General features: G+C 50.8%; 3 protein-coding genes across 3 annotated transcripts; 2 read left to right on the plus strand and 1 right to left on the minus strand.

The window, feature by feature from the left end:
* The first annotated feature begins 9497 nt into the window (after window positions 1-9497).
* Ccn5 (cellular communication network factor 5) lies at window positions 9498-16368 on the plus strand. Its single transcript, XM_059258973.1, has 4 exons — window positions 9498-9557; window positions 10376-10592; window positions 13392-13646; window positions 15424-16368. Exons 1-4 carry the CDS (start codon window positions 9498-9500, stop codon window positions 15642-15644), a joined length of 753 nt encoding a protein of 250 aa, XP_059114956.1. The 3' UTR covers window positions 15645-16368.
* Window positions 16369-30457: 14089 nt separating this feature from the next.
* Kcnk15 (potassium two pore domain channel subfamily K member 15) lies at window positions 30458-36121 on the plus strand. Its single transcript, XM_059259735.1, has 2 exons — window positions 30458-30791; window positions 35433-36121. Exons 1-2 carry the CDS (start codon window positions 30458-30460, stop codon window positions 36119-36121), a joined length of 1023 nt encoding a protein of 340 aa, XP_059115718.1.
* Window positions 36122-39891: 3770 nt separating this feature from the next.
* Rims4 (regulating synaptic membrane exocytosis 4) lies at window positions 39892-59561 on the minus strand. The gene is made up of 6 exons (XM_059258974.1): window positions 59510-59561; window positions 59123-59261; window positions 44272-44384; window positions 43943-44044; window positions 43168-43307; window positions 39892-41354 (listed from the first exon to the last, which is right to left on the minus strand). Exons 1-6 carry the CDS (start codon window positions 59559-59561, stop codon window positions 41136-41138), a joined length of 765 nt encoding a protein of 254 aa, XP_059114957.1. The 3' UTR covers window positions 39892-41135.
* Between the last annotated feature and the right edge of the window lie 10799 nt (window positions 59562-70360).

Genomic DNA, 70360 nt, shown 5'->3' on the forward strand with positions numbered 1-70360 from the left:
AGGAGTGAGAACTGGTTGTGTAGCTTCCAACTCTGGACCTGTCTGCTCTCCTGAGTGTGGAGCGTATGGGACTCTTGGATTTAGAAGAGCTTCTCCAGGCTAGGATGTAGCTTAGTTGGTAGCATGCTTGTCTAGTATACACGAAGTCCTGGGTTCAGTTCCAAGCATCCAATAAACTGGGTGAGATAGCTCACACCTAAAATCCCAGCACTTGACAGGAGGATCAGAAGTTCAAGGTCATCCTCATCGACATAGCAGCTTGAGACCAGCCTAGGTTTTGTGAGATTGTCTCAGGAAAAAAAAAAAAAAAGACACACTCCCCAATAGAGTCTTAGGGGATGCTCCATGTAGGACCCCTCCCCCTGCTACATCTCAAGCCATTTTTCTTGAGCATATTTTAAACACAGGGGTTTTCAAGGGGCTGTTTCTGGGTGGAGGATCTGCTGTCTGGAGAGCTACCCTGGAGGCAGCTATGAGCAGAGAGAACGGGGCTCCCATCGCCCACTCAGGGACCCTGAGGCCCAAGCTGATGACTGGAACAGTGACTCAGCTCGTTCTTGGCATGCTGGCCATCCCATGACTAGAGCCCTCAGTGATGGCTCCTATCCAAACCTCCTTCCCCTCAGCTGAAGTGCCTCTGGTACAGCAGAGACAGGCTACATGTTCACATGGTCCTCAGTTTGCTGACCACGTATGACTTAGAAACTAGAAGGGTCCCAGGAGGGTAAAAGGTCAACCTGTGACGTCCTCATTGGGGACTGAGCCTCATAGAGTTACCTGACATCACTCTGGCAGGCCTGGGAGTGGGGTTCTGGTAACCTGCCTCAGCCAGCTTCTCTCTCTCTCCAAGCAGCCCTGCAGTGTGCCCAAGGTTTGGGCATCATTCTTACCAACGTGCTTCCAGTTGACATTGGCCTGCTCCACTGCAGCTCCCCTGAGCCCCAGCCCCCATCATGGCCCCATCCAGACTCAATCCCACCTCCTCTAGGCCTCTACTCCCTCCTGCCCCTGCTCAAATCACTCAGATGACATCCACACTTGCTTCCAAATTCAGTGTCACATCCTAGCTTAGGTCTTCCTCTCTTTCTCTCTTCCTTTCTGCATCCTCTACTTACTGTGTAGAGATCGTCTCCGCTGGTCTCTGTTCCCAGACTCCTTGAGCTCACTGTGGACAGGGACATGCATGCTTTTCATTCTTTGACACTGAGGCATGGCCTATATAGCGTAGGTTTGTGGAATGGGTACATGGGTGATGGATGGATAGATAGATGGGTTGGTTGATGGATGAGTGTATAAACAGATGGACAGATGAGTCAGATAGACACAGACATGAGTGGAAGGATGGACAGATGGACAGGTATGTTAGACAGATAGTGACACTTATAGGGATCCTTAGGGAGAAGTGAGTCCTTGGAGTGGGGATCTTCTGACCAAGACAGGGGCTCTCAAATGGGGTAGGAATAACCTAGATTAGTATTGCCCCCTGGCTTGGTGCCCAGTCAACTGGTCACAACTCAACAAAGTGCCCTGGATTCTGAGTTACACTGTGGGTCTCTAGATGACTTAGACCCTCCCTCCAAGCCTCTCTCTGGGTCAGAGCTGCCTCCAGAAATAAGTGATTTCCAGGTCTATAAAACATAGATCTCTGGGACCAGGGAGGCCTGGAAAATAAAGAGTTACGTCTCACCCATTTTACAGATAAAGAAACTGAAGCCGAACAAAGTCAGAGAATTTGCCCAAAGGTTCATAGGAATAGAGCTGGGATTGGAGCCTGGCTTCCTCAGGTTCCTGGTTCACCCAGATAAGTACATCCTGGGATCTGTGGCCTTCCCTGGCATGCTGTTCTGAGAGTAAGCCCTCATACCGATTTCCAAAGCCCTGTCATGTGCTATCATAACCCTCAGCTCACCAGCAGCTGCACACTTGGCACCATTCCCATGCCGTCCCCTAGCTCTGAAACCCCTACCTCACACTGGCTTACAGCCCCATGCTATGACGGGTCATATGTGTGCGCTGTGATCACCACATTCCAGCCCTTCTGTGGGAGCATGTCATTTCCCACACGCTCTTGGACAGCTCATACTTCAGCCAAGTGGTGAACTGTCCAGTCCACAGCTGTCCCCAGGGACCTGTCACACGGCACCTGGGATTTCAGGGCCAGGAGCAGACATCTGCATTCCTGCCCAGCCTACAGAACATGTGGAAGCAGAAGTCATAGAGGGACCCTGGGGGCTGGATGTTTGTAGTCAGCCAAGCAGGTAGCCATTCCCCCAACCTGTTCCTCCTGCCACAGCAGAGGCAGAGCTATGGGAGGAATCCACTTTGGAAATGCAACCTCCAGTTTGGGGGTGGAAGCCACCCCCTTCTATGATGAACACATAACATTGCTAAAGATGCAGAATGAGTCAGCATCTAAGAGCCGAATAGAGGATGGCCATGTGCAACAGGAGATGCTGTGAATAAACCAACAAGCCAGAGATCAAATGAACTCATCAGAACGAGACAAAATTAATAGCAGACGCACATGGAGCAGGCTGACCGGAGGCACAATGGAGAGAAGGAGCTGGGACGTGTCTCAAGGGCAGAGCGCTTACCCAGGTTTCCCAAGGTCCTGGGTTCCATCCCCAGCACGCCCCACCAAGTAAAACAAAACACACAGCAAAATGGTGGTGGTAACCTGGACCTAGAGATTAAGTAATTTAAAGGCCACTGTGAACCAGTGATACATTTACACATTTGAAAACCTAAAACCTGCGGGGAGTCGGGCAGTTCTCAGGAAGGTGTAAGGCATCAAAAGAGGAACCTGGAGTGATGACTCAGTGGATAGTGTACGCAAGCTTGAGGACTCGGATTTGAATCCCCCAGACTCGTATAAACATGCTGAGTCAGGCAGCACACAGCTATAACGCCAGCACTGGAAGGAAGGGGCAGGAGGATCCCAGGGGCTCAGTGGGCAGCCAGCCTAGCCAAATCAGTGACTCCAGCTTCAGAGAGAGACCCTGTCTCAAAAAATGAGGGGCAGAGCCACAGAGGAGGAAACTCAACATGCCCTCTGGCCTCCTCACCTGTACCCAGGGTGTACACATCCACTCTCATGCACACGGACACAGAAACACTAAGATGTCCAAAGACTGGCCCAAGAACAAGTGGAGAATTTAAAGTTGAGGAGTCATATTTCCAGATCTGGAGTGGCCATCAAGACCCTCCCAGCCTCAAATCATCAGCCCTGGGGGCTCTGGTGGCAAAGCTGTGCTGACCCAGAGGAAACAGCTCTTCTGTTGTACAGGTCGCAAGGGGAGATGGGAAGGGGTGGGGAAGCTGCCAGAGGAGCTATGTGATAGACGACCAACATTAGTTACAAAAGCTAGAGAAACCCATAAAGGAATGTTACAAGCCCATTTCATTTATGAGCACAGATGGAGACACTAAGTAAAACACTGGCTGAATCCAGAAAAATAACCACAATCTCTCACTATCAGGAAGTTTATCCCAGAGAAAAACATCAACAATAGAGAACTGGCCAGCATATCTGCCTCGGAGGATCAAGGAGGGAAAAACAGCCCAGCGTTCATGAAGCCTGGAGCAGACGGAGCTCTAGGACAAGGTCCATAGCCTTCATGGAAAAGAATTACCTTCAGCTCATGGAGCTTTTCATCTCCCCAAGCTGCACCTATGTCCGGGAGGACCAGGAAAAGGGAGAGCAGCAGATGCCCTGCTGTGGTCTGAGGCCTGTGCCAGGCAGCCAGGCGTGGAAGGAGAGACTGGAAGGGATGCCGTTCCCAGAGGGACAGGACTAAACAAATCAACAGACAGAATATTAAATGGGATTCAGCAAGGTTTCCAGGTGCGTGGTCACCAGACCACAACAACAGCAAAATGCCATTTTCACATCAGCAAGATGTGAAAGCAAGAACACTCAAACTCATGTCAGTTCAAAAAGGAGGGTCTATGGGGGCTATATAGGTACTAAAAACAGTGGTTACATATCATCATATGTATGTATATGCACATTACCCCCTTAATTGTGTAAATTAAATCTATAAGGAGCATCCAGGACACATATGTAGCTCTAGGGTCAGGGTCTGTCTATGTAGCCCAAGCTAACCTTACACTTGATAGCCTCCTGCCTCAGCCTTGCAAGTGCTGGGATGACATGTGTGTTCCCCCCTGCCTGGCTCCAGTCTCCTTTTTTAAAGTTTTATTATATCTCCCCCCTGTACATAGATCTATCTTCAAGGCACCCTCATGGTCCAAGGTAGCTGCTGAACTCCATCATCACATCTTTGACCAGAAGCAGGAGGAAGAAAGGAGTGTTGATGAGACAAAGAGAAAGCCCTTCCTTTTGGGGACCAGTCTCGGAATTTGTACCCAATGCCTTCTGCAGATATCACAGCAGGAAGCTAGCCACATGGTCTTGCCTAGCTGCCAAGCTGAACATGCCTCTGTCTTAAACTCAGCTCTTGGTGATGGTAGCAGAAAAAAAAAAAAAAAAAAAAAAAGGATAGTTATTGGCGTGGGCACCATGCAGGTCTGTCGGAGGCCCAGAGAGGGCATGGAGTTTCCATGCAGCCACAGGGCAAATGAGCCACCAAGGCAGGGTGTCAAGCTGGCTCAGGGTTGATTGCACACCACAGCTATCTATGCTCACCTCAGCATGCCCAGCCACAAAATCCAGCTGCTTCTCACTCCCCACTGGCCTGATTCAGGGCCTGTGCCCCCTTTCTCTGCCCCCACTAATCAAATGACTGTGATCTACCTTTCCAGTCTCCCTGGTGTCATGCTTGCAGAGCTTAGACCCAGTAAGCATAAGAAGGATCAGGGAGGGCGCTCCAGACAGCAAGTGCCCACGCTGGCCACACCACTTCTTCTGCAGGCCCTGACTGAGGCAGACCTCATGGTCCTCTTTTCCAGAGATGGCTTTTAACGCTCACAGTGGCAGGCATAGCCTGCATGTGACCCGGAGGGAGCATGTGGACTCCATGCTTATTTGTTTTCTTATGAGATAGGTTCTTGCTTTGTAGTCCAGGCTAGCCCTCTGTGTTCTAGGCTCATGGGTATGTTCCACTGTAACTGGCAGAGGTGTTGAGAGCCACAGCCTTCTCCAAGTATCTCAACCTGTGTCCTCTCTCTCTCTCTCTCTCTCTCTCTCTCTCTCTCTCTCTCTCTCTCTCTCTCTCTCTCTCTTTCTTTTCTTCCAAGCAGTGTCTCATGTTGCCGTTCCAGACTCATACTCACTATGTAGCCAAGGACAGCCTTGAATGCCTGATCCTCCAGCTCCATCTCCCAAGGGTTGGGATTAAAGGCATGCACTACCACATCCAGTTCATTATGCAATGCCAGGGAACCAGGGATGTGTGCATGCCAGGACACACAACCAAGTGAGCTCCTGGCCTTCAAATCTCACGTCCGTATACCCCCACATCTACTGAAGGGACCTTAGGGATATTCCCTGCACCCAATAGCTGGGACATTGGAGATGTCCCACAGTTGGTGGTGTGAATCATGTATTTTATTCCCCACATATTCCTGCACAGTCCAGTGCCCAGGAAGCCACATGCCCACCAGGCACCTTCTGCTCTGAATAGGCAGGGCTGCTGTGCTGGGTCCCTCCCCTGGGCATTTGAACAGGCTGTTGTCTCTGGATCATTCTACCTCAGAGCTTCTTTCTTGGCTCTGAAGAATGGCATCTCCCTCAGAAGGTTGTACCCCTGCCTTAGTCTGAATAAGAGGCTCCCTCAGTGTTTCCATTGCTACCTCCACCCCCCAGGGTCTGGTCCCCAGGTCTGTGCTGTGTCTCCAGTCCCACAGGGCCCCCCAGAGCTGGTGGAATTCAACAAAGACGATTTAGCTTCATCAGATCAGCAGGGCCCAGCTGGTGCCAGAAGCACATAGTAGGTCCAGCCTGCTCAGGCTTGGCCACACTAAGCCACCTTTGGAGCCCAGAGGCAGGACAGGGAGGCTCCTGGTTGTCAAGAGCAGCCAGGCTGCCAGGGAAGCTCTGCTCCGGGTCACACCCACCTCTGGGTGGCTGCCAGTCTCCCTGCCAGAAACCGCAGGCTGGGTCTGCGCTGCCCGGAGTTCGGGCCACAGGGCTCAAGACGCTGCGGGTCAGATCTGGAAACGGGTGTTTGCCGGACGGACGCTTCTGGTCTCCACAGGCCCCTGCGGGTGGGACAGGGGCCCTGGCAAGGCTGCAGCTGCTGTGGCAGTGGCTTGGGCTGGAGGCCTTTCTTGCTGGGAGCTGAGGAGCCGAGAGGCTCCTGCCGGCTTGTCCTCGCCTCTTGAGCACTGTCAGACGCCTTCTTGGTGGCCTCAGGGGCCTCTCCTTCAGGTAACTGGGCTCATTCTTGGGACTGTGAGGAGAAGAATGAGAACTATAAGTGGTGTGTGTGTGTGTGTGTGTGTGTGTGTGTGTGTGTGTGTGTGTGTGTTTCTGTCTGTCTGTCTCTCTTTCTGTCTCTGTCTCTGTGTCTCTGTCTCTGTCTCTCTGTCTCTTTCTCTCTCTCTCTCTCTCTCTCTCTCTCTCTCTCTCTCTCTCTCTGTACCTAGTAGGAACCTCATAGTCTCTAGAACATAAAGACTCAGGTCTTGCCTCCCAGGGTTGAAGCTGGCTCCACAAGGGACACGGTGACATGAGGGGCACTCCACTGACCCATCTTCTGACCATCTCCTTCCTCTGCCTTCTCTCAATGGTAAGGAATCCTGGCCTTTAAAAGTAGAATTCTGGGTGGATGGCTATATGGTTACAACTTAGGACCCTTGGCAGGCCGTACACAGGATATAGTCTGATCTCTGTGCCCGGGCTTGCTTCTCTCCCTGGGCTCAGACCACTGCTTCTTGCAAGTTCTGCTGTGTGACCTCAGGCATGTGTCCTTCCCTTTCTGAGCCTCGGCCTCAGTCAAATGGGTACAAGAATCCTCTGGGGAGATCATTGAGGAGAATTGCTCTGTAGAAGGTAGCACAGGCCCTGGACCAAGGTGAGTGTCCTCCAGCAGGGACCCTCCAGTCTCCTCTGCAGAAACTAAATCAGATGTAAGTGTTGCGTAAGAATAAACCACCAGGACAGGGATGGATGCTGGGGTCTGATTGCAAAGTATAGTGACCCTCTGACCTTGGTCAGAGAGAACAGGAGACATCTCTGTGAGTAAACGTCCCTCAGTGTCATGTGGGACATTTTTTAAAAAAGATTTATTTATTATGTAGTGTTCTGTCTGCATGTGTCCTTGAAGGCCAGAAGAGGGCACCAGATCTCATTATGGATGGTTGTGAGCCACCATCAGGTTGCTGAGAATTGAACTCAGGACCTCGAGAAGAGCAGTTGGTGCTCTTAATCATTAAGTCTTCTCTCCAGCCCCACATGGGACATTTTTTTAAGAGGCTCATGTGTAGTTCCACCTTGCCTCACATTCACAACAGTCTTATAAAGTGTTTTCCTCTTTTAGTCAACTGAGACTCAGAGAGGGTGAGCAATTGTCCAAAGCCACACTGCAAAGAAATAGAACAATAGAAGAGTATCATGATCGAGCCTGGGACAGACACAGTGTGTTCTAAGGAGACCCCAGTCTGTGTCTCCAACCCAACCTGGGCAATGCCTTGCACTAAATGTTGAGTTCCCAGTAACATGGAGTTAGGGCATGGGACCAATGGACTGTGGCCATAAGCTTCTCCCTTCTTGGCCCCAAGAGGTCTCCCTCGAAAGCTCAGGACCAACTGGCTTCTGGTCTTGGAAGGGGATGGGGCAGAGCAAGATGCTGGAGTGGGTGGCTTAGTCTCCTGTTCCCTAGGGAGGGAGAGGGGTTCTGAGAGGCCAAGGAAGAGCTGGGACTGGGACCAGGACAGGGAACCTGGAAACAGCGAAGCCCTCTTGATCAGGGCTGCCTGCGACCAGAGTCCTAGTTACTTGGTCTGGGGATACCATGGCAAACGAGACAGCTAGAGTATGGGGACATGATGGTTAACAAGGGCAGAGGAGAGGAGGGAGGTCAGAGGGGGCCGCCTCTTCCATAGACCAGTCAAGAACACTTGCCCTGCCTTGTCACTGTCCTTGAACAAATGAGCAGACTGAGGCAGAGGCTCAGCTGTTAATGGAGGAGCCCCTGGAGGGTAACGGGTAGGCACAAGAGTTAAGTTTGGACTCTGGCTTCCCAGGAACCTGGATTCTGGTCCTATCCCATTGCGTTCCAGCTGTTTACATCTTGATTTTGACCTGTTTTGCCATTACTATTTTGGACTTTATTTTGAAACAAATAGCCTCTGTAGCCCAGGCTGGCCTGGAACTCACTATGTAGCTCAGGCTAAGTTCAAACTTGAGGTAATTCTCCTGCCTCAGTCTCTCAAATGTTAGTTCATCATCTTTAAATCAGACAAACTACCCATACCTCACAGGAGAGTGCAAAATGGACAGCTTGTCCACACAGCACTCAGAGTAACTGGTATCATTAGTCCTGGGGGTCAGGACCTGGAGAAGCTGGGAGCTACCGAAGGCCTGCAGCAGGCCAGGGGCTCCGTAGAAGGCTTGTTTTCTGCTCAGTCAGTTCTGGTCAGCCAAGGGAGTTAAAACCGTGCTCTGAAAGTCCGCCTCTTTCCTCCCAGGCCAGCTCCGAGTGAGGTGCCCCAGAATGTATTATATCCTATATTGAGGTGACACAGAAGGCTTAGAGAGGTGACAGTGTGTGTTCATTACAAGCTCCCAGAGACTGTTCAGGAACCCTTTGGAACCTGAAATTCTGCAGAGTGCCCTGCCTTAGGTGTGAGCCACTGGTCAAGGACAGACGGCTACTCTATGGCGGCCCCTGCTGGCCACAGTGAGAACTGTGGGCCCTGGAGCACAGGTTTTTAGGATTGTGGGTCTAGGGGTAGACAGGATAAGGGCCTAAGGTAAAGGGATCACTGCCTCTTTGGGCCAATTAGGTGGTCTGGGATCTTTAGCTTTCTTTTCCTTCATATAAGGTCGTCTACTCCTGCTAAAGATTGGTCCTCCACTGGTGGGGCAGGCAGTCAGGAACATCTCGAGTGGTACCTCTCGTGGTCCCCACCCTCTTGGGAACCCATGGCTTCTGGTGTTCCATTTGGGTATTTCTGTCCTGGGTGGGAGGCCCAGTGTGTCACTGGGGTGAAGCCTTGGCTCTGCAATGAATGGGTACTGAGCCCCTGGCTCAGATTTTGCCTGTTACTGGAGAAGTCTCCTCCTCTGGGGCCGTGGGCTTGGCATAGCTCCCAGATTTGGCTATGAGCAATCATCCCCCCCCCCCTTTGGAGTTAATTTCCCCATCTGTGCAGGGCGGCATGGGAGTGGGGTAGAGTAGGGTGGAGGTATGGGGTGGGGTGGGGTGGGGTGGGCCAGAGAGGCTGTGGACCTAGATGAAGCTTAGAAGCTTCTAGACAGCTTACTAAATGGATTGCAGGTCCTGCCTTCATGACTTCTAGTCATGAGGAGGCCTGGGAATCTGTATTTTCCCTTTCCTGGCTAATGTGATGTGCACTCAGGGCTGGGAAACATGTTGGATTGTGCCAAGACCAGGGACTTCCACGTTCTGTCTGATGTCTTTAGCCTGAGGGTAAGAACTCACCCAGAACATGTTGGCTTCCCACCTCTCACTCCTCAGGCTCTCACTCTTGCCTTCCTGTGAGTTCATAGGTCAGCCTTTATTGTAATTAGCAAGGATGACCACCAGAGCTAACCACAGTCAGGAGGCTGGGGAGCCGACTCAGCAGGTAAAATGCCTGCTGCACACGCTTCAGGACCTGAGATCCATCCCTGGCAACCATATATAACAGCCTGGCACAGCGGAACACATCTGTACCACCAGCGCTGAGGGTGCAGAGATGGACAGATCCTTAGGGTTTACTTGGCTAGCTTGTGATCATCAGGCACAGTGAGAGATCCTGTCTCAAAAAAAAAAAAAAAAAAAAAAAAGAGAGAGAGCTGGAGAATGATAGAGGCAGTCACGGGATAGTGATCCTTTCACATTTACACACATTTACCTGCACACCACACATACATGTACACACCCCCCTCCCAAAAGAAAGCAAACCGTATCGCCAACCTCCTCAGGAGTTAGTGGCATCATTTCCTGTCCTCTTCCACAAATGAAGAAACCCAGGCTTGGAGAACTCAAGGACTTTTCAGACAACTCAACCAATAAGGCAGAGCCTAGAAGTGAAACTCTGACTTGGGGGTCCTTGCTCCAGAGCACAGTGTCATTCTGCCTCTTAGGAGCACCATGGGATGGTTCCAGTTCAAGGCCAGTTCTGGGTGACACTGAGGCCAAGTTAAGGATCCCACACTGTCTGACTCAGCTAAGAAGTGACCATTTGTAAGAGTCTCCATACCTTCTATGATAGTCAAAGCTGAGTAAGGTCTCTGTCTTTTCAGGTGTGTGCCCAGCTGTGTCCGACATCCTGTACCTGTCCCTGGACACCACCCCAGTGCCCACTGGGGGTGCCCCTGGTGCTGGATGGCTGTGGCTGCTGTCGAGTGTGTGCACGGCGGCTGGGGGAGTCCTGTGACCATCTGCATGTCTGCGACCCCAGCCAGGGCCTGGTTTGTCAGCCTGGGGCAGGCCCCGGTGGCCGTGAGGCCACGTGCCTCTGTAAGCAGGTTTGCCAGACTAATGGGGGTGGCGTCCAGGCCATGGGGTCCAGAGTCCAAGTGGAGCCCTGCTCTCTGTATCTCTCTGATCTCACCCTAGGAGCGGGTCTTCCTTCAGCTCAGCCAAAGCTCACCTCCAAAGGTTCCTGGACCCACTTCCTGTTTCTTCCCTCTTGTCCTCTGCTGGGATATCCCAAATCACAGCCAGCTTCCAAAACTGGGCAAGCAGTTGCCCCAAGACAAATGCACAGACCTGTGGGAAGTAGAGGACAGGCTCCAGTGGGGCGTCGTGTGTGCCTCGAACAGTGCTGGTCACTCACTGTTCATGCCCCATAGTCCTGCTGCGCAAGGTCTACAGACAGGGGAACTGAGGCTCAGAGATGTTAGCTAGCCTGCTCCATGCCCTACACCCTGCCCATCTCCAGTCAGATTTAAGTAACAGTCCATTCCCTCCATTCCACTGAGAGCTTTGGGCTACAGTGCGAGCCCCGGGGCTGTTTCCCAGTGGCATTGGATGTGTGACATTCCTTACCACCCTCTCAGGCCTGGGTGTCCTCTGACACTTTGGAGCAGGGCTCAGTGACTATGTACCAGGCCACTGTTGGAGGAAGGCCCTCTGGGGCCTGACAGTTAGCAGCACCCTCTGTACCCAGGAGGCGCCAGAATCAGCTACCAGTGGTGACCTTGCCAAGGTCACCAAAGAGCAAAATTACCCCAGTTGAGAACGTTAGAGGAACAGAGAAGGTTTAGATTTTTATAATTCATCTGTTTCATCTAAGTGTGTTTCACACTTTGACAAAAATGACCTCATCTGCTCCCTTTCTTGCTCCTGCTCTCTGCTCCAGCCACACTGGCCCTGAACACCCAGATCACGCTCTCAACCTTGGGGCCTTTGCCCTGGCCATTCCTCTATCCTCATCCTTTCCCTAGATATACACATGGGAAGTTCCCTCACTTCCTTCGCATTCCTACTCACACGCTATTTCATCCATGAGGCCCTGGCACCATATTTAAAAAAGTGTAACTCCCCTCCAGCGCCGTCATCTCTCTGCCCGGTCACCAGCCCGCACAGCCTCGACTTGTGAGCTGTGTTTACTTTTCACTGGATGATGTTTGCCCGTTTGCCCACATATCCTGGATTACAACCGCTTGGCACACCGCCTAGGCCACAGTAGGTGCTCAGCAAATATTTGTGGCATTACGTGGATGATGGCAGAGGTTCTAGCGGGGCTGGCAGTAACAGGAGCCCTTTCTAGAGTAAGTCTTGTGGGAAAATGCTTTACAAGTCAGTTCTACTTTATCCTTAACACTGAGGTAGATCTCAGGGTTGCCCCTCTTTTGGAGGCGAGGGAGCTCAGTTCAGAGAGGCTCAGGTCACTTACACAGGCCGCACAGCTTGTGAGTGGTGGAAGGAAAAATCAATCCATCTGTGACTCGTGCCTTTGCAAACGGCTTCCAGAGGGCAGAAAGGACACCGAGAGTCCCCAGATAGCAAGCCTGTGGCTCGTGCTCAGGGGAGCCTGGGGACCTCCAGTGAAGGCTGCTGTCACGGGTGGGTAGGGGAGGTTGCTGGCAGAGGGGACCCTGAAGAAGGCTTGGAGGGAACAAGGGTTTTGGCAGTTGGACACGGGTACAGCTGGGTAGGGGAATTCTGAGATGGTTCATGGGGTTTGCCATCTCAAGGCACCTCTCATAGTGCATCTACCCTGCTGAGGGATTGACTGCCCAGCCTCACTTGCCCCACACCCAGCCAGCTCCCAGCTGATGGCCTCTGAGGTGCCAGGAACTCTTGCTAAAATTATCGTCCTCCCGTTGACTTTCCTAAACACACCTCTGTTTACCAGGTCATCCTGGCAACTAGGGGCCCAAAGCTGAGGCAGTAGAGGTCAGGTGGTGTGTGTGTGTGTGTGTGATGGGTGTGGTGGGGTGAACCCAGAAGTAGGGAGCAAGGCACAGCACCTGTGTGGTTCCTAAGGAACCATTGGCAACATGGTCCAGGTCAGAAGGTCTGGTCTTTGTATCCAAGGGGCTGTGATCTGGAGGCAGTGGGGACAGGGAGCTGACAGAGTTGTCCTCTCTGGAGAAATAAGGGGATGTGAGGAGGAACGCTCTGGCTCCAGCTCTCTAGGGAGGTGGTGATGGGGCCACTCAGATAATTTAAGTAGCTAATGCAAAGTCCCATGGCCAGCAAGTTAAACCTTGGCAGACAGTGATAACTCCACACAGGAAGAGGACAGAAGGGGATGCTACTGGACACCCCAGATCCAGTGTGCTTCACGGCTAAATACTAAATATCACTAACTTCACAGGGTCTCCAGCCCAGGCTGGCCTTGAACTTCTGAATCTCTTGCCACCACCTCCCAAGTGCTAGGATTCCAGGAGTGCCAGCAAGCATGCCATCACACCGAGTTTATACAATGCTGGAGATTGAGCTCAGGGCCTTGAGCACGCTAGGCAAGCACTCTACAAACTGAGCCACATCCCTTAATGCAAGGCTTCATCTTTTCAGATTCATTGCACACTTAATTTCATTTAGTCTAGGACACACTGTGAAATAAGTACCAGCATATACTATTTTTCACATAGAGAAACTGAGGCAAGAAGTGAAATTACGTGGTCCATGGTTAAGAAAATTTGGAGCTGGGGTCCAAGCCAGGCTCCTGGATGCCTCTCTGTCTTGCTGAGGAGGGAGGCAGGCCAGCGGGGGAGGGGTGTGGTGAGGCCAGGGCTGGGCCGGGGTGCCTGTCTTGTGCTCTGGGGCCAGGACTCACAGCCGGTCTGCTTTCTCCTCCCTGTGTAGTGGAAGAGGATGATGGAAGCTGTGAGGTGAATGGCCACAGGTACCTGGATGGGGAGACCTTTCAGCCCAATTGTAGGGTCCTCTGCCGCTGTGACGATGGCGGCTTCACCTGCCTGCCACTGTGCAGTGAGGATGTGCGGCTGCCCAGCTGGGACTGTCCACGCCCCAGGAGAGTAGAGGTGCCTGGGAGGTGCTGTCCTGAGTGGGTGTGTGACCAGGGAGCGATGCCAAGGATCCAGCGTTACCTGGCCCAAGGTGAGTGACTATAGGTTAAGCCCAGGCCACCAAGGCCTCAGCTGCTGGGGTTCCAGATACACATATGGAACACATATTTATGACACTTAATACATGTGTACAATCTATAATATTATGAATCCATGATTGTGTGGATTTAGTAAAATACTGGGTAAAAGATGAACCAGCAGGACTGGAGTTTGGGACACAGCCCAGGGCTGGGCAGAGGTACAGACAAGACAGCTACATCCTTCTACAAATGCTTCAACTTTGGGACTTTGGTGTCCCGTTTCTTTGAAAACATTATTGTTGTCACATGAGTTTGACTGGAGAAGGTGACCAGGAAGTAAGGGCTGGTTCTGTGGATGCTGCCACATGCGGAAGGCAGGAGACGGGTGGGTTAAAGAGATGGACACTGCGTTTTTCAACCCAGTGCTGGCCTTGCTTGCTGTGTGATCTGAAAAACTTGCTGGAGTTTCCTGCCTCAGTTTCTCCAACTGTAAAGTGGAACTAATAAGAACACCCACCTTTTAGAACTGTGGCGAGGACAAAATGAATTAGATCAAGTGAATGGGTTGTAAAGAGGCCTGATACTCACTGCGTACGTGCTCTGGCCACCATTATCCCTGGCAGGGAATATGGCACATCAAGTTAGGCACATTGGAGAAAGTCATCCAGCTCACCGTATATATCACACCCTCCCATAACACTTGGAATTGAACCTACAGCCTTGTACACACTAGGCACATGCTCTACCACTGAGCCATGCTGCCAGCCCTCCACTTACATAGTGAAAAGCAAGATAAAAGCCCTACCTCCCATCTGACCTCCATTGTGTGTACACGTACACAGGGCCATGAGCATACTTGCAGTTGGTCCTCTGTATCCGTGGATTCGACCAGCTGCTCATCAAAAATAGTTTTGTAATTGGGTCTGTACTGAGCATGCGCAAACTTTTTTTTTTTTTTTTTTTTTTTTTTATTCTGGAGACTCTTCCTTAGCAAAGATGGTTTCACAACTATTCAATAACACTCCCGTTTTAGCTAGACTTAGTGATCTGGAAGTGACCTGTGTGCCTAGGAGGGTGTGTGTAGGCTCTGGGCAAACACCTCACAACTTGGTACTCTTGAGCCGTCCTTGATCCAACACCCCCTGCTCTGACACACCAACACATGACACCTGTGTGTACAAAGCTGGGTCTTTCGTCATCAGCACCAGTGACATTTGGGATGAGTCGCTCTTTGTGGTTGGGGGCTGTTGGGTATGCTGTGGGATGTAGAAAGACAACCTGGCCTCTACACTCTAGATGTCAGTAGCAACCCTCCCCCCCCCAAAAAAAAACCCTCCTGTATACATTGACTGTGACAACTGAAAGATCTCTCTAGACTTTGCCAGATATGCTCTTGGTTCTCAGGGCTAGAAGGAAGGACATCAAACATGACAGAAGAGGAGAGTGGGAGGGAAGAGGTAGGCCATGGGGAGCCTGTCGTCTTGGCCCTTCAGCATTCTTACCAGCAGGTGGCAGTGCCACACAGTGTGTCCATGTGACACCATGGATCAGGGAGTAGGAAGGTAGAGAAAGGAAAGGGCCCTTTCCAGTTCTCATGACCAGTGTCAGCGGGGTGCATTGTGGGTAGACTCCCCAGCCATTGTTTATTCAATCCCAAATGTTAGGAAGTTTAGGAAGAAACTAAGGCTCAGCCGTCTCGCCAGGGTCCCTGTGATGGCCAGCAGGCCGGTGGACTTGCCTGCAGAGCCCCGACCTCTCCATGTTCACCCTCTTCTTTCTAACCCCCAGGACACCAACTTTCTGGCCTTGTCACTCCTGCATCGGCCGATGTCCCCTGTCCAAATTGGAGCACAGCCTGGGGCCCCTGCTCAACCACCTGTGGGCTGGGTATAGCCACCCGAGTATCCAACCAGAACCGATTCTGCCAACTGGAGATCCAGCGCCGCCTGTGCCTGCCCAGACCCTGCCTGGCAGGCAGGAGTCAAAGCTCATGGAACAGTGCCTACTAGAGCCAACTGGGGATGGAGATGCAGAGGCTGCCACTCTCAGCAGGTGTCCCTAGGACCAGGCCCTGGACTGATGGTAGCTGTCCCTTTCTTGGCTGCAGTTAACTGTCCTGGTTGGGTTCGCTGTCCAGGGCACTGAGGGATGCCTGCTGTCTCTGAGGTAGGTGTAGCATATGACCAGCTCCGTTTCTCTAATTCAGCCTGGGATTCTGACCCAGGCGTCTGGGTCCTCCTGGCTAGTTCCTTATCAAACATGCACATGGGGCAGCTTTTTCTCCAAACTTCCCTGTACGAAAAGGACCACCGAAAGAACTTTTAAAGCTAAGCTGTGCTGGGCAAGCCTGGCCATCATGCTGGGGACAATGGGGGTGAGGAGGTACCAGGCAGCAGATTGCCTGAAACTCCCAATTTCCTTCTTGGACTTCTGTGCACTTGTCCCCAAAGTCAAGATTATGGGTGGACTCATGAGTCTGGCTTCCCTGGTCTGAGAATACCCTGCCAGCCCGGGAAGAATTCAGTGGCAGAATTCTCTGTGAACATGAAGAGATGAAATCATGCTGTCCCAAGGAGCATCAGCAAGATCCATGGACTTCACTTTATATTTGTAAGAACACACATTTCCTAAGCACTTGAAAAGCAGGAGGTTCACAGCTCTACACTTCTGGTGTCCTGTGTTATCATGTCAAAACAAAACTAAAAACCACCTAAATATAAAATTTACATCCTCTCCCATGGTCCATTTTGTGTTTATTTTAAAATTAAAAGTAGGGGCTGAGGTTGGTTGGTAAAGTGTTTGCCAGGAAAGCTTGAGAACCTGGGATGAATCCCAGAACCTACATACAAAGGCCAGGTATGGTGGTGCAGCCTTATGATCCCTGTACTGGGGAATCGAGGCAGGAGGATTCCTAGAGCTCCAAGGCCAGTCAGCATAGCCTGCTTAGTAAGTTCTGGGCCAGTGAGAGACCCTGTTTCAAAAAACACAGTGGAAAACTCCTAAGGAACAATGCCTGAGGTCCTACACACACACACACACACACACACACACACACACACACACACACACGTACGTGCACATACACAAACACCACAAACAACAAATACTTTTTTGTTATTTGTTTTTTTGAGACAGGGTTTCTCTGTGTAACAGCCTTAGCTGTTCTGGAACTTGCTTTGTAGACCAGAATTTGTAGACTTGCTTGTTTGGCCTCAAACTCAGAGATCTCCCTGCCTCTGCCTTCCAAGTGCTGGAATTAAAGGCATATGCCACCACACCTGGCAACAAATACTTTTTAAAATGGTGTTGTCATCAATGTCTAGCCAGGCAATCAGAGAAGTCTCTGGTCTGTGTGGTGGTACATGCCCTTAGTCCCAGAACTCCAAAGAAGAGGCAGGTAGATGGATCTCTGTGAGTTCGAGGCCAGCCTGGTCTACATATTGGGTTCCAGGCCAGCCAGAGCTATACAGTGAGATCATGTTCAAAAACCAAAAACTAAACAAAGGACAATAGTCTCTGTGCTGAAAGTGTGATTCTCCCTATGAAACAATTGAGATGTGTGTAATTCGCACAGTTAAATGCACAAGCCACAAACCTGTCTCAGGTCTTTATGACTGTGCATCCGTGTAACCAACACCTCTGTCCAGGTATATAATGTTCCCATCACCTCAGGAAAGTCCTGCTCCTCCTGTGCTCCCCTTCTGGTGATTAGATGAGCCCCATCCTGCCTGATTTCCATCTCCACAGGTGTGATTTTGCCTGTCCCTGAGCTTTGCGCCTTCGAAGCCAGACGCTCTTCAGTGACTGGTTTGTCCTATTCGACAGAGTATAAAAAAGAAGAAACATTCAGTGTGGGTACTGAGTCCGTCTGAGCAGCCAACTAGAGAACGAATTCCCCACCACACCTGGAAGTGAGAGCAGCCTCCCACAGGTGGGGCAAGGTGGCCAAGCCCAAAGCTGGCCTGGAGGCAAGAGGAGAAGGAACCTCATAATGTAGGGCTGCCAGTCTCCCAGAATCACCAAACAGGGAGAGGAAGGGCAGCCTTTGTGTGGTAGAATGATGGAGGGCTGGGACGGGAGCCCTCCCTGTGTGAAGAGATGGTGAAGACCTTCTGACCTTCTTCCTCGGTCAGGCTTTCCTAGCTGAGCTACCTGGGTCCGACTGGCTGAACCCCAGGAAAGTGTCTGCACTCACTTCCTTAGTGCTGGGCTGGAGCAGCAGGGGAACTGTGTGTCACCGACCTGTTGCTCTCTGGAAACTCCTTCTCTGTCAGCAATAGCTGAATCACCCAGCACGGAGCCAGACTGTGGACTGGGGCACCCCACCTTCCTGCATGTTGAGGGAGATCATGAAGACGGGGCTCCCTCAGTGGAAGACAGAGAGAGATCCCAGGCCTGCCAAGATGCCCAGCACCCTCCCTGTCCTAACTGGCGACAGCTTTAGAGAATCTGGCCCTCTAGACCTTGCTCTGGGCTCAGCACCAGGATGGTGCCAGGCAGTGGACTGTACCATCACCTACTGAGTATTTACTGTGTCCTGGTGCACCTGTCCATGACTTTTGAAATGTGAAGTACTTGAAGGAATTCCTGCCCTACAGAGGAGAAACTGAAGATGGAGATGTAAAATTACAGCTACTATCAGGGCTAGGAGACCCCGAACCAGCTGAACCCACGGCCCATGCGCTGTTTCCCCACCCCCACCCATTTCTCTCCTGTCTTTCACTCCTATCCTTCCCCGTCTTTTCTCTCCTCTTTGTTTTTGTCTATCCCTTCTCTCCCTTCTCCTTTCCTCCCATTTTGTCTTTTCCCTTCCCTTCTTTTTCTTAACCTCAACTGAGCAATATTATCAAGTATCCAGATCACACGCGGTCACTTGTCAACTCTTCAAGAACAACCCGCGCCTCCGCCAGCATCTGGTCCAAGCAGGATCTTGCATTTCCTGAGTCCCCTGCTCCCAGCCCACCCTGAGTGCCCACATCGCTAAAATCTGTGTTATTAGCGGGTTTCCAACGGACTTTGGTGGAGGAAACAGTAACATGGTGCTGCCCCCTAGTGATATTTGTAAGCTTGAATAGCGGAGACGCTGCCAGCGGATCCAAGTCCTGGAACTAGAGGTCACTGCTGCCCCCTGTTGCCCAGATGTAAAAGTGCAGCCTATTTGGAGACCGTGTCCCTAAGCTTCAGGGTGAGGTGGTGACAGAGACAGCTAGTTCTCCCCCAGCCCCTGTTTGGTGGAGGGTATTTTGTTGCTTTTCCATTTGTGCTGAGTGTATTATTTAATCACCAGGCCCCGAGGCAGGGTACCTTGTCTGTCCACTGGATGACCCACCGTGAGTGCCTTCTCCCGTTGGCCACACCGCATAGCCAGAAAGACCGTTGTAAGCACAACCATGGCTAAGTCATTCTGCTTAAAACTCTCTGGGACCCTGAGATAAACCTCCACTGACTAGACCAGACCCACGACTCTCAGGCCTCTTGTGTCTTCCAGATCCTCTGTGCTGAGACACCCCATAGGTGTGGCATCCCCTCTTGGCCACATTCTCCCTTCTAGGCCTTTCCCCAGGCTGCTTGCTCTGACCTGGATGGCTCTTGTTATTCCTTGTGACTCTCTTCTGGCTTCCAACTAGATAAAGAAGAGATCCATGTAGTGACTGACAGGATTCAGCAGTCAGGGAGAGGAAGGAGGCAGGGGTCGGAGGGAGGGTGGAATAGAACATACAGCCAGGACTCAAGCTGACCTCACAGCCTCTGTTTCTGGGGGGTTATAGGCCAATGAGGTGGCAGATATTATCATTAAGGCCACCCAGAGAGCTGACACAATTTTACCAGGGTTTCGCAGTTGGTATATTGTAGGCCTAGGATCTAAACCTGTTCTCTGGTCCTAGAAACTTGCCCTTGACTTCACTACATAGCTGGAGGGGGCTAGAGTAGGAGGAGGAAGCCAGTGGAATGTTTCTAAGAAGGGCCTGCAGGTGAGTCTTGGAGCTTTCTGGAATATAGGCGTTCTCGGTACCTTCTGTTTGACCTCAGCTGAAAAGCAGACTTCATCTGGGAACCTGAAACAATAGGAAGTCCCACTTAGGAGTCTATGTATCATCTAATTTGACTATCACAACTCACATGGTAAGTGTGTCCATTGGGTGATGCTAGCTGTCTTAATAAACCAGGCAAGCATTCTAACGGGATGGCGGCTTTCCTTCACGTGATGTTCCTGGCTGCTTACATGGTGACCCACCATTTCCCAGGGCACAGGGTCCTCTGCATCTGTATTGCAGACAGAGATGGAGACGTTTCCCTGTTCCCTAGAGGCCATGTCTGGAACCTACACTCTAACTTGCACTCCATTGGTGATGCTCACCCCATGGTCACTTGTGGCTGTAAGACAGGCTGGCAAATGAATTGTCTTGCTGTGCAGGTGTCTCCCAAAGTCGACACCACACTATGGAGTCTTTGCTAGAATGAGGGTGAGAACAAAATTCCTGTTAGCAACCTGTTTAAACAGCTTCCCGGCTAATGGGGCTCTCCAGGCTGTTTGAATGGGACACTCCTGCCACACGCCTGCTGAGTGGCCAGCAGGCCATTCTCTGGCACCCTTGTCCCCTCTGGCTTTCTGCCATCAAATTGCATGCTTGCCAAGAGTCTATTGGGTTTGTTTCCAAACTGGTCTGCACCAGCCACACTGGTTTTTGTAAAGAGGCAATTGAATTAGCGATCCCATAAGCTGGTGAAATACGAGCACAAAGGGAAGAGGTTTGTTTTTTTATGAAAGCTCAGTAAAGACTTGTGGTTTAAAAACTACTTTAAATTGGGCATGGAAGAAACAACTCCAAAAGATCTGGAAAGAAACATCCGGAGGCAGCTGGAGTGGCAGCTCAGCGGTTAAGAGCATGCGCTGTTCTTAAGAGGTCCCGGGTTGGCGTCCTAGCACTACAGCAGGTGGTTCACAACCGCCTGAACTCCAGTTCCGGGGTCCGATGTCTTTAAAGGCACATGCACATGCACTCACACACACAATTAAAACAATAAAAATAGCCGGGCGGTGGTGGCGCACGTCTTTAATCCCAGCACTTGAAAGGCAGAGCCAGGCAGATCTCTGTGAGTTCAAGGCCAGCCTGGTCTACAGAGCAAGATCCAGGACGGGCACCAAAAACTACACAGAGAAACCCTGTCTCGAAAAACAAACAAACCAACAACAATAATAATGATAATAATAATATTTTTAAAAAGAAAGAACCACAGTGTAGAGGATTCTGCTCTCCTGTTGTTCCGTTAGTTGCCTGCCAGTCCTAGGTGTCCTTCACATATGGGGACAATGTGTGAAGCTCATGAACAGGGCTAAACACAAGGAATAGATTGGACGGAAAACAAATGTTTGTTTTTAATTGAATAAAATCTTCCAGGTGTGCCAGGCAGTGGTGGTACATGCCTTTAATCCCAGCGCTCAGGAGACAGGCAGCCTGGTCTCCAGAGCAAGTTCTAAGACAGTCAAGGCTACACAGGGAAACCCTGTCTTGAACAAACAAACAAACCACACAAATAGAAATCTTCTATTTAAAAGGACGTCCTGGGGTAGGGAATGGATTTCTGTGTTAGATCGCTTGTCTAAAGTGCTCAGGGTCCAGGGTTCTATTCCTAGCACGTCATTTAAGCCACACAAGCTGGGTGTGACGGTGCACACCTATAGTCCCAGTTACTTGGGAAGCCAGTTTGTATGCATAGTGAACTCAAAGGCCAGCCTCGGCAATTTAGCAAGATCCTGTCTCAAAACAAAACAAAGGGCTAGAAATGCACTCATTGGTAGGAGAGCTTGTCCAGTGTGAGTGAGAGCATCCCTTGATGCTTTGAGTAGTTGACTAACCTCTAGTCCCAGGTGTGATGGCTGTGTGTGAGGAAGACCAGCTCCCTCTTATTCCCCAGGGTACTCTTGAGCAGGGAGAAATAAGGAATATGTAGATAGAAGTATAGAGGAGAGAGACAGTTAGAAAACACAGGATAGCTCGGGAGGGCCTGGGTCAAAACCCACCAGCCCCTTCTGTCTCTACTAAAGGGCTTTTAAAGGAATGCTGAGGGGTGGAGCAAAAGACCTCCCCATAGCACAACCAAGTGTAGACCATCCCAGACACCTGGTGACCGTGCACATGGTCCAGCCATCCCCTAAGCAAGCTCAGATCTCACTAGGAAACCTTTGTGGGCTCCCACATATGTGAGCTTTTACTGGATCATTATCCCCATTTCACAGGTGAGTAAACAGAGGCCCAGGATAACTGAAGATTGGAACCAGCGTTCAAATCCAGCCAGTCTGGTTGCCAAATCTGTGCTCTTTGCCAGTGCTGTCCAACGGACTGTTCCACGGTGAGGCAGGTGCTCTGCTTTCCATCATGTCACGGTCGTGGCCAAACTTGACATGTCCCCTGCAATGAAGGCACTGGATTCTTTCAGAACTTGTTTTATTGGTTCTTTGACAGGTTCATATATGTAGATAATGGATCCTGATTATCTGCTTCCTGCACGCCCACCCCCTCTAGGACCCTCAATTTCCCCTTCCCATTTCCCTAGACACCCCAACACATTCCACTCCCCTCTTTTATTCTTTCCTCTTCTAGTAACACACTGTGGTGGTTTGAATAAGAATGGGCCCCACAGGCTCATCGATCTGAATGCTTAGTTTCCAGGGAGAGGTGCTATTTGAAAGGATTAGGATTAGGAGGTATGGCCTTGTTAGAGTAGGCGTGGCCTTGTTGGAGGAAGTGTGTCACTGCGGGGTGGGCTTTGAGGTTTCAAAAGTCCAAACCAGGCCCAGTGTTGTTTTCTCTTTCGGCCTGTGGACCAGGATGGAGCAGAGTACTCAGCTACTTCTCCAGCACCAGGCCTGGCACCATGCTCCCTGCCAGGATGATAATGGACTAAGCTTCTGAAACTGAAAGCCAGCCCCCAATTAAATGCTTCCTTTCATAAGGTTTACTTTGGTCACGATGTCTCTTCACAGCAGTAGAACAGGGTCTGAGACAGGAGTTAGTACCAGGGACTGGGGCATTGATGTGACAGGCTTGACCAGGCTGCTTGTTAGAGGACTTTGTACAGAAAAGTGGTTGAACATTAAGTGGGCCTTAATGGTCCATTCAAGTACGAGCATGGACAATGGTGCTGAGGGACATGGGAACTGTGACTATAGCCGGAAGATTTCCTGTGTCCTGCCCGTCCTGAGGTCAGGACAAACCTCTCACCTGCGATTCATAGCCGCTTATAAAATGATCATTCAGAGGCTTATATTAATTACCTATGGCCTATGGCAGGCTTCTTGCTAGCTAGCTCTTTTAACTTAACCCATTTCTATTAATCTGTAAGTTGCCATGTGGCCGTGGCGTGACGGGTCTGCTGGCATCTTGCTGCTCCTGGGGCAGCAGCTGGCGTCTCCCAACACTCTCCTTTCTCCTTTTACTATCTCTCTTGGATTTTCCCCCCTGGCTCCATCCTGCCCTGCCATAGGCCAATGCAGCTTTATTTATTAGCCAATGGGAGGAACACATATTCACAGCATACAGAAAGACATCCCACAGCATGTGACAGCTTGGCTTAAGAAGTTTCAGAGGAGAAGAATATTAGTAAGCGGCATAGAGACTGCTCTTGTGATATTTTGGCTGCTTTTTGCCCTTGTCCTCCCCAACTTGCTGGCTGGATCCTGGGCAGGTAACCATAGCTGCAGTGGGTTCATGAGTGCCATGGCCCTGCCACTTCCAGAAGACATTTCACAGCCCTCCTCTCCTTCCTCCTGCTCTCACAGTGTTTCTGCTCCCTTCCTCCTCTGTGATGCTGTCTGAGTTTGTGTGTGTGTGTGTGTGTGTGTGTGTGTGTGTGTGTGTGTGTGTCTATACAGATTGTTCTAGTCCATGCTGAACATCAACTGTCATTTACTCTCTCCACTTTCATCAGTTATGAGTCTCCACATTAACTACTGGCTACCGCAAAGAGAAGCTTCTCTAGCCAAGGCTGAGACCAGCACTAATCTATGGGAACTAGCATAAATATTTAGAAGGTGGTTTGGCAATGTGTCGGGTACCAAAACAACAGTAGTATGTTCTCCCCTAGAACCTGTCAAGCCACGCCTTAGAGCAGGCTTACAGTACCAGGCATGACTTTCTTCCTGTGGCTCAGGCCTCAAATCCAATCCAAAAGCAGATGGTGACCGCCATGACACTCACGCCACCAAAGTGGGCACATCTTGCCTGGCAAGTCAGCGTGGTGGGATGCAGGGTTGTCGGCAGAGCTGACACGGACAACTTTTCTCCCCAGAAAGCCTGTGTAGCATCCTCTGTCACTGAACAGACAGCAGGGAGGAAGGTTTCGTGGCAGCTCCAGCTTCATTTCTCCATGTCCTGCAACCAAAACGTCCTGTGTCTTCTGCGGCAGGGCCTTAACATCCAGTTCTGGCTGGCCATCAGGAGCAACAGCAATAGTCTGTGTTGTTTTGGGGATTTCCAGATCAATAACCTATGCTTGGCACTGATATTTTTCTTTAATAATAAGTATTGACCACACATGCAAGGTATCTGTGTTCAAACTCGTTCTATATTTTAAATACAATTTGTAATTAGCTTATGAAGCAGTAGATTTCCATGCTGTTTTTTCATTGTCTTTAGTTTTGGTTAACCCAGTATCTCCTCTCCCCTTATAAACTAAGTTATATATTTGTTTCTCTTTTTGCTTTTTTTTTTTTTTTGGTTTTTCGAGACAGGGTTTCTCTGTGTAGCTTTGCGCCTTTCCTGGAACTCACTTGGTAGCCCAGGCTGGCCTCAAACTCACAGAGATCCGCCTGCCTCTGCCTCCCGAGTGCTGGGATTAAAGGCGTGCGCCACCACCGCCCGGCTTTATTTGTTTCTCTTTTGAGACAGGGTCTTACTGTGTAACCCTGGCTGGCCTAGAACTCTCTTTGTAGACCAGGCTGAGTTGAACTCACAGAGATCTCCCTGCCTGTGCCTCCCAAGGACTGGGATTAAAGGCATGTACTACCAAGCCTGACCTGAATTTTTGAAACAAAACTTTTTCGATTTACTTATCTTGAGTGTATGGGTATTTTTCATGCATGTATGCATGAGCATGCCTGGTGCCCAAGGAAGTCACCGGGGGGGGGGGGGGGGGGGCATCAGCTCCCCTGGAACTGGAGTTACAGCTGAACCGTCTTCCCAGCCCCCAGCCTGTGACTTTCTTCTTGTCCAGCGTTTCCCCATCTTCTTGCCATCTCTAGGCCATGATGTCTTCTGGATAAGCCCTGACGCCGTGACTCAGACACCCTTGATTCCAACAGAGTAGATTTCACTGCAGAAGAGAGGGTGGGGCTGAGCTCTGACTGCCACGTGGTCACCCGCACCATTGCCTGGTAAACCCCTCCCTACAGGAAAGTATGGCTGCCACCAGAACAAGCTCACAGCAGGTGGCCTTCCTATGCATGCCTCTTGGCCTGGTGACTTTAATCATGTGTCCTTGTAAGCCTGAGATTCTTTGGTTAGTGAGAAGCAGCTTTTTATGTCATGCAGCCCAGAACCCTGAGTGACAGGCTGCTGACAAGCCACAGCTGCTCTCTAAGGAGCTCCCAATGATGTCCCCTGGGGTGAAAACAGTCAATTCTGTTAAGAGGGACACATAGGGATCTTATCAAGGGAAATGCCTGAGCCTGTTGGCTTTCTGGAAATCACTGAACTTCATTCTAACTGTAAAAAATCAATTTCCTATGATCCCTAAAGCCCTTCAGAATGAGCAACATGGAAGGGGCTGGGAGAAACTGGTTTGGTGGAGGGGTGCTGTCATTTGCTGGTGAGACCCTGGATTTAGCACATTTATTGGATCCTCACAGGAATCCTGTCAGGCAGATATTCCTACCCACCTGCTGAGGCAGAGATAAGGGCAAACTGGGGCTCAGAGAGGTGAAGTCACATGCCTAAGACGGGACCCAAGGTCCCAGATAACTATCTACTCCATCCTGGTCCCTCGTTCACCACCTGATCTTGTGTGGCCTTAGATGAGTCCCCTCTCTTGTGCTGGGCCTCAGCTTCCTCTCCCCAGTGTGTGAGTGGCCAAGGCTGCCAGCTTTTAAGGGGCCCCCAGGCCTCCCTGAAAGGCCATGGGTATAATGCTAGCACCAGGGGACAAAGGAAAATCACTAGGTGCCCTCAGGTCCCCAAGCAGGGGGAGGAGGGGAGCTGAAGGGAGTGCCTTAGGGAGTTCTGTTTTTGGTGTCTGCTCAGCTGATGACTTCCAAGCTGAGAAACACACATACACAAACTTAACCTCCTCCGGCTTAAAATAGCACTGCTGAACCAAAAATGCCAAGCACAGGGCAGAGTCACCTGCCTGGCAGGGCCAGACAGGGCCTCCATGGCCCCAATTATACCCACCCCAGTGGGCACATCTGACAAGTCACCCTCAGCTCTATGTCACGGGATCCTCACGGAGGCTCTTGTAGCCATCTCACACATGAGGAAAGCATGGTCCCCAGGGCCGATGGAAGAGTGACATGGCCAGCAGTGCCTAGCCTAAGAAGAGTGGTGCCCTTGGGATTCAGGCAGCCCCATGTTCGAGTCCTGTCTCAGCCATGACCACGGGGACTTGGTAGATCGGCACCTTCTCTTTCCTGGCCTGTAGAGGTGACGCTGTGGCAATGCTCAGCACACACAGGGCTCCAGCGCCTCTAGCCAGACTCTCCTCTGTTTCTGAAAACAGAATTCCTGGCATCTGTAGACAGGAAGTTTTGAAAAGGGAGGAAACAAGACTACCAGCTCAGGGTACCTGGGAAGCAGCACATCCCAGTGTCTGTAACGGTCCTCCGTGGGGAGCGTTGGTATCTCGGTTCTCACATGGGAAAATCGAAGCACAAAAAGGTGGAGATGTTCTATCTTTGGACATGCAAGTAGAAAGTGGAGGAGTAGGAATTTGAACTCAAGTCTTCGTGAACTTCAGCTGTGCTCAGGATCATCCTCGTGAACTCTCCTCCCCGCTCCCCACGACCAAGCTGCTCCCCAAGCTTGCTTGTCCCCACAGGCTCTTCTCCAACCCTTCTTGAGTGGAAGGGCCTGGCGCCCTGCCCCCACCCCGAGGCTTCTGCCCAGGTTTCTGCCTCTCTGTGCGGAGAAGAATCAGAAAAACAAACTTGCTGATGCTCTTACTAAAAATAAAGTCTCAGCAACTGTGTTAGCTCTCTGCGTCAGCAACCTGCTTCTGGGCCACTTGGCTGCCATCCTGACCCTCTGGGGGTGAGGGCGTGAAAATCTTTTTCTATAGGCACTGAGCCCCAACTCCACCCCACAACTGAGGTCTTACAGGCCAGGGTCCACTCACTGTGATAGTTAACAGTGGCTAAATGCCCCTGGGGTAATCCCGTTGGCAAGCAGGTGGGGCTGCCCAGGCTTCTCCATTCACCCTATGGCAGCTGTCAATCATCACAAACATGGGGACTTACCCCCACCTCCCACTCCCCTCCAAATTACTTTCTGGGGCTGAGGAGAGAGAGAGTTCAGCCAGTAAAGTGCTTGCTTAACATCCATGAGAACCTGAGATCAATCCCCAGCACCCATTTTTAAGTCAGGTGTGGTGGCATATGTTTGTAATCCCACCTGAGGAGGTCAGGTCAAGAGGATCTCTGGGGCAGTCTGGCTAGCCAGTTGCCTGAACTGGAGAGCCCTGAATCCTAATGAGAGATCTTGTTCCAAAGAAATAACAAGGTGGATAGCTCCTGAGGAGTGACATTCAAAAGTTGATGTCTGGCCTCTACACATATGCACACATGTGTGCATGCACATCGCCCCCAAATGTGTACTTGCACATTTACATCCACCCCTACCCCCCAAAAAGAAGAACTTTCTAGTTCTCTCGACATGGGTCTCCCTGGGCTAGAACAAAGGTGCCTGTGTGTCCACATTCCTTTCTCTAGACAAAGCAGGAACCCGTCTTCTTCCCACCTCCAGCTCCTGAATGTCACCTGCTTTACCCCTCCTCCAGGGATCAGGCTGAGTTCCTAAGGCTGCAATCGCTGGGTGTCTCTCCTGCCTTCATCTTTGAGTACAGGGACCCTTGTGGAAATGTGGACTCACCCGGAGGTTTGAGATCATCCCCCATGTTGAGGTGATCAGCAACCTGTGCCATCAGCGTCCTCAGCTTCCTTTTGCCAGGTAGCCAAATGTATTCACAGATCCCAAGGATGAGGCATGGGCATCCTTGGGGGCCATTCTTATGCTACTGCAGTTCCTTATGAGACAGAAAAGAATTAAAGACAAAAACCATTCTAAGCCAGGCGGTGGTGGCTCGCACCTTTAATTCCAGCACTTGGGAGGCAAAGACAGGCGGATCTCTGTGGGTTCCATGCCAGCCTGGTCTACAGAATGAGTTCCAGGACAGCCAGAGCTATTATAAAGAGAAAGTTTGTCTCAAAAAACAAAACAAACAAGCAAACAAACCCGACGTTCTACGGGTGGTGAAATTGAACCAGCCCAAGCTCCGGGAGCAAGGGAAGTGGTGTTCCTAACTTGCACATGAAAGTTCTCATTTGACCTCAAACTGCCACTGGGTGTGTGCTGCACAGCAGGTCTGGGTGCTGGAGACCAGAGGATGATCCTTGGGGGTGACGCATATGTGGAATGCAAGGGTTATACTGTAGTGGGAGGAATGGAAGATGGCGGGCACTCAGAGGCCTCTAGGAGCTCAGAGGAGACCCCCTGGGGAAACACATCCAACTGTGCTGAGAGGCCAGCATGTGAGCCAGCTGAGTTGGGGTGATTAAGCACCTCGATACCTGTATGGCACTTCTGCTGCTACCCGGCCCCTGGCAGGGAGGAAATAGATGTTGGCTGAGTGGGATGGGGAGAAGACTGTAATGAGCCAAGCAAGCGTTTATGGCGGGGACTAAAAGTTAAGGGTGGCTGGAGCAAGCAAGGGTGAGAGGCTATGGGGAGACAGGCCTGATTAGGACGATGATAGCAATGCATGCCATGCTGCAGCAGATACCTGGGAGGTCCAGTTGTCCCCAACAGCTTCAGGTGAGGGTAGCTGGTGCTGTACCAGAAGTCTCCATACAGGCTCACAGGAAGGACTCCGAAGAAGGTACCATTTTGGTGCTTGGAGACAGGAGTGTGCTCCTTGAAAGAGGGGTCAATGAAAGGTTTCCCAAACACCTAGCTGCTCAGGTAATACTCCAGAGCCATCCTGAGTCCTTCCCTTTACCTCTACACCCAAATCCACTAGTGACACTTGTCCAGTGAATTGGAGTGTATCACCTTCTGTGACAGATGGACCCCCCAAATCAGACCCTGACATAATGGATCACAAGAAGACACACAGCCTTCCTGTGCTCTTTGGGGGTGCTATGTTCAGCCTGCAGGTGAGGGGAAGGGGTGGGGTGGTGTGGGGGCAGGGCTTTAGAGCTCTGGCCTCGGATCAGTATGTGTCACTTCTGTGAGGATTTACTGGCTAAAGCTTGGACTGGTGAAGCCTGTTGATGCCAGGGAGCTTACACAGCAGGGCTTGCCATGTGTCCAGCTCTCTAATGTATCCCAGGGCCATCTGCTTCCCTTCTTCTGTTACCTTAGGCTAGCCCCCCTTAGCATGTATCTGGGTGACGCCATCCTCTTGAAGGGTCTTCACTCTCGGCCACCTTTTCTTTTCCACATGGCAGTCCCTTGCATTTTCTGAGGTGTGGTGGTGAGACATGGTGCCAAGTAGCCCAGTCAGGACTTGAACCCCTGATCTACCTGCCTCTACTTCCCAAGTGCTGAGATTACAAGTGTGGACTGCCATGCCTGGCCTTTTTGAAAAACAAAACAAAACAAAACAACAGGTTATGGTGGAATTGCGTGTACTTCTGCTTACTGCTTTCCCATGGTTTTCAGTTGTCCTGAAGATCCAGCCTGGGATCTGGAAAGGTGGCTCAGCAGTTCTTCCAGAGGACCTACGGTTCAATTCCCAGCACCTACATGGTGGCTCACAACTGGGAACCTCAACTCCAGTTCCAGGAGAACCTACACCCTCTTCTGGTCTCCACGGGCCCTGTGCAAGTGGTATGCAGGCAAATATAAAATAAAAATTAAATTAAAAATGGATTTATAGAAGTCACTTCTCAGGGCTAGAGAGATGGCTCAGTGGTTAAGAACACTGGCTGCTCTTCCAGAAGACCCTGGTTCAGTTCCCAGCACCCACATGGCAGCTCACAACTGTCTGTAACTCAAGTTCCAGAGGATTCAGAATCCTCACACAGATATACATGCAGGCAAAACACCAATTCACATAAAATAAAAATAAGTGAAAAAAAGTCACTTCTCGCTGTTCCTCCTCTCTCCCTCTCCAGCCTGCACCCCAATTCTCTTGGCTCCAGCCACACCAGCCTCACTACTGTTTCCTGCTGTCTCCTGCACCAAGTCACCTCCCTTCTGATTTGGCGAGGAACCTACACTTGTGGCCTGGATTTTGTCTCCCTGGTCACTTCTGGATGGCTTGGCACGCGCCTCTTCAAGCGCTATTTTTCTCCTTTATCACACCTGTCTTACCTTATCTTTTTGCTCATTTATCATCCCTCCCTGCTTGCTGGCACATTTGTTCTACTCCCACCGAGAAGGGTGGGCACCAGAGGGCGCTTGGCAAACATTTCCTAGGTGATAGACGGGAGGAAGGAAAGGGTGACTAGCCCCAAGTCCTAGGGCGAGCTCGGGATGGAGGCGGGCCCTCTGCACACCTGGGCTGGGCCTCTGCACCAGATGTCCCTGCGGGGACCTGCGTGAGCTAGGGCGGGGAAGCGGCGGGAGAGCTCAGAGCCTGCCCTTGACTGTACGCGGGGCGCGGAGGGATGGAGCTGGCACCGTCGGGGCGCACGGAAACCCGGAGCCCCCGAGACGCGATGAGGAAGCAGAGCGCGCGCACGGCCGCGCTCATCCTGTGCATCCTGTCCTACCTGCTGGTGGGCGCCGCAGTCTTCGATGCGCTGGAGTCCGAGGCCGAGCGCAACCGGCAGCGGCTGCTGGCCCGGAAGCGCAGCGAGTTCCGCAGAAAGTACGGCTTCTCCGCCGACGACTACCGAGAGCTGGAGCGCTTGGCGCTGCAGGCAGAGCCGCACCGCGCCGGCCGCCAGTGGCGCTTCGCAGGCTCCTTCTACTTCGCCATCACAGTCATCACCACCATCGGTGAGCCCTCGGAGCCTCCCCTCTGTCCCGCTCAGTCTCGATCTCTCCTCGGGTGCAGTCCCACCCCTGTCCCTGTCTTTGGAAGGAGCATGCTAGCTTTCTGAGGCTCATTTGCCTCACTGGGCGGAATGGGGGCAGTCAGTGGGTTTGTCACGAGGCTGACACAGGGGTGACTAGAGGAAACCCCAGGGTCTTGGGGAACAGAAGTAGGGCTTCCCTGTCCCACTGTATCAGCTGTGTAGCCTTAGATAAGTTTCTTGACTTCTCTGAGCTACCGTGTTTGAAAACTAGGAGTCCTAACATGTCTTGCAAGGGGAAGGGAGAACGCCAGCTGTGGTGGAGATTATTACGTGCAGATCGTTTTAGCACAGGACCTGGCCCACAGAAAACACCGTGGGAGTAAGATTGCCTTTGTATTATAATAACAATTATTCTATTAGCCCCGTATAACAGAGCTCTCATTTGCCTTGTGACTGCAGTGTGGCTAGCGTCCTAGAGACGAACAGGAGTCCAACCACTTGTTAAGGGCATGGCAGATTACCAAAGCTTTGGCTCACATTGGGGCAGCCAGAGGAGCTGCTATATACACTATTTGGACTCCAGCTGTTGCCATAACCACACCTGGCCAGGACCTGAGGGGCTAAGCCTGGGGAACCTGCAAGGAGAGAAATGGCTCTCCAGGGCTTCAGACCTCGGTTAGCTCACCAATTGGTACCAGGCTCCAGCTGTGGTTGCCAGGTGTCCTGGTGGCCTTCCAGGAGCAGACCAGAAGCCTACATCCCGAAGGATGCACTTGCATAGTAGCCATGGATTTAAGCACACTTGCAACCCTAAAGGCTGAGTTCTGGGCCCCTCCAGCCACCTACCTTCTCAGGCAAGCGACTGTGCCCCCTGACACCCGCTTTTGTCAAAGGCAAAAAGCAAATGTTCTACCTTGCCGGGCAAATGCCAGGTTTAAAGTGAGGTCGGGAGTGTGAACGGCCCAGCATGTGGTGCCATAGGCTGTGCAGGCACTATTGGTGGTAATAATTTATTATTTGCCAACTATAAACCCAGTTCATTCAATGCTTTCTGCCCTCTCTTGTCTACAAGCCCCATTCTCAAGACACTCCCATTTGCCGTGCCTACAGAGGTTGGGCCATTTCTGGAGCCTCTGCCCTTTCCCGGGTCAGATTTGGCCTCCTCCCTCGCTAACCTGAAACCCAAGCTAGAGAAAGAAATGCGGGGGTGGGGGGCAGAGGGTGGGGCGGCGGCGGCGAGGGAAACCAACACCAAACAAAACAAAACAAAACGGTGTAGAAATGGGAAATGTTTCGGCTTTTCTGGCCACTTGGGGGCGCACCACTTCCTTTGTTGTACCGTGTTAAAAAAAAAAAAACAACAACAAAAAACAAAAACAAAAACAAAACAAACAGAAAACCTTGCAAGAAGCCAGGCCCCAAGAGTCCAGAATCTCCGTTCTGCTTTAGCAAAAGAAAGGCACCAAGAAGCATGGAGGACCTGGGGCTAACAACTCAGGCTCTGGGACCTTTGCACAGCTCTGTCCCCGAGCCTGCTTTCTTTATCACAAAACAGGGGTAACAGTGTTAACCCTGGGCCTGACGAGAGAATCCGTGGAGAGTACCTGGTATGTGTTGTTAATACTCACTTCCCTCTGCTCAAACCTAGCATAGCTCCAGCAGATGAAAACAGCATTTCCTGGCCTGTTAGTCCTAAGGAGGGCCGCGTCTCCCTCTAGCTCCCCTCCCCTCCCGGTTGGTTTGAGTCAGTTAACTTTCCGTGGACCTATTGTCTGTGTGTCTGTGCAGAGCATGGGTGACTCAGGGTGTATGGAAGTGGCTACCATGGTTCCTGCCCTCAAGGATTCAAAGTAGTAATGGGCAGTGTGTGCCTTCCCTGGTACCACAGGGAGGCAGACCCATGGGGCCACGTAGTGGAAGAGCAACCAACCATGGGGCTATAAATGCTTACGTTAAACCGAGTCTCTGAATATTATATATGTTCACACTGTGCATTTCACAGGTACCAAAGGGTGCAGAATGAAAAGGAATTTCTCCCCCCTTTTCCTGGAAGCTCTTTGGTCTTTTTTTTATTTGTGTATATTAATTGTACAGAACCCATGGGTTTCACTGTGACATTTTCATACACATCTGTAGGCACTCCGATTATATTCACCCCCACACTTTCTCTTGTCCTTCTTCCTCTGGTCCTCGTCCCGAGTGGTCCCCCTTCTAGCTTTCATGTCTTTTTTTACAATCTAGATTCCACATGAAAGAGGAAACATAGCCGGGCGGTGGTGGTGCACGTCTTTAATTCCAGCACTCGGGAGGCAGAGCCAGGTGGATCTCTGTGAGTTCGAGGCCAGCCTGGGCTACCAAGTGAGTCCCAGGAAAGGCGCAAAGCTACACAGAGAAACCCTGTCTTGAAAAACCAAAAAAAAAAAAAAAAAAAAAAAAAAAAAAAAAAAAAAAAAAGAGGAAACACGCCGTCTTTGTCTTTCTGAGTCTCTGTCCTGTCTCTTAACCCATTCATTCATCTCCTAGTTCACATACATCTCACTCGTCTCTCGAATACTCCAGCTACATGCTCTGTGTACATGTCCCTTTAAACACCACACACACTGTATGGAGAATACATTATATGCACTATTCTGCCTATTCCTGCTCTTTTCTTTTAGTACATCCTTTGTTTTTTGAGACAGGGCCTCATGTAGCCCAGACTGGCTTCAAAATCACTACGTATCTGTTAATGACAGAGAACTTCTGGTCTTCCTGCCTCAGCAGCCTCTCAGGTGCTGGAGATTTACAGATGTATGCCACTATGCTTGTCTTTTATCTGGTACTAGGAACTGAACCCAGGACACTGGGCATGCTAGTCAAGCACTGTATCAATTGAGCTGTACCCCAGACCCTGCTTTAGAACGTCTCAATGCTTTTTATATCAACTCTAAAGAGCCACACCATATTTTTTTTTTCAGGCTGAATAGCAGGGCTTCTCAACCTTGGAAGCACTGACATCTTGCCCTGGTTAATTGTGTTTGGGGGCCTGCCCTGTGCTCTGTAAGTTGCTGGCAGCATCCTCAGCCTCTGCCTCTGGATGCCAGCAACACACAGCTACCCCATTCCCGGCCCTTAGTAGAGACAACCAAGAGCTTCCTTAGGTGTTGCCAGATGTTTGCATGGTGATATGGCCACTGTGGTCTGGTGTAGTGTTCTACTGTTTGAATGGTGCTGAGATGAACCTAACCAAGCCACTATTGATGGATGTGTGCTTGGTTCTAACTTCTGCTATGACCACAGTGGCACACCATTTCACACATCTGTATGTACTGGAGGCTACCATATAGAACAGCACCTGTCTAGGGGTCTGTGTGTTTTACCTCTGGGCAGACAGGGTCAGTGTGCTGGAGGATAGTCTCTTTGGGAGATGGACCCCCTCACTTCTCTCTGGTTACGGGCCCATGTAAGCTATTGGTGCTCTCCCCAGAGAGAGACACACCCACACATTCCACAACAATGGCACGGGGACCCGTGACTCAAGGAAGCCCACCCATGCTTAGATCCCACGAGGGAACCAGTGAACAGTGCTTGAACCAGAGACTCCCAGAACCAATGGGTGTTTAGTGAAGGCCAACAGGGTGGCAGAAGATGAGGAGGAATCTGAGGGAGCAGGGGGCTAGGAAGGGGAGACAAGGCAGTCCGAGGGGAGGAAAATATGAAAGAAGTATGGAAATGACTTTCCAGCAGGGGAACAACAGGGTGTACCTGGAGAGTGTGGGTGTAAAATGGGTGAGTATGGAGACTGGGGAGTGGAGAGGAGGGGTGAGGCTGGGGAGTGGGAAGATGAGGCTGGGAAGTGGAGAGGAGGGATGAGTCTAGGGAGTAGGGTATGTAAGAGAAGGGCTGAGGCTGGGGAGTGGAGAGGAGAGAGGAGGGTTGATGCTGGAGAGAGGCGAGATGAGAGGAGGGGTGAGTCTGGAGAGTGGGGAGGTGAGCAGAAAGAGGTGAGGCTGGGGAGGAAGGAGGTGAGTGGAGGGGTGAGGCTTGGAAGTGGGGGGGGCAGGGGGATCCTTGTGAGAACTGGGACTTTATCCCGTGGATACTAAGGAACCACAGAAGACCTGTCTCCTGTCCCTTCTGACCAAGGCATCATTTGCTAAAATTCACGTTTTCTAGACACCGTAGGTTGTCAGAGCAGCTATTAAATAGGTGCAGACCAAGCCACGGAACCCTCTGTACAGCCCAAACTCTAAGCCCTTGGGTAGTCCTTCAAGCCTAGAGCAGCCAGCCACAGCGCTCTTCTGTCTCTCCAACTGTTGGTTCCAGAGCATCCTGTCGACTGGTTCCACGCTGTGGGACTGGGCTTCCTCCACTGGGTAACATACATGTAAGATCCATCCTTCGCTACTGCCGGGAACAGAAGATACCCCAACAGAATTCCGTGGTTCTGAAGGACCACAGGTCGATTATCCACCTCCACGGGGAGGGTGGGTAGACATCTGGGATGTGAATAGCCTCACGGGTGTTCAGAATGTGGGGACGACCTTAGTAGGGCTTAGCGCTCCTGAGGACAGGCAGGCCTGGGGTGGGAGCATCTTGGGGCAGGCTGGGCTGTCAGCATCCCATCTCTCTCCCTGCACAGGGTATGGCCATGCCGCACCAGGCACAGACTCCGGAAAGGTCTTCTGCATGTTCTATGCACTCCTGGGCATCCCCCTGACGCTGGTCACCTTCCAGAGCCTGGGCGAGCGTCTAAACGCGCTGGTGAGGTGCCTGCTGCTGGCGGCCAAACGCTGCCTGGGTCTGCGGCGGCCGCATGTGTCCGCAGAGAACATGGTGGTGGCCGGGCTGCTGCTGTGCGCAACCACCCTGGCCCTGGGCGCCGCGGCCTTTGCGCACTTCGAAGGCTGGACCTTCTTCCACGCCTACTACTACTGCTTCATCACCCTCACCACCATCGGCTTCGGCGACTTCGTGGCGCTGCAGAGAGACGAGGCGCTGCAGAGGAAGCCGCCCTACGTGGCCTTCAGCTTCCTCTACATCCTGCTGGGGCTCACGGTCATCGGTGCCTTCCTCAACCTGGTGGTCCTGCGCTTCCTCGCCAGCGCCGACGCCCCCGAGGGCTCAGCCCGCCGCGCCAGCGCATTCCGCAGGGGGGCGCTCGAGAGCCGCGTCCGTGCTGCGTCCTCCACCTGCATCTCTCACCGCATCCATCAGCTGGAGACCTGGGCCTGTGACAACCCAGCCTTCTCACCTCCCTTGAGTCCAGAAGCCCTGCACCACTGCCACAGCAGCTCAGCCAGCCGCCGAGCACGGAGAAAGTCCATCTGACAGTCCTACCCTGGCCAATGTCTAGCCCCGCCTGTTAGCAAACCCACCCTTCCTCTGGCTTGGAGGGAGTTGAGGCTCCCGTTACCAACTGTGGATCATCCCTTCTAGAAATACATGAATGCTGCACTAAATGCACAAACCGACTCTACAGTTACCCTGGAGGTGTAAACTGTTTAGTCTAAACTTGTAGGGAAATGTGCCCTTCAGCTCCAAGGAGGGGTGACACCAGGTCACCCCTTCAAAGGATGACCAGTGGCTAGCTTCTGCTCTGAAGAGGACACACGATATCTTTGAGGGGAAGGGCATAATTTTAAACACTGAGACTGGATGCTCATGCTAGAAGTATGAGATAGAGACAGACTGAAGGCAGTTTATGGCTCACAGTGGGCAATTTCTGCATTATATCGATGACAGAATTCCCTTTGCTCTGCGTGAAGAGTGGAATTAGCCCATGTAAATGGTTGCCCCTACTGTCAAGCAAAAGCCTTGTCCCTGGCTAGTCCCTTTTGGATGAAGGAGAGAGTCCCCCCCCCATTACTATCTATAGGCATCTCAGTGGCGTGTGATAAATTTCATTCTAGGTCTCACGAATCACCAGCAACATGTCACTGGACCCCAGCTTCTCCATCCATAAAAGAGTTCCTGTGCAGACCTCGCTTCACATGGGCACCTGTGGGAGAGTTTCCTGAGGCAAACTTCTGCTCATAGGGGATGTTTATAAGCCCAGGGCAAGGTGCCTTGGCATCCTAGAGTGCTCACCCCTTAAAACACGTGTCCCTTCTCTTCCCAGATAGAACTGTCTTGATGCAAAACAGGAGCAAAGCCAGGGTAGAAAAGCAAAAACTTTAATTTCCAACATGAGCTATGTGGTCATGAACACAATGCAATGTGACCCACTCCAACTCAGAGGCCCCCCCAAACCCTCCCTCCTTGAAGGACCAGGCTGTTCCTGTTCCCCAAGAGGACACAGGGAAAGGTGGGTAGGTGGAGGGAGGCTCCCAGCCCAAGGACTCTGGGGTCCCACCTTCCTGACACCTTGTGGGGAGGACACAAAGGGCTCAGAGGTAACACCTCCGTCTGCTCCCAGCCTCCACCTAGCCCACACAGGCTCTCTTGCTGAGATGAAACACCCTTGGGGCTTGCCAGGTAAGCTTGTAGAAACTCTCCATCCACCAAGGTCCTGTTCCACAGACACAGGCCCTCTTGGAGGGCCAAGAGAGCCATTGCAAGGGACAGGAAGGGGGTTCAAAGCTCTGGGCCCAGTGTAGTGCTGTTGCTCAATAAATAAATGCAGGTGACCTTGCCTGGTGCAACAGCTGTGCCTTGGGAGAGTGTGGGGTGCTGTGCTGTTTCTGAACCTCAAACTGCTCCAGAATCTCCTGCCTTAAGGAACCCAGTAGTGAATCGCTTGTAAAAAGCTTTAACTGCCTCAACTGTGTGCTTGCACGCCTGTGCTGTGGACCACCGGAGAATGAGCTGGTGCTCAGCTGCTGTCAAAGTCGGTACTTCTGCAAGCACCTCTCTCGAGACCTCCACCTCCACTTCCTGAAAACGGGGCTGACAACATAAGCCTCCCTTCACTCGCTATCTGGGGCTCTTGTGAGGGTCAGAGTAAAATCACTGGGGACACACTGTGGGAAGTGCTATGAGGAGGGTGCTATTTCTTCTGAAGGTGAGCGAGACCTTCCCCAGGAGTCCCCACTCTACAAACCCAGGAGGGAGCTTGTGTTTCCTTCCCACCCACTGCCAGCTGGACCTGCAGAACAAAAGGCCTAGAGCAAATCCTTCCACTCAGGATCACTGGGGAGACTGCCCAGGAGATCCCAGCCACCCTGGCCCCTCCTCTTCTCCCAATTCAAGCTTAGAAAAGGCGCTAGCCCAGAAGAGAGAGAGAGAGAGAGTCAAGTGGGCAGTGCCACCTGTGCTTAGAAGCTGGAAATGATGATGGTGACAGACGACCTGTCCCCAGAGCAAAAGCTGGTCCCCTGCTGCAGCTCCCAGCTCTGTCGTTCCCCCCGCCCCCCCATGCATATTGCTGAGAGGCCTTAACCAAATGACTTCCTGCTGGGGCCTGGGTTTCCTAACCTCTCAGATTGGCTGCAGCTTGTCCTGCCATAGTTTGGAGCCACCAGGAGGCAGGCTCCAAAGAAAAGTAGGAAGGATGAGACTCAGCAGTCCCCTTCATCCTGCCCTGGCTCCAGCTCAGCACGAGATACGAAGAGGAGATCTAGGAAGAAGGGCCGCTGGGCATATCGATGGCCCCAGGATGACTCTCCTCAGGCAGGGCCCTGGTATCTTTTTTTCTTTTCTTTTCTTTTTTTGCAAAATGCAAATGGACTAAAGATCCACAGGCCCTGCCTTTCAGAATGCAGAGGCATTCTGGGAAAGGAAAATGGAGATGGCCCTTTACACGGCTGTCCTATGCATGGCCTCTGTTCAGAGAAATAAAGAAACACCCCTAGAGACCCAGCACCAGAGAGGCCCCCCAACTCCACCCTCTTACTCTTCAGGTGGTAGATTCGAGTTGACCGAGGGTCAGACAGCAGTGGGGACAGGCTGGGCTTGATAATCCCTAAAGCTAAGGATGAAGATCCCTCTCCCTCCCCAAAGCCCTGTCCAGTCCTCGGTGAGGACAGATATGGTTTCCACACCCAGTGGTCACAGTCCCTTGGGAGTGGGGCACACGCTTACAATGACACAAAGAAATGGGGGCTCCAGCCCCCCACTCCACCCCTCCAGGAGGTGAGTGAGATCTCACAGAACAAACAAGAAAATCACTGAGGGGGCCTCACCGACCACCCCAGGGTGTTGTTATTGCTTTGGAGCTTGTGCTCCTGTGCGTTCTCTCTCTCTCTCTCTCTCTCTCTCTCTCTCTCTCTCTCTCTCTCTCTCTCTCTCTCTCTCTCTCTCTCTCTCTCTGGTTCTGACAGCCAGGCTCTGTCTCATCTTGAACAACCACAGCAGTGACAGCTGGAGAGAGAAGATGCTCTCCTGGCTCAAAATATTCCAAACAGTGAGTAATAACCTAACTGCAGAGATATCACACTGGTTGAAAAAAATGGGGTGATGGCTAACTGTGGGCCTCAAATGGGAGCCCATCCAGAGCCCTGCTCCCTTGTCCCGAGGGCCTGCCCCTCCTCGGTCCCAAGGACACTCTGAAGACCAATTGCAGAAGAGGGGCCTGTGTCCAGCCCTTTCCTTCCCTGTGCAGTTCAACAGCTCCATGTGGAGGTGATAAACTGGACCAGAACCCTAAAGGGCGCTCAGAGCTTAGCCGGGCAGGGGATGGGGAGAATTTCCAAGTGGTAGGAATCCCTGGTAGAGGAACCAGGAACAAGGTGGGATTCAACAGAGCCCTGGCATCCTCAGTGGAAAATGGCACCCTCTAATGGAGTCCAGGCCCCTCTACAAGGCCCAGGCATCCTCAGGTGTGCATCCTAAAGAAAGTTAATACCGAGGGTATTTCCCTAGAATGCTGAGTATAATGGACAGTTAGGGCTACAACCCTGTATGGGAGGAGAGAGGAAGGCAGGGAGGAGAAGGTGGAAGGGCTGGTCTTTGGGGAGCCAGGCAGCCTACCCAGCCCAGGCTAGAGAGAGAGGCTTCAATCTTCTGGAATGTAACTGGGGTCTCCCCTCTACCCCCAGCCTGGGGCTTGAAAAAAGACTACATCTGAGCTAAGAGCAGGCCTCGGGGTGAACACTAACTACCCAGCTAACCTGGACTACACCCTACACAGCAGGGGCGAGGTGAGGAGGAGTGGCGGCCTGCTGGGCGGCTCCCAGGAGAGTGATAGAAATGTGCTTCTACAGGGGCCAGACTGTGTCCTCCCTCAGCATGCAAAAGGGCTCCTGCAGGCCCTAGGGAGGGCCACAGGAAGGCAGCTACCCAGGCCTCATCGGAGCCTCAAATTCTTACAGGCCTAGCTCTGCATCCCTCCCGTTGGACCTCCTGGAGCCGTGGCGACGAGGCCGGGGCAGTGGCTTCTGCCCTTCATACAGGATGGTTTATTTAAAAAGACTAAAATGGGAAGGGCTCTAATGCCTCCCCGAGACCCTAGACCAGAGGCAGAAGGAAACAGGATGACCTTTGATCTCATCCAACAAGGAGGGGTTCTCCTGTTTGGGAAACCCTTACCTCGGTGCCCTTAAACTTAATCCAGCTTTCTTCAAAGCTCGGCTCCCACTACCCCTGCATACGAGAGAGCCCTGTGTGCAGGGCTCTGGAAACTCAGACCCCACAGTCCTCCACCATATCACAGATGACTATGTCCTTTCCAGTCCACCAAGAGCTCCAGACCAGCTTGTTGCAATCCCATGGAGCAAGGACCCCTGGGGATCTGTGCCGGGCCTCAGGCACCTCCTCCTTCCCTCGGATCTCTGCTGGCCCCCAATTCCTAGAGCTTACAGCAGAGGGGCAGGCAGGAGGGATGGATGGATGGACTCAGACAGGCTGCGGCAAAGCTCCTTCCACGGGCAGGCAGAGGGAGAGCCACACTCCCCTTCAAGTGGGGAGCTCTGGCCCCCCGGGAGCTGGCTCCGGATCCTTGCAAACTGCCCCGTCAGCTCTGGGGCAAGAGTAGCTGCCTGAACCCGGTGCCGCAGGAAAGACACTTGCTGGTAATTGGCACCATGGAGAGGGCCGGCGTGGTTCTGGACTTGGCTCTGGGCAGCGAGCTTCCAAGGAGGCAAAAGGGGTGATAGGTGGGGTGGGGGTGGGGGCGGGAGAGAAGTTTGCTCCGCCACCTCAGTCCTTCTCTGACTGTAGCCGCATCCACCAGGTCAAAACCGGCCAAGTCAAAAGTGTAGCCAACCCACTGGGAGAGGGAAGGTCTCAGGGGTAGGAGGTGAAGGAGTGAGGAGGGGCCCAAGGGGGGCAGGTCTCCCCATTCTGCTTCCCCACAGTGGGGAAGCACCCCATCCTCCAATGTCCAATGTGGCCCTGGGCCTGGGGTCCCAGGTCAGGGCTGGGTGGTCTCCAGGCCATCTCGGGGAGCCCCTCCCCATTCCTGGCATTAAGATCGCTCGCCACAGGGCCCCACGGTGCTCTCAAGGGACAGCTGGGATGCCTGCCGGAGCAGAGGACCTGTGGCTGGGTCCACCATGGAGGAGGTGGGGAAGAGCTTGTACCAGCCCACAGCCAGGGTGGTCAAGTCCAGTTCCTCCAGCAGCACTCGGGCCACACCCATGAACTGCTTCCGCTCCATCCTCCCGTAGTTTCCCCACACAATCACCTGCAGGACAAAAAAAACATGACTGATCCCATCTTGCAACTGAGAGCTGGGCAGTTTGCTTAGCTGGTAGAGTGCTTACCCAGCACGTACAAGGCTCTGGATTTGATTCCTGGCATCACACAGGCACCAGGACCATGAGCACTACACAGACATATATGCAGGCAAAACACCCACACAATGAAAGTTAAAAAAAAAAAAAAGCCTGTCACAGTCATTCATAGGCCTTGAGCCAGAACCTGGGGTCCCTCAGGCCAATGTCACTAAGTCCTGCAGAGTCTACCTCTTTGAAAATCATGCAAGGGGGCCCAGCAAGATAGCTCAGCAGGGAGAGATGCCTGCTGCCGACCTTGATGACCTAAGGTCAATGCCGGAGCCCACACAGCTCACATAGGAGGAAGGGAGAATGGACGTCCACAAGTTATCATTTGACCTCCGCATGCACGCTGTGGCATGTGTGCCCCCAGCTCCAAATAAAAGGCAATAAAAGTCACTTGTCTGACCATGTTTTTGTGGCTCTAGTGTCCCTGTTAGGCCACACTATACCTTGGCTCCCTCCCTCCCTCTCGCCCTCTCTGATCCTGCCCTCCACATGGCCCCACCTTCAAATGAAGGAAGGCCTTGAAGGATAGCCCTACATCTGCAACACGATCCCTCTCCCTGCTGCCCCCATGGGGAGCCTCAGAACCCCACATGAAGCATGTTCACTAAGTGGACGTTGCAGTCACTGGTAGCCTCCTTTCTTGTTCCAACTGATCTTTCTCTGCAGTACTTTCCCGGTCTCTTGGTCAGCACCCTCTTGGAGCTGGCCTGTGGGTCTGGATCTGCGGCTGCAGGACCCCCATTTGCTGTCCTGCACCCCATCTTTTAGTTCTGTCCTCCTGAGCGAGGTTGGGCTAACTCAGCCCTGCTCAACTAAGCCTAGAGAAGTAGTTCTCAACCTGTGGGTCACGACCCCCTTGCGAGTTGAACAAGGTTCACATATCAGATATCTTGCATATCAGATATTTATATTATGATTCATAATAGCAGCAAAATCATAGTTATGAAGTAGCAACACAAAAATTTTATGGTTAGGGGGTCACCATAACATGAGGAACTGTATTAAAGGGCCGCAGCATTAGGAGAGTTGAAAACAGGCTTAAGGGACAGTCCTCAGTCACACAACTGTCACTGTCTGCTTGGTTTTTGTTTTTTAATCTTTTTAGAAAATTGTTTTTTATTTTATGTGTGGTATATGTGCAGATGCATGGGCGTGTGTGTGTGTGTGTGTGTGTGTGTGTGTGTGTGTGTACTGCTACCTACAGGGGCCAGAAGAAGGCACTGGATCCTTGCAGTTGGAGTTATAGGTGGTTGTGAGCTATCCAATGTGGGCTCTTGGAATTGAACTTGGGTCCTCTGGAAGAGCAGTAATCACTCTTAACTACAGAGATGACTCTCCAGCCCACGTGTGTGTGTGTGTGTGTGTGTGTGTGTGTGTGTGTGTGAACATACACATATATTTTGTTGTTATTGTTAGTTTGTGTGTGCATGTGCACAAATGTGTGCATGCATGCATGCATGGAGTGTTCATGAAATGGCATCCATAAGGAGGTCAGAGGACAACTTTTGGGAGTTAGTTCATTCCTTCCTGCATGTTTTCCAGGGATGAAACAGCCAAGACTCCTGAAGGGCTAAATTTATAGTGACACAGGAAGTTGTGGGTACAAGTTAGCCTCAGGGCTTCAACTCCCCTGGGTAAGGCCCTTAAGAGACCTTGCCCCCAAATAACACACACACACACACACACACACACACACACACACACACACCTTACCTGCAGGACTTTGCCCTGGGGACTCTCAGGAAACAGCAGCACCTGGTTGTACAGCGGGTCCAGTGACTTGCGGGCCACTTTGGTCTTCTTCTTGGCAATGCAGACACCGTTCTCCAGCAGATAGGCCTTGATATAGGCAGCTGGAAACAAAGGGCAGAGGCAGGGTTCTAGGCTGCTCCCTCAATTGTGGGTAATAGATGCAACAGAGAGGGCTCACCCACATACTTCTGGGGACCACAGAACCCCCAGGAGTATGGGAAAGGGCCATAGGGCAAACGGGTGTAAGGTAGGCAGCATGGGCAGCCATATCTGGGGGATATCATGTAAGGTCACATCTGGGTGGGTAGCATGTGAAGTCACGTCTGGGTGGGCAGGATGTGAGGTCACATCTGGGTGGGCAACATGTGAGGTCACATCTGGGTGGGCAGCATGTGAGGTCACGTCTGGGTGGGCAACATGTGAGGTCACGTCTGGGTGGGCAACATGTGAGCTCACGTCTAGGTGGGCCTGATTTCCTTCTAGTGATCCTTATTACCTCCTCTTTCCCTTGCTTAGTGTTTCTTCCCTCAGTCCACGACTTGCCCACCATGCCATTCTTACACATTCATTTGCCAACCTCTCCACAAATGCTTTCTGAGCCCCGCTGAGCACCAAGTATACTAGTATACTAGTATATACTAGGGACCAGGGTACAGTGACAAACAAGGAAGATCTCTCTCTCTCCGAGTTCAGTCCGGTGGACCACACCACATATATCTCTCAGATGTCCCCATACCTGGCAGTGTCTTGGAGCCTGGCTTGGCAGTAAGTCCCCGAGCCTGGATGATGTCCACCTCCAGCTGGCCATTCCGCTCTTGCAAGCCAATCTCCACGTCCCCTGCAAGAGACGACACTAGAGAGTGGCTTAGAAGCTCCAGTGGGGACTTGCTGTCCCTCTGCACCCACTCCCAGCCCAAAAAGGAGCAGACAAAGTCCCAAAGCTACAGCTTGGACACTTCAGAGGTAGGCACCACGGACGGCTGGACTATGTAGCCCAGGTGCTCAGAGCATGAAGCCATCAGGCAAGGGCAAGGAGGGAGAGGGCACAGGGCTTCGAACACTTACCCATGGGTGTGGTAGCCAGGGTCTGGCGGCCCACAAACTGTGCTGGTCCCATGCTCCCCAAGAAGTCACTGAACTGGGCATCTGAAGCCAGGCAAACACCTCCATAGTTAAGACTGCAAGAAGAAAAAGATGTGCTTTGGGATCAATGCACAGATCCAAAATGTTCCTCATTCCATGATGATCTTTGTGTGTGTGTGTGTGTGTGTGTGTGTGTGTGTGTGTGTGTGTGTGTACTGAGACAGGATTTCTCTGTGTACCCATGGCAAACCTGGAACTCATTCTGTAGACCAGGCTGGCCTCAAACTCAGAGATCTGCCTGCCTCTGCCTCCTGAGTACTGGGATTAAAGGTGTGAGCCACCACTGCCCAAGCTCCATGGTGATCTCTATCCATATCCACCACTGACTGTGCCATGGATGCTGATTTAACTGGCCAGGGGGGGCTATAGAGATCATGGGAGATCGTTCTGGCAGGTGCTGGCACAAAAAGCTTAATGCCTTGATACTCCAAGTGTGGTCCAGAGATCAGCAGCATCAGGTACATCTGGAGCTGGTTAGGATCGCATCACATGTGATGCTTCTGCCCTGCTGCTAGACCAGAATCAGCAGTTTAATGAGAAAGGTCCAGATGATCAGTGGCCTGCACATCAGCCTTGGACCCGACAGGTGCTGCTGCTGCATCTGATATCCGGATATCCACTTTTCCTTCTTTGGTAATAGAACCTCCAATTTTCTTTAGGGACCCCACTTCTCCAAGGCATGTGATTGTAGCAGGGAGGACCAGCTCTCAGGGCACCTCTTTTCTCCTTGGCCAGGGCTTGGCTCCAGCACAGACATATGGCTCAGTTTAGTCAATAAAAATCTGTTATGGAAGCTTTATGAACTATGGGAAGTGTAAAGTTCCCTTTTCCAGCAGACTTGGGCCTGGGACATGGAACTGGAGTGTTTGGTATGGAGAGCCCAGGGATGACGCCTTTATCAGACTGGAGGTATTATGTAGGCTTTGCCTAACGAAGTTACCTCCTTTTGAATACATAAGTCAGTAACAGTTACTATTATTACTTTGGTTAAACCAGCTTTAGCTAGTTTCCCTCCCTGCTTTACCTCTAAGTTTCCCTTTCCTCGTCTAACCTCGAATGGCAACCCTCTGCTCCCCTCTCCAGGGACCCTCGCAGTACTGAGTGAGAAGTGATGGGCTCTGCCTGGCAGAGCTCTGTCTACAGGAACGAGCTGCCGGAAGCTCATTCTCTCCTCTCATCCCCACCACAACCACAGGAGGTTGACTGTTTCTTAACAAACAAAAAACCACAAACCAATCTTTTCCACCGTTACTTAGATGAGAAACACATTTTTGCCCAGCAAAAAGGGTGATCCCAATTCTTGGGCAGAGCTGATGGATCCAGGGTCAGATGCCTGAGCTGGGCCTGGCCACTCAACAACTCTGGTAGTTAAAAGGAGTGCCCCAGAGGACTAGACCAGTGACAGATGCCCTCACAAAGCCTTCGGACTCTACCAGCTCCCAGGTCATGGCTGCTCAGGTCTACCCTCCACCATGTCAGGTAAGCCACTCAGCCAACCCATTCCCTTCCGGTGTACATAATGGGCAGAGCCACAGCAGGCACAGGACTCCACATCCACTACCAGAATTCCCTACTGCCCCCTGGGTCCTCCACACACCAGTAACGGGGTGTCAGAAGGTTGCTTTAGAAGAAGGGTAACCTAGAAGGATACACAGAGACCCAGTTTCATACTTTTAAATTGCAAACCTAAGAAACAGACTTAGAAAGATAGGAACAAGCCGGGTGGTGGTAGCGCACGCCTTTAATCCCAGCACTTGGGAGGCAGAGCCAGGCGGATCTCTGTGAATTTGAGGCCAGCCTAGTCTACAGAGCAAGTTCCAGGACAGGCTCCAAAGCTACACAGAGAAACCCTGTCTCGGAAAACAAAAACCAAAAAAAAACCCCCAAAAAAACCAAAACACCAAAAAAAGGTAGGAACAAAAAATGGGATAGTGCTGCCCAGAAAACAAACAAAAAACATAGGAAGCCCCCAGTCTAGAGAGCAGAGGGAGTCTGGTGAGGATGGAGTGAGCTGAGATCTATGGTCCCCAGGTGAGCTGGTGATGCTGAAGGATCACAGAAAACCCCAGATAGCCTGCAGGGATCTGAAAGCAGTGGGGCTCGAACTATAATTCTTAGAAAGTGGAGCCAAGGAAAGGGCACAATGCTCTGTAGAAATGGCAGCCTGGGTGTCTTCTCAAGTGACCCTGGGACAATCTCTGAGGCCCCAGTGTCCCTCTACACCCCAGATACAAAAGTCGCATGTGCACTTGAGAAAAAGATCCATGGAGGCTGATGGTCTGGTGAAGGACTGTGGCTGAGACCAGAGAAACGATGACTAAGGAGCAGGCGGCAACGGTCACCAGCTGGAAGACACTGGAATGATGGCTGATGCCTATGGACCACACATCCTTCCTCTGTGGTCACAGCAGCCCAGTGATAACAGTCGATGATACCAACACTACCCAGCACTGATAACCCTGCAAGGATACAGGCATTTCAGCCAGCCTCTACGTGACTCACTCATTCACCGTATATTTTTTTTTAGCACGTCCCTGGCACTGTTCTGAGCATAGACCACATCAGGGAACAAGGCAGACGGTGATTTCTGTCCTCACAGGCGCACAGCAAGAAATACTATCAGTGGGCTGGAGAGATGGCTCAGTGGTTAAGAGCACTGGCAGCTCTTGCAAGGACTCGGGTTCCATTCCCAGCACCACACGGTGGCTCACAACTGTCTGTAACTCTGGTTCCTGGGGATCTGACGCCCTCTTCTGACCTCTGTGGGCACCAGACACATACACAGTACACATACATTTGTCCAGATGAAACATGAATACACACAAGTAAATAAACATATCTAAAATAATATCAATTATATACCATGAGAGAAGGTGGCAAACACTATGGGAAGAAAGAGGACACTGGAGCACGTGGGATGCTTGCCACAAACTAAACAATGTATTCAGTGTCTGTGCTTTCTCCATCCTATTAGACCGGTTGTCCCTTGGTACCCATCACAGATTGATTGCAGTTCCAGAACCCCTAGAGACACCAAAATCCACAGATGCTCAAGTCCTTCCTATAAGATGAATGTATCGATAGTGTTTGCATAGACCTATGCAGGTGCCCTCATGTACTTCTTTTTAAAAGATTTTTTTTTTTTTTTGGTTTTTCAAGACAGGGTTTCTCTGTGTAGCTTTGCGCCTTTCCTGGAACTCACTTGGTAGCCCAGGCTGGCCTCGAACTCACAGAGATCCGCCTGGCTCTGCCTCCCGAGTGCTGGGATTAAAGGCGTGCGCCACCACCGCCCGGCCTTAAAAGATTTTTTTTAAGTTTAATTTTATGTGCACTGGTGTTTTTGCCTGCCTGTGTGTCTGTGTGAAGGTGTTGGAACCCCTAGAGTTGCAGTTACAGACAGTGGTGATCTGCCATGTGTGGGAATTGAACCCGGGTCCTCTGGAAGAGCAGTCAGTGCTCTGAACCGCTGAGCCATCTCTCCAGTCCCCCTCATGCCCTTTAAATCATGGGCAGATTACATAAGACACTTCCCACAATGCCATTGCACATGATAATGTAAATAGTTGTTATGCTGTTTAGGAAAAATGACGTGGTAACTTCGTCATGTGCCATACAGATATGACCGCTGCAGATCTACCTAACGGACAACATGAACAGAGGCAAACGATGCTCGTACAGTGGATGGAGGCCCGAGAGATGGCAGGCACTGCGGCAATGTGCATTTGTACACCATTCCATTGGTGTGTCTTCATTACAGTGTCAGGCATGGGGCAAGTCCAAATTTTGCTTTTGGAACTTTCTGGAGTTTTTTTTTTTTGAATATTTTTTGAGTCAAAGCTAGTTCAGCCCACAGAAGCAACTAATGGATACCAAGAGCAGACACACTTTGGCTGTTCCCCCTGGGCCTGTTTTGGCAGTTTACATGGATTCTCTCTACATGTGCTCTATGTCTAGGACATAGATCTAACCCTCTGGACAATCCTGAACCACCTGAGATTAAGCTTCAACAAACCAGAAAAAATGGAGCCTTGATTAAGGGATCTGTAACAGCAAATGAACAACCCTTACTGCGGGCTGCCAAAGGTCAAAGGGCATTCTCTACACATATTAATTCATTTAGGCCTTAAAGGCCCTTGGCCCATACTATTTGTGGACCCATTTTATAGATCAGCGGTAGAGTGGTAACTACTTAAGCCAGGCAGGTAGTGTCTGGCTCACCCTGTCCTCCCAGCATGCACCTCTGCACTCAGCTGACGTTTCTCACATGGGCCACACAGTCCGAGGGGCCTCTCTTCTGGTGCGACAATTCTTTCTGCTTATATGCAGGGCAGAGAGGAAGCCCCTGAGGGTTAACCCCTCCCACCTCACCCCAGAAACAACATCCAACTGATGGCAACCGGGAACGGCCGGCGGCTGGGGTACCGGATAGCTTGATTGCGCATCTTCCACAGCCTCTCCAAGCTTTGGCTACCTAGGGGATGGGGTCATAGGCATGACCTCTGCCTATATGAGCCCCTCCCTTCCTATCAGATTTCTTCTTGCTCCCAGTGTTGATTTCTGGGGTGGCCTCCTATTCCTCTCAAGTCTTTGGTTCAGCTTCAGAAAGAGGCTGTCTGGTACTGGAGCCACACAGGTAAACCCCTGTGGTTATTATCTTCATTCATCAGCAGTGAATTTCTCTATATTTTTATAGAGAAAGTACAAAATACACACCCACTTAAATGTTTGGAGATTAAAGTGTGTACTCACCACATTTATAAAACCAAAGACCCTTAGTTACTCGCACTGAGATCGGCACTTGACTCACAGCTGAGGTGTGGGTTTTGCTTTATGGCCCTGGGTCCCTCCACCCTACCTTCCCAACACTCTGGAGGATCCAGGAACTATTATTCTATAGGGAGGACGTGCGCTCTGAAACCGAGAGAGATGGAAAGGTATCGGGGCCTTGTGGGTTTCGAGGCAGGAAGGAGTCCAGCCCCCAGACAGCACCAGGCATTCTGCAAGCCAAAATTGAAAGCTTCCTCCAACATCCTCATCGCCTGCTCCTTGATTCCTGGTGGAGTGCAGGCAGACAATGGGGGATTGGCAGCCCTGGTAATTAGCGGTAATTGTTTCTAATATCTGGGCGGCTGCCTGATTTCCCATCCCAGGGTGCCTCACTGGCTGCCAAGGCACCAAGCTGCCACCCCGAGCTAGCAAAAACAACATCCATGGAGCAAGAGGCACAGTGTGCCTTGCCCCTGCTGGCCAGAGGACCAACTCCACCAAGAGGCCATGCTCCACCTTGGGATTTTCCTCTGGAGGTGTGGGGAAAAGCAGTCTAATAAATCAGATGTGGGTCTCTGTATGCCTCACTGGCCACCTGCTTGTCAGTGACTTCCAGCAAGTCACTGCTGTCACGGCACTTCCGTTGGTGATCTTAATCCGTTAACGATATCACTCCACTTTGTGCATAGCATGCCTGTGCCATATCCAGGCTCTGCGCAGATCTGTTAGCAAAGGGACATGAGAGAGCTTGCTGACTGTAACATGCTTCACACATGCTATTACATAGAATAGTCCTTGTATGCAACAGGAGCTCAGTAAATGTTCCCTGACAAATTCCCAGACAACAGAATAAAAGATAACAATTAAGATTTGTGGCATGATGTATACCTTCTGTTCCAATGCTGGGCAACATGAGTGAGATTTAAAAATGTTTTTAATTGCATTTATTTGTGTGTGTGTGTGTGTGTGTGTTCGTGTGTGTGTGTGCATGTGTATATACACACTCAAGTGTGCATGCACACATGGCACCACAGTGTGTGTAAATCAGAGGACAGCTTGCAGGAACAGGCCCTTTTCATGGGAGCCCTGGAATTGAACTCAGGTCGTCAGGCTTGGCAACAAGTGACTTGACCCACTGAGCCATCTTTCCGGCCCTTGGGGGTTTTCACCTCTCTGGGCTACAGTTTCCTAACATATTGAGTAAAAATGAAGAGTTCCTGTGTAGCTGGATCACTGGGGACCATGGGTAGGATAATGCAGGTGCACACAGAGCTGCTGCTCCTGAACCAATCACAGCAAGACATCATGGCTGCCGGGCCCTGCTGCCCAGCCTGGCACAGTCTCCTCCCTTCTACTTGGCATTTTCACGGTCCTTCCCGTTCCGGCATAGCAGCATCTGGATGCCTGGGACCAAGCATAGGCCGTGGAAGTGGCGGAAAGCCTGCTCGAGCCAGTTCCTCCCGGGGCCAGTGCCACACAGGCAGAGGCAGAGCCTTGAAACAGGATTTTACCCATTGTTCCACTGGCCTTTTATTTTGTTTTAATGGTGAAATGAGATTTCCTGCAACTCAAATCCTATTAGTTTTGTTTGTGGAGCACAATCCATTTGTCTTTTATTATTAACCTTTGAGCTTTGCTTGGACCCTGTGTTCTTGGTGGTTAAAGAAGTAATTGGGTAATTTACAGGTTTGACTCTATTCTCTTTTCCAGTTGGATCACCCGACTTAATGGCATCAGAAATTAAAAGGCTGTACAGCCCTCATGGTGATTATAGGCTGTGGTTCTAGAAGGTTCTGGAAGTCCATTCTCTTGCCCATTTATCCACTACCCGCTGCCTACTCCAAGCATGTCCATCCATCCAGTCACACACACACCCCCACCCCGACACACAGATTCACCTCGTACAACAATCTGCTGCAAGGTAAAATGTGCCGTCCTATAAATGACTGAGGAGTGAAAAAAATCCTGCAGTGAAGATCACAGGTTATGAAGAAAATGGGTCAGAGTCACATAAAAAGGTGTGTGTGTGTGTGTGGCGGGGGGGGGGGGGGGGGGGGGGGGGGCGGGGGGCGGGGGGCAGGGGGTGGACACGGACACACCTGGTAAATACGGTATAGAGTTTAATACACATTAAATGTCGAGAAGTGCTTAAGTATTACAATAAATATGGTGCATTACCTTGACGAGCTGAAGATGGCTGGCAGCATGCAAAGGGTTGCCCTCTGTGGTTGGTGTGAAGCAGTGGAGAGGGCTGGCTGAAGCCAGGTGGGGCACTGTACCACAGCAGATCCTAACACCTGCTAAACCGGGGGTGCCTCGGTCACTGGGAATGTGTGCGTTCCTAGGTGAAAGCCGCTTTCTGCATTCACATCCTGTTGCTGATAGACGAAACCCCCTCCTGACTGAGCAAATGTGGAGTCAGGGTGAAGCTCAAATTGTTCCCTAATACTTCAATCGTGTTGCAACAAATTCTAGTTTTCAAAACAAGCAGGGTCGCAGGATTGGCCGTGGGCTAAGAGACACTGGACCACATGATCTAGACTGCAACTCTGAAGTAGTCAAAACTTTTCCAAGCTTGTCCCCTCCCTGAGAGTGGAGTTTCTGCACAGAGCCAAGGATTTGCTTTTCACTTATCAATAACTTGTCATGAGCCAAGCCTGATACTGTTAACTGATCAATGTTAACTCTTTTACTCCAACACCTTTATAAATCTTAATAAAACTTATCATCAATGTCTACTTTAGAGAAATAGTGTAAAGCAAGACACTGGAGTAACAGTAATCCAACCAAGACTACTTGGCTAAAAAGTGGCTGATCTGAGATTTGAAACCCAGGTGTCTGGCCCCAGAGTCCAATTTCTTAACCCTTAGAAGACACAGTTGACCCCTATTGTGCCCAGAGTATTGATTCTCAGATTTCTCCTGGATATCAAACCTCATGGATGCTCAACTCCCTTAAAGAAGATGGTATATTTGCATACTAGGTAGGAACATTCTCCTGTAGCAGTCTCCTGTACTTTAAGTCATGTCTAGATTCCGAATGTCTAATGCTACATAAATTCTATGCAAATACCTGGTCTCGCTATCAGGGTTAGGAGGAAATGACAAGAAGAAATGTATACATGCTGCACCTGTTCAGCACAGACAATATTCCATCCAAACATTTTCTCTATGATTGTCTGAAGCCATGGATGTGAAGGATCTAGATAGAAAAGGTCAACAGTACTGTCCCCATGTCTCCAGAGCAGAGCCTGAGGATTTGCAGTTCAAGCTCTGTGGTCAGGCAGGCCTGGGGTCACATCCTGTCCCCATTACTCACTAACCATGGAGATCCATGGTTTCACTCTTTAGGGCAGAGTCAGACATGGTCAAATGCTCAGCAAAGCCTAGTGTTATAAAACAAGAAAAAACTAACTCCTTCCTCCTGGCCCATGGTCACACCCTCCGCTAGTCACAATGACTCTGCTAACAGCACAAGGTTGGTGGGGAGGGGGCAGGGGGGTTCTTGCTATCTGCTAATCTCCTGGGCCTTTCTTTGGTGATCATGCAACCCTGAGCCTGGGTTGCGATGACCCTGTCATGAGCTCACTTGCTACTTCCCTAGGCTGTGGCAGAGTGACCCAGACACCTCAGGACAACAACAGACAGAACAGGCAGCTGGGTCCTGGAAGCCAGCTCTGGGAGTTGCTGGGTTGAAAGAGAGGATGTTAAGTCCCTGGCTTTTGTGAGATGAAGGAGACAGAGAGGACCGAAAGAGTGGAATGTGGACATGCTTCTGTCGTGCCTAGCTAGTCATCAACATTCGAGAATACCAACTGTGAGCCAGCTAAGCAGGCACTGAAATCACTGTCTAGTGGGACAGAGAGTGGCCAGTGCTATGGCTGGAGAGGCCGGGGGTGTGCAAGCTGCGGATCCAGTCAGAGAAATGGCAGACTTGTGAGCCATTCCATTTCTCCCGCTATGCCCAGAGCAGACATTGCTAATGAGCTTCAGCACCCTGACCAGGCCTGAATTTGACCCCCCCCCTCCTCCTCCTCCTCCTCCTCCTCCTCCTCCTCCTCCTCCTCCTCCTCCTCCTCCTCAGCACAGCACTCCTGGGAGTCACTACAGTTTAACTGGCCTTGGCACACGAACTGAAGCAACGCGCTAGTCCTTCACCGAGGTCTGGAGGAGTGAGTCAGAGGGTGACGAAGGGGTAGGGACAGGAGTGCAGGTAGAGGAGCTATGGAGGCTGAGACGTGAGGCAAGACGGTGGCGAGCAGAAGGTTCGGGGAGGTGGACAGAGAGAGGCTGGGAGAGGTCAGCATCAGTGAGTGCAGGATGAGAGACTATGGAGTCTGGAGCCAAAAGGAGACTTGCAGGTGTCTGGGTAAGAGCAATGGGCCCCTCAGCTAGGGCCCTCAGGGATGGGCATGGGAGAAATGGGTGATTCAAGAGACAATTAAAATGGGCACCTCACTGCAGGTCAGGGAAGGAATACAAGAGAGGGGGTAGTCTAGGACGTTCTGGTCTGGGTGGCTGGGAGGTTGGGGGTCTTGTGCACTCGGTGTGATGGGCTTTGCTGATCTACCTGCCACTCTATGGCCATCCCCTTTGTGCCTCGTCCATGTCTCTCTGGACCCTGAAGAGTTTCTCTAGTCCCTCGACCATGGTACTACAGAAAGAGCAAGAGACGGAAATAGGAGTGCCCACAGCAAGTAGCAGTTACCTGCTGAGAGGCTGCACTCAGGAGCCTGCTCCTTGCTGGCTGCCAGGCTCCCCCTCAAGACTGAGCTGCCCACGGAGGAAGCTGGCGCCATACAGCACACCCATTAAACGCCTCCCCTGCCCAGCCTCTCACAACATTTCTCAGAATCCCCTTCCAAGTAAACCTCTTCCAATTGAATATACATATGAAGTCTGGTTGGAAGCATTTCAGGCCTGGGGGCAAGGGTGTGGGATGTATGTGTTTGTGTGTGTGTGTGTAAAGTATGGTATGTTTGTAGAAATGTGTATATTTAGGTATGTGTATATGTATGGGGTGTGGTATGTGGATATGGGGTGTATGTGTAGTGTGTGACATATGTATGTGATGTGTGTAAAGTTGAAAGTTGGGTGTGTGTGTGGTATGTGGACTATGTATATGTGGTGTGTGTATGGTGTATGCATGTATGTGTATATGTGTATGCATAGGTATGCATATAGATATGTATATGTAGGGGTATGTGTTAGGTATGTGTGTGTTTGTGTGTGTGTGTGTGTGTGTGTGTGTGATATAGGTATATGCTTCTAGGTGTGTGTGTGTGTCTGTATGTACAGGTGTGTATGTGTGGGTATGTGTATAGGTATGTGTGTGGGGTATGTGTATATGGTATAGGTGTATGTATAGATGTGTGTATATGTATGTGATATAGGTATATTCATCTAGGTGTGTGTGTATGTAAGTTGTGTGTGCATGTGGTAGAGGTGTGTATATAGATATGTGTGTGTGTGATATAGGTATATGTGTCTAGGTATGTGGGTGGGTGTGGGTGTTGGTCTGTGTGTAGTGTGTAGTTGGTGTGTGTTAGCATCCTCAGGACTCCTTCTCAGGCTTGAACTCTAGCCTGTACCCTTTCTCTTAGTGAGATGGCCCTACTCTGACTCTAGCCCCTCTGTCCTTCACAAATAAAACTCCAATCTGGGATGAGGTAGAAAGAGGTTCCAGAAAAGGAAGCTCTTTCCAAGCTCCATAAGACAATACACATGCCACATGCGGAGTCCTGCACAGGAGGAAGATGGAGGGACTTTGTGTTCTCTGCTCCAGAAATGTTCATTGATGCAACAATTCAACAAGAGAAGGGGTTGAGTGTAATTGGGCAGGAGCCTGGATATGAATCCCAGCTCAGCTGCTTCCTTGCCCTGTGACCTTGGGCAAATCACCCCCTAGCATTTCCTCTTCTACCAGTGGGGCTATTAGCATTCACACCACCATCCAGCTGTTATGGGGATTAAATGAGTCAACATAGGTCAGGGCCCTTGGCACAGGGTCTGCACAGTGCTTTCTACAGCATTCACACGACTGATGTGGCCATTAAGCCAGGGTGTCTTAACACTGTCTTGACACACCAGCTGGGGATCTTGGTGTCATGTGGATTCTGACCCAATGGGTGTGGACAGGGCTGAGATCTGGATTTCTAACAGGCACCCAGGGGGTGCTGTTGTTGCTGAAATATGGTCCACACTCTCAACAGGAAGGGGTGAAGTCACTACTACCCTAGAGCCTACAGCAATTTCTCTGACAGAGGTTTAAGCTGCATGTATTTCTCTGCCTGGAGACCTGGCTGGGATTGCAGCTTGGCCGTCATCTTCATACCTGTATATCGGTTTCTGGATGATTGGCCAGTGCCCTACAGTGGAAGTTCCTGAGGACATAATTTCCATGATCGCCAACCCAGCTATCTGGCATAATACAGGTGACTAAACACATGTGTTGACATGGAAACTCATGTGGAAAGCCCCAGTGCCTTTACATGCCTGGTAGCTGGGTGCTCAGTGGCCCAATCCAGGAATGCCAGGGATGGTGGCCTTGTGGGACTCCTCAAGCGAGGTTGGCTCCCTGTGAGCATCTGCTGGGCTGGCAAGAACCCAAGAGGTGGGGAGAGGGGAGGGCACTCCCACCCCTTCCTGTTCCAGAGCCTGGCAGCTGGGTCTGACCAGCTCTCCAAATATCTAAGGAACAGAAGGGGATGGCCACAAATGAACACTCCCTGTCCCTTTCTCACCCAGGGGCTGGGTGAGGTGGCAGCACCTGGCTGGCCTCCAACAAGATTCAATCCCTTCTAGATTTCTTGAGGTTGATAATTCTGGGGTGGCTTCGTAGGCTGGTGATGCCACCAAGGACACAAAGTCCTTCCACCTTTCTCTTTCCAGACTTGGCATACGGCATGCTAAGTTGTCATGTATTTATGATCATCTGTCCCCACTGCTGGAAGTAGTATCTTCCAGACCTTTCATCTTCCCTCAGTTTCCCCAAGCATTTAATGGCCACTACAGCCAATACCTGCTCAGTGCTCATTCGCACTCTGTAGACTCATTTGTATGTGGGATGGCTCACTCTATCTGTTAGCAATTGACCCAAACCACACAGCTCACAGCGGCTGAATTAACACTGAACAACACTGACAGTGACCATTATCACTGTCAGCCATGTGCTGCTCACTCTTCTAGGTGCTTCCCACATATCCACTCCCCCTCACCTGCTCTCTGGGCAGCTCCCTCTGTTACTGCCCCCTTTCTACAGTGGACAAATGGCTCAGAGAGGAGGTGACTTCCCCAAAGCAGCATGGCTACTAAGAAGCACGAACCACAGGCCAGGGCTGCCCGACTGCTGAGCCTGTTTTGACCCTGTCTGTAATGCAGTTGAACTCTCTGGTCCCTGGAGGCACACATCAGCAAATGCTACCCAGAGCCACTTTCTACCACAAGCAGGCAGGGCCTCTTTTCTTCCTCGTGATACCCTCCTACTACGCTTCCCCTGCGGGAGTCCTCTGATGGCCTGAGCCTGCCTTTTCTTTTCCGTGACATAGGACTGCAGCTTCGATACGTCAGCTGCCACCTAGGGCACCACACTGCTTCCCCGGGACCTGGTTCTTTTAATCTCTCAAGGCCAACATGATGTCTTCCAGCCTAGAGATCACAGAGGTACCCAACGTGCCAGTAGTAGGGACAAGACTAGGCCTCAGGCCTCCTGAATCAGACTGGTACCTGTAGGAAGGCACTCGCTACTCCCTGGGTGCCTGGATAACTTCCTCCAAGCTTAGCTGCCCTGCCAAGTGTCTTAGGTTACACAAAAGGCAGGCCGGTGCCCTCCTTCTCCCCCTCCTATTCTTCCTCCTCTCCCTTCTGCTGTCCACCCCTCTTCCCTCCCACAGGAAAGTCTCCCTTGAGGTGGGTGGACCAGCAGCTCTGCCAGGACCAGACCATTCATAAGGCCAGAGATGCCCAGTGTGGGACGGGTGAGGGTGGAGTGTATGTGAGGGGGGACGGGGGTAGGGGTTCGGGGACAAGGCTTTCAGCCAGCAGGAGACCCACTGAGGCCGACCAGCGATGAAGGCAGAGGCTGAGCCCTTCCCACCCCAAGCTGGCTGGAGTCTGCACCCAGTCACCAGCTGTGAGGGGGTAAGCCACTCAGCCAGTGCAATCCAGCAAAACCCCCATGAAGACAGTGTTCTGTTTCTTGCCTTATCCAATACAGCTGCCGTGAAGTACGTGCAGCCACGAGGACCTGAATGGAGTTAGCCTGACAGAGGAGCATGGTGGTTCGTTTAATTTCAGTCCATTTACAGTTACACAGCCATGTGCAGCAGACATCTGCACAGGTAGGTGGCACAGACTTTAACTTTCCCAAGTCTCAGTTCCCTCGGGTGTGATGACAGGGAATGTGACACCCAGGTCCCTTCCTTGCCTTAAACGACAATTGGAAAAGCGAAGCAATGTGGTCGTGTAGAGTGAGCTCTAGCTGGGGGTCAGGACCCCTGAGTTCCGTATATTAGTGGCTGTGTGGCCCTGGGCAAATTTCCAACCCCCTCTGAGTCCTGGGCTGTCTGTATAGTATGGAGTTATTTTGAATCTAAAATTCTTAGCCAGGAACTCATGGATGGGCATGAAGGGAAACAGAAAAGAGTAGGTTTGTGTGACTCTGTGAGTGTGTGTGCGAGTGTTTGAGTGAGTGTGTGTGTGTGTGCAGGTGTGCTCATCAGGGGAGGCAAACTCCAAACTTCCCCTAGTCTTCTAAGAGCCCCATGAAGGTGAGCCCCTAGCCTAGATGGGTTCCTCCAGAAGGCTGAAAAGCTGACTTCCTGGGCTCCCTCCCAGACACACTGCCCGGGTGGCTGGGACACAGAGCCCTGTCATCTGCATTTGTAACACGTACCCGATCCTGGTCTGCAGTCCCGAAGGAAACTCTGGCGAGAAGCCAGGCAGCACAGCCTTCTCAAGACTTGACATACATGAGTCTTTATCAAGCCCTAGTTTGTATTTTTAAAACCCAGCTGGGATTTTAAAAACTAAAGAAAAAGGAAACAATAATGATATATTACTGAACCCCAGTGACTCCTTTCTCTGGCTTATCTTCCAACACTGGTATACAGTAGGTGCCAAGCACTGTCCTATGCTCTTTATACATATACATAACTCAGGATTACGATTGTGAACACTTAATCCTCATAACATCCGTGTCTCTTTTTTCTCCTGCTGCTGTGATAAAACACTGTGAGGCAAGTAACTGAAGGGAGAAAGGGTGGGTTCCAGCTTGCAGTTCAGGGTACAGACCATCACAGCAGGAAGTCGAGGCAGCTGAACTGGAAGCAGCTGGTCAGATGGCACCCACAGTTGGGAAGCACAGGGCCACAGCTGCTAGTGCTCAGATAGCTTTCTCTCTCTCTCTCTTTTTTCAGACAGGGTCTCAATAAATAGCCCTGGTTGTCCTGGAACTCTCTGTAGACCAGGCTGGCCTCAAACTCACAGAAATCTTCCTGCCTCTGCCTCCCGAGTGCTGCAATTAAAAGCACATGCCACCATGCCCATGCTTTCTCCTTTTTTCTGCAGTTCAGAACCCACACCCAAGAAATGGAGTCTTCCCAACTCCATTAAACCAACATAACCCTCACAGGCATGGCCAGAGACTAAATTATTCCTTCCAGATGTGCCTGGAGGCCTAGGTGGTCCTATAGCCCGTAAAATTGACAGCTAACATTAACCATCACAATCCCAAGGTGGTTGATGCTATTGCCTCATGTTACAGACAAGGAAACTGAGGTTCAAGGATGTGACCTCTTCAAGGTCACACAGCTCCAAAGTGGTAGAGCTGGGATCAAGCATAAAACCTAGGCTCTGCTCCTTACCGATTTCATCTGAAGGCCCAAAAGGCTTAGTCAACATCCCACCGGCCCAAGAACTAAGGGTTCTTGAGAGGCTTGCTTAATCCCTCCCCCACCGAGAAGACTGGGAGCAGGAGGGCTACAGGGAGGTGCAGGCCCCACACTCACTTGCCCTCGGAGCCATAGCTATTCATACTGTCCTCGATGGATTCATGGCTGGCTTGGCGCAGTGTCCGGCTGGGCATCTCCACGGCCAGGCCTGTCTCTGTGCTCCTCTGAATGGCACCCTTCAGCCTCCGGCTGTCTGCTGTTGAGCACAGGGGCCAAGAGAAATGGGAGAGACATAGGGAGGGGGAGGGACAGAGAAAGAAGTTGTCTGGTTAGTGTTGCAGCTGATGGCAGCCAAGCTTCAGCCCTTACGCAGCCCACCAGTGTCCTTGATCCCACTGGCTCGCCCGCACCCGCATCCCTGGGGCTCAGGGTGCTTGCCCTTCATAGCTACCCAGCATGCAACACCCTCTCGAGCTTTGTTAAGGGATAGGCTTATTTGCATACTTTCTCCTCTGAAGTCTTCTTCAATCTCCCCCTTGTTGTCTACGGATACCATCTTAAACACCTACTATGGGTCATACTCTTTTGGGTGCTCTGCAAGGTCAGGCCAGGGCTTCTCAATGCCAGAGTGACTGACTCTGTGGGTAGCATCCTGCCATGTTGTTGGCGCTGTCTTGTTCACTATGGAATCCCTAGCAGTGTCCCTAGCCCTCGACACTAGATGCTAGGAGCATCCCAGTCCAGCCATGCCAACCAAAATGTATCCAGATATTACCAACTATTCTCTAGAGAACAAATTCACCCTCACTGAGGACCACTAAGATCACTGGCTTTGTAGGCACATGGCAGGACTCAAATCCTGAATGCCTTTCTCATTGGCTAGAGAGTACATGAAAAACTCACCAGCTTCCCTGGGTTTCCATTTGTTTATCTGTAAAATGGGAGAGCTGCAAGGTAATGATGAAACAAAATGGCCTTTGTGGTTGGAATTCCTTCCCATCATGTTTTTCTTTATCAGCCACTCACTCCTTTGCCTCCATCTTGTGACACCACCCTCTCTCTCTAAAGGCCTCTAACCAACTCATGTCAACCCAGCCCCTCCACAGCCAGCCCCTCTGCCTAGGAGCCTGTGTTTGGTGTTTCCTGGTGCTGACTGCGCAATGTGGTTATGTGTTGGCTTTTTATTGGCCAGCTTCCACATAGGTGTGTTCACCAATGGGAGCCTCTGAGCTCACTGTGGACGTCCAATTGGTGACTGCTGGGTAAGCCACGGTGCCCCAAGGAGTCCATAAAGCTGAGGTTCCTAGTCTTGCTGCTTCAGTGTAGAGGACAATGGCACACATCAGGGACTGGTTCACAGAGCCAGTGAGGAGGAGCAGCAATATGCCCCTTCCCAGAAGGTATCCCTCAGAGCCCCATGGCCTGATAATTCATGGTAAGCCTTACCTGTCCCATGGGGACTATGGCTCACTATGGATGGGGTAGATTCTTGATTTTGTTTTGTTTTGTTTTATTTATTTATTTATTTTTTGTTTCGAGATAGGGTTTCTCCGTGTAGTTTTGGTGCCTGTCCTGGATCTCGCTCTGTAGACCAGGCTGGCCTTGAGCTCACAGAGATCCACCTGGTTCTGCCTCCCTAGTGCTGGGATTAAAGGTGTGTTCCACTGCCGCCTGGCAGATGGGGTAAATTCTTAATGAGACCTTTCTTATAGCATCCTAGAATCTAGAGATAGCCTGGGGACCTCAAAGGCGTCATCGGTGAGTACTCACTGACTGACCCACTGGGGGTGCAGCCATGTGAACCCTGTCCTCATGTGGCTGCCAGGTGGGCCAAGCCACCTCCAGCCTTCTCTTCTGGCCTCTTCCCAGCACTATAATGGCATCGTGGCTTCGCGACGCACAGAGTCTCAGATACCCATGTAGAGAGCTATCAAAGCTGTTTATGTTTGCCCAAGTGTGTGCTTACATGTTCCTGTCCCCTACATGCGCCCCTGGTGTACTGATACAGAGGTGTCTGTATACTCAGAGAAACACATATGAATACACACGCAAAGATGCAAGGAATCTAAATGTCTATACATGTGTGTTTCCACCTGCTATCTGTGTCTGAGGGCAACTAGGTGGTGTGTACCTGTGTCATCCAACTGTCTGTGTGTGTTTCCATGGGTCCCTAGCCACCACTCAATGTGTGTCTGAGGGTAACTGGGTACACCAGATGCGCATCCTTCAAAGGTCCACGCCCACCCACTGGAGAAAGCACACCAAAGAATCAGCAGTATGCATTTCTCTGTGTTTCACCCAGTGTCTATGAACACGTGATGGAAGTGTATTCTGTCTGTCCGCATTTATTTTCTCTAACCTGCTTCTCTCTAACCATCCATCTCCATTCCCACTTCTGTGTTCAACGGGTACAGAGCTATGGACAGACCCAGAAACACCCAGGTAAGAGAAGTGTCCCTCTACACACAAACACATGGAGACAAGTGCAGTCATGCACAGGGACAAACAATCCCTCCCCGAGGCCTCAGACCCACAACCAGCACCTGCAGACATGCTTCAGACACTTTCCCAGGCATCCGATCCCCATCCCTGAGCCCTGTGCCCCGCCTCCATGTCACTGTCACGGACAGACACAGAGTCACACATGACAAAGAGTTCAATCCCCAGGGCCGAGGAGGCCAGGATGTATTTCATGGCTGTGACAGCCTGTAGCCCTCAAGGAACCTCACACGCAGGCTCCTGGGCCTCATGCCAGCTGGATTCAGGAAACAGAGTCCAGCTCTTAAGGAGGATGGCCCGGGCAATGGCCATGAAGATCAGACTGTTCACTCATGGAGCTTGTAAGGGGTTAATGACGGGATGTTTGCCACCACACCTGGCACACAGTGGATGCTACTCAGAAGTGGCTACAGTCATTACAGAGAGAGAATGACCTCATGACACTTCCCAGTTCACCATCTCCAACTGTCTTGCTGACGTTTTCATAAACATGCTGTCTTGTCTGTGCAAGCAAGCACTCCAAGAATGCTCACCATCTAACCTCAGCTACTCAACTCTTCTATTAATCTCTTGCTGATGCTGTCTCAGGCTCTTATTTCCTAGGAGGAACATGTCCCTCCTCTGGGAGTGAGGAAGATCAAAACACAGAAGAGACATCGTCCAGTCTGATCCTGAGAAAGATCACATCAGGACAGGTGGGTCATAGGGCAGGAGAGTTGGGAAAGCATGAACACAGTCACTATGTACTCAGGGGCAACCATCCCCTCCATAGATAATGGGGACAAGTGCCACTACCTGGTAGATTAAACGTGGAGGAGGCTTTCCAGGAGTGGTGAACACTGGGCAAAGGACTGTTTCCATCCTGCACAATTGCCATTGTGGAGCTCAGAGTTTGTGTTCTGTGGACCCTGGGTACCAAAAGTGCAACCGGCTACCTTCAAAGGCTGGCCACCCTGTTGTTTAATAAACAACATGGACTCCCATTTTTCACAGGCACTCAGCTTTGCTGTACCCCAAACTCCAATTGTATAGTTTGCATTTTCTCCCACAGGGTCCTAAGTCCCCCCTCTTCCAATTTATTAGAGGGAGGAGAGAAGGAGACAGGGAAAGGGACAGGAGGCAGCAGTGACCAAGGACTAGAGGATGGAGCTGAAGTGGCATGGTCCCTGGCTCTGTGGCCTCACTGTCGAGAGGGGAAGCTGGCAAGTAGACAATCAGTGATTAATCGCAGGTAAGCTAAGTGCTGGGAAGAGCCAGCGTTAGATGTAGTGGCACACCCATGGAGGTCGGCAGAGATGGGGACTACTTAGGACACTGATTCCTTTACCCACTGAGCCGGAGTTACGGACTCCGTCTTTCTTTGACATCTTTGATAGTGAATTCTACTGGATCTCCATCTGCCTCTGGCCATGGCCTTTGTTGTTCACAGTCCCACTGGCTTCTACACACATTAGGCCCTTACTATCTATCCATGCATCCTTGGGGGGATCTCTCTCTCTCTCTCTCTCTCTCTCTCTCTCTCTCTCTCTCTCTCTCTCTCTCTCTCTCTCAGAGCCACCCTATGCAAACGAGCCCTACACTCTAGTCACAGCCCCTAAGCCTGTGTTTATTGCTACTGCATTCCATCACCATAGGGAAGAGAACCAGGTCCCTGGACTCAACCTACAGAAAGCTCAGTCTGCTATGGGCTTTCTTCTTCCAATAAGCTTCTAATCCACGTGCCCCCAGACTCAGAACCCCCCAAGATTACAAAGGCTTTTTCTCTCATTTATTGTGTTCCAGGGCTTGCAAAGTCTTTGTCCCTTATACTGTATATCCCCTTCTTGTCCATCTTCACAGCCAAGCACCCCTGCTACCTCAAGCTTGAACTCTAAATGGCTTCTGAGCCGCCTCCAACCCACCACCCACAAGCCATTAACAGATTAAAACACCACTTCAGACCAAGGCATTCCACTCTTACTAGTCCATTCTACCCAAGCAATCACAGAAGAACACAAAGCTATGCACCAAGGGGTCCCCCCACTGTACTGTTCCAATCAATGAGATGCTGGTGTTAACTGCCCATCGATGAAGGACCAGTTAATTAAATGACACATCACCACAATAAAAGACCGTGTAACTGCTGAAAAGACTCATCTACATCCACAGTGACAAAGAATGGCTCCCTCAGCATACTGGTAAGTTAAAAAAGCAGGCTGCAGGCAGAATGTAAAACATGTGCCATTTCTGTAAAGCTATAGATAGCTGTGCATGCGTGTGTGTGTGTGTGTGTGTGTGTGTGTGTGTGTGTGAGAGAGAGAGAGAGAGAGAGAGAGAGAGAGAGAGAGAGAGAGCAGTTCATCCTTATATTTATTCATATGAACAGAAAAATCTAGGAAGACAAGAACTAAAAAGTCAATGGTGAGTAATTGTGGGGTGGGGTTGTTAGAAGAAGTGTGTACAAGATCATTTTTTATAACTTCTACATCTAAGTTTACGTGCACAGACTGGAAGTGTAGAGCTTGGCGAATTTTTACCAACTAAATAAGATTGTATAATTAGCACAGGCCTTAAAACAAACAGCAGCAAGCATCCCTGGGACCTCCAGGAGCCCAGCACTTTCACCAGTAGTTTACAGGGGCAGCCACCACGCGTGTCTCTAACGGCAGCAATTACCCTGCGTGGTTTTCACTGTTACATAAGGAGCACTTCTGCTCTGGGGAGAAGCAGCTGCTTCCTTCTACTTGCCCCACCTCTGAGATTCATGCAGGTTTCTGTTTGGAGTCGCTTGACACATCTTGTTTACGCACTGTTTGGGTGGGGGGCTTTTGCTGGCTTTTCCTCAAGTTTGAGGCCATCGGGGAGTAATGTTGCTGTGGCTATTTTAGTAGAAGACTCTTGGGGGGAATCTGCACCTGTGTCTTTTGGAAATGTACCTGAGAGAGGAGCTGCTGGGTCACAAGGTGGATATTTGTTCCGCTTTAGCTGACTCTGCCAAATAGCTTCACCGATTTAGCCTCCATCTAGTACACTGCGAAGGGGATTTTCTCTTTTGTGTGCTTATTTGCCATTTGGATTTTTTTATAGTTAAATGTATTAAGTCCACAATATAAATGAAAGTAAAATACAAATATATTCATAACTGGATCACAGCTCTGACCATGCACACATGACCTTACTCCAAACCCTAGAATGGCTCTTCCTGTCCTGACAAATTCAATACACTCATTGCAACTGACTCCCTCTGGCACCAGTTCCCTCCCAGCTCTCTGTCCTCCCTGTCTCCTCAGCCTGGATGGGCTCTCTGTGCTCCATGTCCATCCTCAGAACTTCCCCATCTTGGTTCCCTCTCCTCTTCTTCCCCCCTCCCTCCATGTTACCATCAAGCTTCTAACCATCCCCCAGAGTCTATCCTTGAATAACACCTACATCAGGCACTCTACATCCATTTTGTCATAGCACGGTAGCAACAGCACAAAATTCTTAGAGAGGTTGTGAGCCTTAAATGTCATAGTTCACAGTATGACCCAGCCAATGCTGTCACAGCCTCACAGAAGCAGGAGCCACCTGCAATGGGTCTGCACAAGACTGGCATTGCCAACAGCCAATGGAAGACTGGAAAGAGGCCAACAGTGCCCTGATCCTTCCTGCAGAACTACTGGCTATTGATGGGTTCTGAGAGAGGGGCACACATTCCTTCAGTAGTGTCCACAGGGATGAGCCCACCATGCTCCCATGGACAGTTCCGCACTCATGGTCACACAGATGGCTCAGATTTAACTCAGTAGCCCGCACAAACATACACACATACAAGACATGGGTGTAAGAAACGGACTGGGTGGGGAGGGGGAATATTAGGGATGGCTGGGGGATGGGAGAAGATGTAAGTAACCGCAATCAGAATGCACTATATGTGTGTGTATGAAATTGTCAAAGAATAAATTTAATAAAAGATAAAACTAAAGGTAGTAGTTTATGTTATGATGTACTATGGTTTTATCCTCTGGACGTTCTATGGCACTCAACAGGTCAGCACTCAACAAGGGTGGCCGTCACCAGTGCATTATACCACGAAGTCAGTGCCATCGACCTGCATGATTCTCACAACTATGACTAGCTGCCACTCCACTTTACACGGGAAGAAAGTGGGGACCAAAAAGTGATTTCCACTGGGTATGGTGGTGCACAGTGGTAATGCCAGGACTTGGGGCATGCAGGCAGAAGACTGCAAATTTGTGGTTCGCTTAGTAACTTTCCTGAGGACACAGACATCCACAGCTGCTCAGGGCGGAGCTGAAGCCAAACCCAGGTTTTTCTGATTCCCATGCCAGGTGTTTTCTCTCTCTCTCTCTCTCTCTCTCTCTCTCTCTCTCTCTCTCTCTCTCTCTCTCTCTTTCTCTCTCTCTCTCTCTCTGTGTGTCATGGTACACGTGGAAAATCAGGAGTCAGTTCTCTACTCCCACCACATGGGGCCTGGGTCTTGGCCGCAAGCCCCTTCCCTCACTGAGCCATCCTGCTGGTACCCTCATTCAGATTCCTTCTTTAGTTAAGATTTATTTTTACTCTTTTTAATTGTGTGTAGGTGTGTGCATGTGTGTGTGGGTGTGTGCACATGAGTGTAAGTGTCAGCAGAGGCCAGAGGCATCAGATTCCCCTGGAACTGGAGTTAACCGATGGTAAAGAGTCGCCATGCAGGTGCTAAACACCAAACACCAGCCAGTGCTCTTAACCATGGAGCCATCTTTCCAGTCCCCAAGACAGTATGCTAATGAGCCACTGAGCTGAATTCACCAGTCTCTATCACAGAGTTCGAAGCCATCTCTTCCAAAGAGACTTTTTACCTAGCTCCTTGGGTTGACACCTGATCTCCACCTCTACTGGAGCATGTTGGAGCAGGGTCATGCCAGCCCCATGTTGACAGTGAGAGCTCAGTCCTCATTTGCTTCCATTCAACACTGAGGACCCCACTCAGTTACTCACCCCACTAAACCTGTGTTTCACTGGATTGGTGTACAGACAAGTCCCCAAGAAAACCACACGTCTCCAGCAAGAGAACGTTACTCAGTTGCTCATACCCCAATGGGGACGGGCTTCACACATCTTCTAAGAGCGTTTACAAAAAGCAAGAAAATAATAATGACAAATTATGAGAGCAGACACAATTATTTTTGGCTGTTACCCTGTTCCGTGCGCTATTAGACACGTAATTCAATCTACAATGCCTTTGAGAGGCAAGCATTATAGCCTAATTTTACAACAAGGAAGCAGGCTTGGAGCAGTTCAGTAACACATCCAGGCATACATCAGACAAGCCGGAGCGAGTGCGAAGCCAGGACCAGAGTGGGATCCACAGACCCTGCAGCCTCAGCCACTGGAGGTCTCGGGTGAAGGATGGAGGGTGGCGAGTTACTTCTCACCTTGGCATCTCACTGCGGGTGAGTGTTGCTGGCTTTGTTTTCCACACAAGAAGCCTGAAGCTGAGAGAGGTTACAGGACACTTGTCCCAGGTCCCTAGGCCTTCCATCCCTAACCACCACTGGTCCCCCAACGAGTGTCTAAATCTCTGAGTGTGACCTGTAGGTCCACATAGCAGCCGATGAATCCCAAAGGGCAAGAGCTCCAGGTGACTCAGTTAATTAAAACCAGGTAGAGAGAAACACCAATGCCCTGGCACATTGCTGCTTTTTCTGATGGCTGCTACCGCCTCCCTCTGTGGCCAACCTCTCCCTGGCCTTGATATTCCTCTTGGATTCAGTCTCTCCTACCTTACTTGACTGAGCTTTCAAATCCACCTGAAAACTGAAGGCTGAAACCATACAAGGGGTTCAGAGAACTGACAGCGTCTCTGGCTGTGTCTCCAGGGACAGGCAGAGGAGTCATAAACCTAGTGACTTCTATGAAGAGTCTTACCGCACCCCCTCTTTAACCTAGAGTGATCAGAATCTGCCTTCTCTGGAAGCCAGATTAGCCTCCATTTGGAGCGAACTTAAGGACCCTCCAGACCGATACCTTCACTGTTCAGAGGACCACTGAGGCTCCAGGCCATGCATCAGTGGTCGTGTTAGTGGTGCAAGAACTCATGGATGACTCTCAAGCTCTCTGTTCTTTGGTCCACAGCTGCTCACTGAGATACCTACAGCATCTCCAGGAGGTTCCGGTGTCTAGCGGCCCGAAGCATGAGTCATGGAGAAGCCTTCAGAGCTTGGCTGCCTGGGTCCTTAACTCTGGCCCCAGCCACATCATTAGCTATACGATTTTGAGTACGTTGCCCCACCATGCTATTCCAGCCTCCTCCTCAGCTGTGCATGGTGGTGTGTATCTGTAAGCCCGGCACTCTGGGGACTCAAGTAGGAAAAGAGAGAGTCCAAGGCCAACCTGAGACCCAGGTGGCAATGAAATTCTACCTCCAAAAGAAAAAACAAGTGTAAAGGGCTGGAGATGTGGCCCAGTAGTAGAGCATTTAAAAACACACACAAAGCTCTGAGTTTGACCCCATTGCTGAAACACACAGATTTTAAAATATCTGACTGCCATTTTTTCTCTTCTATGGCAAATGCTGTGTCCACTACAAAACTGTCCTTCCCCACAAGCTCTCCCCTATGGCCTGCACAAGCTTTCTAAAGAACACACCATTTCTTTGATTAGAAACTTTTGAGGCACCCCACGGCTTGCAGAATACATCAAAGGCTGTAACACTGCTTTTCCGACCTGGTCCTAATTTACAACCCCAGCTCTATGCTGTTGATCCATTTCCCTTTCCCCCAGTGAGCTTGGCATTCTGGTAGATGGAATACTTCCAAATGTGGCCAGCCACCTCCCAAACTTTACACCACCCTGCACAGAAAAGTCTTAGACCCTCTCCTCTTCTCCCTGGATGGAGCTTTGTTTTGCTTTTGAGATAAGGTCTCACTATGTAGCTTTGGCTGGCCTGGAACTTGAAACAGACACCAGGCTGCCCTTGAACACACAGAGATCCACTTGCCTCAGCTTCCCCATAGCTGGGATTCAAGGTGTGCCCCACCATAACCGGCCTAGGAGGGAGATGTTTTTAAAGCAACTGTGTGTTGAATTATAATATACACAAAGAAAAGTATACAATTATGTAGTGTACAGTTTTTAGGTGCTCAGAGCTTAGTGAATATTGCACAGTGTACTGGTCTACGGTGTCAGCTGTCAGATGAGGAAACAGAGCATTCCTAATGCCCAGAAGCTCCCCCTGCCCACATCTAGCTACCTCCTCACAAGAACAGTATAACTGTTGCGATTCCTAAGAGCACAGACTGTGTTATCCATTATATATATATATATATATATATATATATATATATATACACACATACATATATATGTGTATATATAATGTATGTATGTATATATATATATATATATATAGTGTGTGTGTGTGTGTGTATGGGTTATGTTTGTGTGGGTGTATGGAGACCAGAGGTCAGTTCTGTGTGTCTTTCTCGAATACTCTCCATCTTATTTTTTGAGACACTGTCTTTCACTGAACCTAGAGCTCACTGATTGGCTAAAATGGCCAGTGAGCTCCAGAGATCTGCATGTCTCTGCCTACCCAGTGCTGGGCTTACAGATGTGCTCCACTGCTTTTTACACGCCTGCTGGGATCGTTCCCGGGTGCCCACTCACAGCAAGCACTTTACTGAGTGAACTGTCTCCCCAGCCTCGCAGCCTGTGATATCTGGAGCCTCCTAATATACTTTCTTTACTGTCTGGGTTCTTTCACTCAAAAGTCTGCTTATGAGGTTTGTCATTCTAATGGTTTCATTCACTCTCTTTATTGTAGTACAATGTGTGAATGTATCAAAATAATTCTCATCCATTCTATTATTGGTGAGCACTTGGGTAATCTCCATATGGAGATATTACAAATGGCTCTGCCAAAATTATTCTTGCATGTGTCTTTTGGTGACCATTTGTGCACAGTTCTGCAAGGCACAAACCTAAGGCTGGAAATGCTGGGCCATAGGATACAGATTTAGAAGGCTCCCTACAGCAGGCTCTGGACAGGGCAGGTTAACACACAGATTTTCCTTCAGCAGGAAGCAACATCCTGAAGACATGGCATTCAGTGCAGGGAATCTTGGGATGGAAATAATGGTGGAAAGATTGTTGATGAATGTTGACTTGGCTCACATCTGCATTCTCCGGATGGAAGGTTTGTTAAGTGTACAAGGAACGAACAACACTCAGGGTGAGAGAGGAAGGAGTAGACAGTAGTCTGGAACCATCTGGCACTAAGTAAACTCGTATACTATCATTAACCTCCATCAGCTGTTCTCCAATACCAGGCCCAATAGTCATCATTTCACTGATATTACGACCTGCATTTTCAGCATCTCCAGAATCGAGGTGCCAGATGACCAACGGCATGTAGAAGCTGAATTCTGCAAGGATTTGACCATCTTGGTGGTACACAGTCCTGAGTGGCTCCTAAAGGCCTCAGACACTGCTGTGCAGAGAAGCCAAGCAGCAGCCCCAACAACCACGGGAACTGTCCGTGGTGCTAGCCAAGCGTAGAGGTCAGGGTGCTAGCTGGGGGTGGAGGTTTCACAAAAGGGACGATTTCAAGACTGGGAGACACGCCCATCTCATCTAGTGTGTCTCAAAATCGTACTTTCTTCCCACTAGCTGCCCTCAAAGAATCATGTCTCAGGGGCTGGAGACATGGCTCAGAGGCTAAGAGTGCCAGCATGAGGACCTGAGTTCAGATCCCAAGCACGCATGTAAAAATACAGGTATGGCCACATGCATCTGTAACCACAGGGATGTGGAAGGCAGAAACAAGAGGATCATTGTGGCTTGCTGGCCACCAGCCTGGCTCCAGGTTCAGTGAGAGACCCTGGCTCAACTGGG

The sequence above is a fragment of the Peromyscus eremicus genome, chromosome 4, assembly GCF_949786415.1.
Source record: "Peromyscus eremicus chromosome 4, PerEre_H2_v1, whole genome shotgun sequence".
Classification (NCBI taxonomy): domain Eukaryota; kingdom Metazoa; phylum Chordata; class Mammalia; order Rodentia; family Cricetidae; genus Peromyscus; species Peromyscus eremicus.

Excerpts from the sequence above, each read along its gene's own strand:
- Kcnk15 (XM_059259735.1), top strand. The coding sequence starts at position 30,458 with ATGGAGCTGGCACCGTCGGGGCGCACGGAAACCCGGAGCCCCCGAGAC. Across the intron at positions 30,792-35,432 it reads CACAGTCATCACCACCATCG|GGTATGGCCATGCCGCACCA; the intron begins GTGAGCCCTCGG and ends CTCCCTGCACAG.
- Rims4 (XM_059258974.1), bottom strand. The coding sequence starts at position 59,561 with ATGGTATCCGTAGACAACAAGGGGGAGATTGAAGAAGACTTCAGAGGA. Across the intron at positions 44,385-59,122 it reads AGCTATGGCTCCGAGGGCAA|TCTTAACTATGGAGGTGTTT; the intron begins GTGAGTGTGGGG and ends TTCTTCTTGCAG. Across the intron at positions 44,045-44,271 it reads CCTGGCTACCACACCCATGG|GGGACGTGGAGATTGGCTTG; the intron begins GTAAGTGTTCGA and ends CGTCTCTTGCAG.
- Ccn5 (XM_059258973.1), top strand. The coding sequence starts at position 9,498 with ATGTTGGATTGTGCCAAGACCAGGGACTTCCACGTTCTGTCTGATGTC. Across the intron at positions 9,558-10,375 it reads CTGATGTCTTTAGCCTGAGG|GTGTGTGCCCAGCTGTGTCC; the intron begins GTAAGAACTCAC and ends CTGTCTTTTCAG. Across the intron at positions 10,593-13,391 it reads CCGTGAGGCCACGTGCCTCT|TGGAAGAGGATGATGGAAGC; the intron begins GTAAGCAGGTTT and ends CTCCCTGTGTAG.